Source organism: Amblyomma mixtum, chromosome 2, assembly GCF_055824585.1.
Source record: "Amblyomma mixtum isolate Tamu chromosome 2, ASM5582458v1, whole genome shotgun sequence".
In the NCBI taxonomy this organism is placed as follows: Eukaryota; Metazoa; Arthropoda; class Arachnida; order Ixodida; family Ixodidae; genus Amblyomma; species Amblyomma mixtum.
Genome location: NC_143013.1, coordinates 106361487 through 106433138, shown reverse-complemented (window position 1 = coordinate 106433138; position 71652 = coordinate 106361487). Strand labels below are relative to the sequence as shown.

General features: G+C 49.6%; 1 protein-coding gene across 3 annotated transcripts; it reads left to right on the top strand.

Moving 5' to 3' along the window:
* The first annotated feature begins 40584 nt into the window (after positions 1-40584).
* On the top strand, positions 40585-65847 carry LOC149360456 (neprilysin-1-like). Of its 3 annotated transcripts, XM_089572319.1 has the most exons (6): positions 40586-41210; positions 51182-51245; positions 51829-51964; positions 54305-54414; positions 54773-54834; positions 63286-65847. In XM_089572319.1, the coding sequence occupies exons 3-6, from the start codon at positions 51894-51896 to the stop codon at positions 65377-65379; spliced, it is 2337 nt and encodes a 778-aa protein (XP_089428445.1). In that variant the 5' UTR covers positions 40586-41210; positions 51182-51245; positions 51829-51893; the 3' UTR covers positions 65380-65847. The 3 variants fall into 3 exon arrangements, with proteins under 3 accessions (XP_089428446.1, XP_089428445.1, XP_089428444.1); XM_089572318.1 differs by lacking the exon at positions 51182-51245; XM_089572320.1 differs by lacking the exons at positions 51182-51245; positions 51829-51964 and having other exon boundaries at positions 40585-41210.
* Positions 65848-71652: the final 5805 nt, after the last annotated feature.

The following is a 71652-nucleotide window of genomic DNA, read 5'->3' as shown; positions in this document are numbered from 1 at the left end:
GTCAGGTTTTTATCATGATGCTGATACAAAAGATAGGCTCTTGCGAACTGAAGCTTGTACTTTAGTACTCCAGTGGCCGCCGCGGTGGCTCAGTGGTTATGACACTGCGCTGCTGAGCCGAAAGGCGCTGGTTCGATTCCGGCCGTGGTGGATGAAATTTGGTGGTGGCGAAATTTTACAGGCCCGAGTACTGTGCGATGTCAGTGCACATTAAACAGCCCCAGGTGGTCGAAATTACCGGAACCAGTCAATATGGCGTCTCTCATAGCCTGAGTCGCTTTGGGACGTTAAACCGCCATTAACCATAAACCGTCTAGAGAAAAGCAGTTTCTAAACACCAAGAACAGACGTGTGCGATTGTTTCTGGCATTCCTTGTGTCAGCGTAATACAGCATTTTCTCTGCCTGGTTTGCATGCTGCTGCACGCAGGCTTCAGAAACTAACTGTCATACTCTCGGCAGCTGTCGCTCTCCATGCCATGCTTGCTGGGCACGTGAGTTAGCGACTATCTTGTCATTTTTTCCTGGCGCTTGTACACACTCACTACCGCTTATGAACGACTCCGTGGTCCACACCTAACACTATTATTGGGGTATGATGCCACACCACGTGACACGATGACGTCACGGCAGTGGAGAAACGAGGGCCCACCTCGCGCCGTCGCTGTGGTTGTGCGCCTCCAAATCACGTGATATATGACGTCACACCACGTGACACGATGACGTCACGACAGTAGAGAAACGGGGGCCCACCTCGCGCCGTCGCTGTGGTTGTGCGCCTCCAAATTACGTGATACATGACGTCACACCACGTGACACGATGACGTCACGACAGTGGAGAAACGGGGGCCCACCTCGCGCCGTCGCTGTGGTTGTGCGCCTCCAAATTACGCGACACGATGATGCTTCGCATTCTCCAGGCTTAACCAAGTTAAGCCTCAGCAATTTTTTTCGTAGGCGGCGTATCTCATGCTCGGATATCTGAGACGCAACTTTCACTCAGCCGTAGCTAACATCAAATTTCTACTCTATACCACACTCGTACGTGCACAACTAGAATATGCTTCTTCAATCTGGGACCCTGGTGTTAAGAGTCTGATCTACCTACTGGTGATGGTACAACACAAATCAGCGCGCTTTATTCTCTCGGTCTTCCGGCGTACGTCAAGCGTTACGGCTATGAAGACTACATTGGGCCTAACCTCACTTTCATCAAGACGCAAAATTGCACGCCTGTTCCTTTTTCACAAAATATTTCATCATGAGTCCATTCGCTACGAGTTACTGCTTCCCCATTCACATATTTCACGCCACACAGATCACATACATAAGGCCGACATTTCTACTAGCAAAACTAAAACATTGTCGGATTCTTTTATTTCTCCCACGTCATATAACTGGAACCGCCTTCCTTCTTCAGTTGCCAGAATTTTTGACCCTGTATTGTTTCGGACTGCTGTTTCCGCTTCTATTGAATGATATATTGTGTTCATCACTTATTCTAACATCTATGTTCTAGTAATTTGCTGTTCTCTGCTGTTGTTTGTATTTTCAGTGATATTATGTATTACCCACTACCCTCTGTAATGATTTGGCCTGAGGTTAAAGTAGATAAATAAAAATGACATAAATAATTTCTACAACCTGCTTACTTGCCCGTAACCGCGTTCGCTGAGCCTAATCTGGTCCCTGTACCACTCTCCCTAGGAAGACTCTCTCCTAGCCGCTGACTTAAACGACCAGCTGAGGCTGATCCACCAGGCCAATCAAGAGGCGGCCAGAGGACTCCTGTACCGCTGAGGGCCTTCCTGGGTTTTAATTCGTCATTTCAATAAAGATATCATCTTCCTACGCCAACTAGCCTGTCCACTTGCTAACAGGTGCTTCGAGGTCCTTGATACAATGGCGAAGTGCCAAAAGTATCACTATACTAAAATCATTAATCATCGTGGACACGCTTTTCACAAGCAAAGAGCCCGGAAACGGTTACCAGCTTTTGTTAGTAATAAGTGACGAACTTCCAATTAAGAACGGCTTCAAATAGGGATACAGAATCTCTCGAGCACCTTTCACTGCATGTTTACAGGAGGTGTTCATAAGTCTAGACAGGGAAGAGCTCGGAAAAAAGTTTACCAAGAATACCGCAGTAATCTACGACTACCTGTCGTCGCCATTTTTCTCATTATGTAACTGGAGGAACGAACTGCAGTGCACGATCAATACTCTAGACACACGAAAGGGAACGATGTTTCCAAAAATCATTTTGGCGTAAACCAATGATAAACTGTCTCGGAAGGGAACACATGAGGAAAGCCAAGGCTCACCGAAACCAAGGAGCACAGGGGATGTTTTCTTTAATCTGTGGTGTCCATGAATGAGAGATTGATAGGCGAATTATTTAAAGGTAATGGAATGAAACTTAGAAAAAACAATCACATGCTGGCGGTAGGATCCGAGCCAACGAGGGTGGCGCAGGTAAACACTCTCAAGGTTCAGCTACACTTAACATAAATACCGCCAAGGTAGAAGTTTGGGCAGCCGTCACCGTAGCTCCGTTGGTAGAGTACCGGGTGCGAAACTGGGAGGAGGTGAGTTGAGGTGTCACTGGCCCCATATGGCTGATTTCTTCTGCATTCTAATAAATTATGCTGAAAAAGTTTACCTTCTAATCACCCATTCATGAACGCCAGATTAAAAAAAGTCATCTATAAGGCTTTGGTTTCAGTCAATGTTGGCTTCATTCAAATATGTCATAAAAACCCATCCCTTTTCTTCCCTTGTTTGCTCCGAAGGGAACACCATTTTGCGATAGGCAGCGCAGCATCTGAAGTCGCGAGAAGTGCATCTAGAGAGAGAGAGAGAGACTCTTTAATGAAGAGCAGAGAATTTAGCCGGCGTTTAAAGATCGCTGACATGCTACTCTGCGTAGGGAGGGGAATTTGGGAGATAAAGACAGGAGAGCAGAGTGGAAGAGGTAAAAAAAAAACAAGATAAAATGCGGCCATGAAATGGGTACTAAGGATGCAATGGCGAGTATTGATGTAACCTATGGAGTGATGGAGTGCATAGTCCGTCAAATGGGCTGACGAAGTTCACTGCATGAAGAATGCATGAAGGTGACGTGCAAGTGAATTTAAAGCTTATCGAGATGTCCAATGTCTTTTAAATATGTGAATAGAAAAGTCATTGCAAGTCTCTGTTGCCTAAGGCAGGCTAAGGGACCTAAAACTTTGTCCATTGTAAGGGGCACTGAGCAGAGCTTCTGCATGCAATGTTCATAGTACGCACGCTCGTTAGCATATGCAGGGCACTCAAGCAAGATATGCTCCACAGTTTCTATCGCGGCACAGTTGTCACAGTGCGGACTGTCCATTTGTCTAAAACGGTATCGTAAGCCGTTTGTATATGCAGCATTAAGACGAAGTCGATGATAAAGTGTTTCCAGATGTCGAGGAATTCTGGGTGAGAGTCTTGATCTGAGATGTGGGTCGATTGAGTGAAGAAATTGGTACTGATATTGCGGCAAACTCCAAAGCCGATACATTTCTTCGGAAGCAAAACTTTTGGCCACCTGGGACGCATCAGATTTCGTAAAAAAAGTTCTAATGTATCTCCGATGTTGATGGCCCTTACGGGCCGCTTCATCTGCTTTTTCATTAGCCTGAATGCCACAGTGAGCAGGTACCCACTGAAATGTTATGCAGTGGCCTGCGGCAATAGCTAAATGATGTAGATATCCGATGTCCAGGGAAACTGGCTGGTGATTCGTTTTCTTCAGCAGGTTGGCCAGGATCTGGAGAGATGCTTTCGAATCGGTGAGGATAACCCAACGGTCGGTGGTTCGGCGCAGGATGTAAGAAACAGCTTCCTTAATGCCGTAGAGCTCAGCTGTCGTAGAGGATGTCCTCCTCTGAAGCCGGTAAGAAAGGGCATGGCCTGTTGAGGGCACATAAAGGCCACATGAAGAGGTTTCTTTAGTAGTTGAACCATCGGTGAAAATATGGGTGTGCTGCCTATATTCCTCCGTTAAGTAGGCGAGAGTAGTTTGCAGAAGCGCTGCCTGTGGCATGCGGCTCTTTGCATTCACACCTGGAACAAACTTCTTCACCTTTAGAGGAGAAAGTGTCCATGGAGGAAAGGCCGGAGGTAGTAGTTTCTGTGGCTGATTAATATTAGGGATGGGCAGGAGCTGCACTGCCTGGCCAAAGCTAGAGTTGCTGTGAGTTAGGTGGACACGGTGCAGGAAGTGCTTCTTCCCTTGCAGGACATGGCGGAGATGAGTACGCATAGTTTCCTGGGCGGCAATCACCTCTAGTGGGAGACATCCTGCCTCCGCTACTGTTCCTGATGCAGAGGAACCCTTTGGGAGGCCAAGGCATATTCGCAGGCAGTTGTTCCGTGCGGCAACGAGAGACTTATTGCTTGATGTAGATAATCTTTGAAACACTGGTAGACAGTAGCGCAAGGTTCCTTCAACGTAGGCTTTTTCAAGCAGAAGCATTGATCGGCAGTTGCTACCCCACCTTGTTCCCGCCATGAACCTAAACGCTTGCGATGCTGCAGTGATCCTCTCGCGGAGTTTTTTTATCTGAGGTGTCCATGACAGATTATAGTCGATTACAACACCCAGGAATCGCTGAGATCGAACATATGGTAGCGATCGTCCGCCTAGGAGCAGCGGATATCGGGTCATCGTTTTTCTTGTAAACGCCATTGCAACACTCTTTTCTGGCGAGAGACGAAGACCTCTGGAAGCCAGGTACATCGAAATGTGCAATAGCGCTTTCTGTAGACGTTGCTGGGTAATATAGCGCGAGCGTGATGCGGTCCAGATGCAGATATCATCAGCATAAATTGTTATACGGACCCCTCGCGGAAGGTTTCTTCTTAAGTGCATCTAGTAAGGTTGAGTAGTAACCGGGTCTCCGAAGGGAACAGCATTTTACGATAGGCAGCGAAGCATCTGAAGTCGCAAGAAGTGCATCTAGTAAGGTTGAGTAGTAACCGGGTGTCCGAAGGGAACAGCATTTTACGATAGGCAGCGAAGCATCTGAAGTCGCGAGAAGTGCATCTAGTAAGGTTGAGTAGTAACCGGGGGTCCGAAGAAAACAGCATTTTACGATAGGCAGCGAAGCATCTGAAGTCGCGAGAAGTGCATCTAGTAAGGTTGAGTAGTAACCGGGTCTCCGAAGGGAACAGCATTTTACGACAGGCAGCGAAGCATCTGAAGTCGCGAGAAGTGCATCTAGTAAGGTTGAGTAGTAACCGGGTTCCGAAGGGAACAGCATTTTACGATAGGCAGCGAAGCATATGAAGTCGCGAGAAGTGCATCTAGTAAGGTTGAGTAGTAACCGGGTGTCCGAAGGGAACAGCATTTTACGATAGGCAGCGAAGCATCTGAAGTCGCGAGAAGTGCATCTAGTAAGGGTGAGTAGTAACCGGGTCTCCGAAGGGAACAGTATTTTACGATAGGCAGCGAAGCATCTGAAGTCGCAAGAAGTGCATCTAGTAAGGTTGAGTAGTAACCGGTTCTCCGAAGGGAACAGCATTTTACAATAGGCAGCGAAGCATCTGAAGTCGCGAGAAGTGCATCTAGTAAGGTTGAGTAGTAACCGGGTGTCCGAAGGGAACAGTATTTTACGATAGGCAGCGAAGCATCTGAAGTCGCAAGAAGTGCATCTAGTAAGGGTGAGTAGTAACCGGGTCTCCGAAGGGAACAGCATTTTACGATAGGCAGCGAAGCATCTGAATTCGCGAGAAGTGCATCTAGTAAGGTTGAGCAGTATCCGGGTGTCCGAAGGAAACAGTATTTTACGATAGGCAGCGAAGCATCTGAAGTCGCAAGAAGTGCATCTAGTAAGGGTGAGTAGTAACCGGAGACCCGGAGCATGGGTGAAATCACTACAACGAAATAGACTGTGGGGGCTTGCATTTGGCAGGTATTCTCAGAAAAATTCAGGGGGCACTTTGACTGTCTAAAGTGCGTAGAGGCGAAAGCGTTTTCCGCACCACTTTGACTGCTTCAGTGGCACTGGTGGCGTCACATATAATCGAGTACTAATTACTAAGTGATGACAAATCACTAATTAATGATTAATTACTGATTAATGCCTGAATACTAATAAACAGCTAATTAATGACGCTTAAGCTTCGCCTTTAGAAGCGGACCGCTAAAGAGTGTTGCAGTGCTGCCAGGGAGTCCACGGAACGCCACCACCTGTTCGGCGCGATGTCTTGCCCTTTGAACGCAACGCTTTTTGAGGGAAGGAAATGGCGCAGTAATTCTGTGTCATCTCGGTGGACACCTGAACCGCACCGTAGAGGAAGAGAGGGAGTGGGAGTGAAACAAGAAAGAGAAAGGGGGCCCGTAATGAAGAAAATGAAAATTGTATTTGAGGAAAGGAGATCACGCAGTAACTGTGCCACATATCTCGGTGGACACCTGTCAAAATTCAGGGGGCACTTTTTTTACCTAAAGTGTGGTCACTGATGTGTGGTTAAGATGTTAAGCTTCGCCTCTAAGAGTGGAACGCGAGAGCGTCTTGGAACGCCGCCAGGGAGTCCATAGAAGCTATCTGTCTCTCATATCTCGGTGGACACCTAAACCTCGCCGGAAGGGAAGGGAGGAGCATGAGAGTGAGCGAAGACACCGTATTCACTAGACGGGCCTTTGTTCATTCCAAACCATCGAGCAAGGACCATAAAGAAAGAGCTACCACTTGACGAGCACGGAATTCGCTATTTAAGCACTGATAATGAGGATGGGGCACCTTTTGATCTCATAATGCTCTTGGGCCTCCACTGTATATGGCGCTCGAGAATGGCAGGCTACCATTGTGACAAAGACGCACGACCGGCCCGAATTTATTTTCGGGAAAGCATGGACTGGTTTCTTGCAATCCAAAAAGCAGCTGCGGAGCCTCCCGAGTGGCTCTGAAGACTAGAGCCGTTGTGTATTGTGGGGTTACTGGCACGGTTCGGACCCTGAACTCAGGGCCAACGCCACTCCGCTAGCTCGACCACACCTGTGGCCGCGAAGAACACACCTCCGAGGAATAAGCCCGCAGGCAAAACCTTTAATTGGGATCTCCCAATGTATTTCCTCGGTCGCGCGCAGGCAGCAGCGGCAGGCAACAGGCACAGGACACAGGCACAGGAGACAGGCACAGAGCAGTTCAGGTCGCCTGGGCCGCCGCTGATGTCACGTCCGCTCTCTCTCAAGGCTCGCTGTCAACTCTCCATCCGACTGTCTCGTGGGCGCGGCCCGCGCGGCCGCCGAAACCGAGAGGGGTGGGCAAGGAGGGCTGCCCACGTGACGACGCGTAGTCGCGGGCGCCTCCCCTCCGCTCCCTCCGCCGCTGCGCCTAGTCGGGGGCCGCCAGAGGAAGAGCCGCGGCAGGCCACGAGAGAGAGAAGGGTGCATCCGGCGGGCGAGGGGCAAGATGGATCCCCACACCCTCCCTCTCTCAATAGTGACCTCCACCCGCTGAAGCGAACTCGGCGGATCAGCAGGTCCATGCCGCCCTTCCGGAGACTGGGCCCCGGGATGGTAGCTCTGCGCCTGGGGCGCGGGCCAGACCAGGATGGCGCCCGCGAAAGCCGGCCTGCTCCGCATTCAGGCCGCCCATCGTCAGGTGGTGGTGGTGGTGAAAAACATTTATAATGCAATAAATATTTACAGAGAGGTGATTGGGGTAGGCCCTATTGGCCCTTTCCCATCGTCAGCGCGCCCCGCGCTGTTCCGGAACCGCCGCCGATGCCCTGTGCGATGGTGTGGGGGCGAAGTTCGGCGTCTCGCTCCCCGGCCGCGCGCCGCTCTCCGTGGCCGTCACTGAAGCCAGGGCCGTAAATCAGGGCAGCCGGTGGGGGCTCGGTTCCTCCGAGCGGGCGTCTTGCAGTGCTCCGGGTACAGAAACTACCCCGGCTTGTGTATCCACACAGGCAGGGTGGGCACGAGACCTCTCGCACCAGGCTTTGCCGTGGTCGGCATGGGTCACATTCGGCGATCTCGCCCAGTTCGGATATTGTGACATCGGGGGCAAGGATCTCCTTGCATTAGGTCCACCGTGCGCGATCTCGCGCGTCTGGCGTTCCTTCGCCGTGGTCGGCATGGGTCACATTCGGCGATCTCGCCGAGTTCGGATATTGTGACGTCGGGGGCAAGGACCTCCTTGCATTAGGCCCACCGTGCGCGATCTCGCGCGTCTGGCGTTCCTTCGCCGTTTGCTCGATCTCGAGCTGTTTTGGCCAACCGACGCCGCCGTGTGCGTGATCTCACGTTTTCGGCATTCTCCCGTTGCCCCAGCGAACTCGCTGGCTTCGGGTATTATAGCGATGCCTGTAGAGATCTCTCTGGGCTTCGCTCGCCTCTGCACAATCTTGCGCGGGTGCCGTTTCTGCTTCCACAGCGACCTCCCTCTGGAAGTACTGTTTCAGCTCTCCCACGTGAATGGGTCCGCTGATTCGGCCCGATCTCAGGTCTTTCAGCCGGTAGTTCAGCCGCGAAAGCTTCTCAGCGATCAGGAAGGGTCCCACCCATTTGGGCGCTAGACTGGCCGCGAAACCTGCGGCTGCATCGCTGAGTGCGTGATTGCGCTTGAGAACGAGGTCTCCCATCTGAAAGTCCACGTCTCTGTGTGCGCGATCATAAGTGGCCTTTTGACTTGCCCTGGCCTTCGCGCGGCTGCGGTTCGCCTCCTTAATGACATTTGCCAAACGCTCGCGCAATCGCCTTGCGTAGTCGTCAACATCTGCCGTGACTTCCCGGACACTCTCCGACCCTTCCATGAGAATTGTGTCCATAGGCGTGTTCAGCTCTCTGCCAAACATGAGAAAAGCCGGCGTGAAGCCGGTCGAGCGATTTCTGCTCGTGCGCAGAGCGAAGGAGATGGCGTCCAAGTGCTCGTCCCAATCATTTTGCGATCTCGCATATGCGCCCAGGAGCGGCTTGATATCTCGATTTCGGCGCTCGCTCACATTGGACTGGGGATGGTAGCACGTGGTTTTCTGCTGCCGGACACCCATTGCTGCACACGTATCACGGAAAACTTTCGATGTGAAATACGTGGCATTGTCAGTGATCAGCCGCTTTGGGAAGCCGTAGCGGCAAAACACTTGACACAGCTTTGCCAGGATCTCCCGGGCAGTCGCTTTTCGCAGCGGGTACAATTCAGCGATCCCACTGAAGTGACACGTGACTACCAGCACGTATTTGTACCCTCGTTTGCTGCGCGGCAGCGGCCCCATCAAATCGCACGCCAGGATCTCCCAGGGCTTGGTACTTAGGATGGGTTGGAGTAAGCCAGGTGGCTTTCCACCTCTAGGCTTTCTCTCTTGGCAGACGTGGCATGTTCGTACATATCTACATACGTCAGCCTTCATTCCCGGCCAGGTAGCAAACCGACAAAGCTTCTGCCATGTCTTTGGAGCGCTCCCGTGACCGTCTGCGTCGTGATAGTGCCGCATAGCGGCGCGCCGCAGTTTGCGCGGAATAACGGCTTTGAAACTCTCATCCGAGGCCTCTTTGCCTGGCACGTATTTTAGCAAAGCTCCATCATGGTCCAGCAGGAAGTTCTCCAACTCACTCGCCGCAATACCAGCGACACTATAGTTAGCGCCAACCACACTACCAGCGGCTTCACAGCGCAATTTGGCCTGACTCGTCGGAGTGTCTGTCTCTTCCCTAAGACTATTGATCAACTCCTGACAAAATGAGTCTTCCTGCTGAGCCTTGACAAGCTCTTTTCTGCTGAACGCAACCTCGAGAGGGATCCCCGCTCCAACGAGGTGCACGTGCTCTCGGGGCTTCGAAAACGGGGCACTCCCCGCAACGAGCTCCTTCCGCAGAGGGGGAGACAGTTGCCACTCTGCCTCCTCCTCGTACTGGCCGGCCGGTTGGGTGTCAGTGACCGGCGCCCGTGACAGCGCATCGGCGACTACATTTGCAGTGCCTTTGCGGTAACGCACTTCGAACTCGAAGCGTTGCAGTGTCAGGGCCCATCGCGCAAGCCTCCCGCTGGGCTCACGCAGGCGTTTCAGCCAGGTTAAGGCCATATGGTCGGTCTCGACCGTGAACTTTGTTCCCTCTACGTACATCTCGAACCTTCAAAGTGCGTAGATGATGGCCAGGCATTCCTTTTCTGTCGCTGAGTAATTGCGTTCTGCCGGCGTCAGGGCACGGCTCGCAAATGCCACAGGTAGGAGTTCATGCCCCTCCATCTGAAGGAGTACTGCTCCCACCCCGATATCACAGGCATCTGTCTGGATAACAAATGGGCGGTTCAGGTCGGGCAGCTCCAAAGCCGCCGTCTCAGCGATAGCGTGCGAGAGCTGATGAAAGCTCTTTTCCTGCTCGTCTCCCCATATCCACGGAGAAGACTTTCTCAGCAATCTTGCCAAGGGCGCTTGCAGTCGCACACAGTTAGGAATGAAATGGCGATAGTATCCCACCATGCCAAGGTAACGGCGAACACCGCTCACATCTTTAGGCGCAGGAAACTCCAGGATCGCCCGAAGCTTCTCTGGATCAGGAGACACCTGTCCCCGTTTTACTCGATATCCAAGCAAGCTCACCTGAGCCTGGCAGATTTGCACCTTTGCGGGATTGAGCGTGATGCCAGCAGCCCTGAGATTTCCCAGGACATCTCTCAGGTGATCGAGGTGCTCCTCGAAAGTTTGAGAGTAGACGATCACATCGTCCAGGTATGCGAGAGCGTGATGCCATCTGGCGTCTCCGAGTACACGGTCCATCAGCCTTTGCAATGTGCTCGGAGCTCCGGACAAACCGAAAGGCATTCTCGTGAAGTGAAACAGACCTCTGTGACACGTGAAGGCCGTTTTGCACTCATCGCCCGGTCGCATTTCGACCTGCAGGGTACCCCTTACTTGCGTCAAGAATCGAGAAGAACTTAGCGCCGCCGAGATTTGAGACGATCTCGTCTATTCTCGGGAAGGGGTACACATCTTTCTTTGTGACCGCATTCAGCCGCCGATAGTCAACGCACAAGCGCCACGTGCGATCTTTTTTCGGCACAAGAACCACTGGAACCCCCAGGGACTGGAAGAGCGGCATATGAGACCAGCATCGAGCAACTCCTGGAGCGCCTCGTCGATAGCTTGCCGTCTGGCAGCACTGACGGGCCTTGGGTTACATTTCCAGGGCAGCGCGTCACTCGTATCTATGCGGTGCTGCACCAAACTAGTGCATCCCGGCTGGTCCGTGAATATCTCGTCAAAGTCATCCAACAATGACAAGAGGCGGACACGTTCGAGCTGTGTCAGCGCACCGGCATCTGCCAGTAAGTTGTTCATTTTCACCCCCGATCTCGGAGGAAAACCGTGCTGACAGGCCGCCGCTGCCGATCTCGGCATTGGGCGGGGAAACCCGCTGTCTCTTAGCTCGCCGACATCTGTCGGTACAGCCTGCTTTCCCTTCTCCGACCTCGGAGAGGGCGCATTGGAGCGGGCCGCTGCTGCCGATCCCGGCATTTGGCGGTGCGGGCTTTGCTCGTGGGAGGTATTTCGCTCCTACGCGGGCGTGTCGGCCGTGCGTTCTGACAACGATCTCGTTGCAGTCGGCGGGTCGACAAAGGGCCTCAGTGGGGCGCACGGGTTCTCCCGATATCCGCCACGGGCGATGTCTACAACGAGTCCAGTTTTCGCCAAGAACTCTCGGCCTAGAATAACTGGCACTGTGAGACCAGGCAGGTGAACGAAACGCATTCTGCGCACACGCTGATCCCAGCGCACTGCGAGGCGAACGTCACCACAGGACCGCACTTCTCCGCTAGCTAGCTGGAGTGGCGTCCTTCGCTGTCGCAACCGAACGGATCTCCGCCGGAGCTGGGAAACGACCTCGTCTCCTATTAGCGAGATGCTTGCCCCCGTGTCCAGCAACGCCTTAAAGGTTCTCCCCGCAACTTCGAGGTCCATGAAAGGAGCAGGCGTGTTAGTTGGTTCTCCAACTTTGAATGCGGACGTGACGGGGATGGGCTCCCGAGCGTTGGTAGCCTCCGCCGGTGCTGCTACCGGCGGCCTGCCTCGTTTCCCGATCTCGAGGGGCAGTGTCTGGCTATGTGACCATTCTGGCCACAATTAAAGCAGCGCACAGATCTCCATGCTTCTCGCTGCGACGCTCGGGGGGTCTCAGTGGCACCTCGGCCATCCAGCCGTACACGGATCTCCGTGGGTGCTTTCTGAGCAGGCGTGGGCTTTCGTGGCGGTACCCCGCAGATCTCCGGGGGTTGTGTATCAGCACTCCGCAGCCCATACCTGTAAGGATCCAGAGCACGATCCGATATTTCGAACGGAATCCGCTCGTTCGTGAACGCACCTGCCATGGGAGTGATCTCACCCCTTAACGCTGCAACGCCGCTCCAGGCACACCTTGGCTCGAGGCACTCCTCAGCCGGCGGTGGGGGCCGGTATTTACGGGCCGCTGAAATTTGAGCCTGGACTCGGCGCGCTTCAATGGCAAGCTCGTTCATATCGCTGCATCTGCAGCCCCTCAAGTAGAGGGAAAATGTCGGATGGCTCTGCCGGATGACACGTTCCACTCGCTCCGAACTCGGAGCTCCTGGGTCTGCATATTCATACAGCTCTTGCATCGCTCGTACGAACTCGACAAGCGATTCATCCGAGGCCTGTGTCCGCAGTTCAAGCTCTCGTCGCATACGCAGCTTGTAATCGTATGGAAGGAACTCCTCCCCGAACAAGCGTCGAAAATCAGCCATGTTGCCTGCTGTGTGGCCAACCAACTGGTACCACCGGGCGGCTTGATCAACGAGTGCGACGGGGAGAACTCGTCTCAGAATCTCGCTCTCGCTCAGGTCACTCGCTAGCTCGTACCGGCGCAGGGCCAGCAGAAAGTCATTCGCACTTTGCTTGTCGCTGTAGCCACTATAGTTCTGTATCGGCACTCCGATCCGAGGGCCGGGCGAGTGCGCTAATTGCAACATCTGCTGCAAAGCGTTTGCGAGGACGTTTGCGATGTTCTCGCCTTCCGCCGGACACACTGCGCGCTCTTCAGCCACCTGGCTGGGTGCGCGTCCCACATTTGCGGGCGTAGTTAGAGCGGGGCCAACTGGCCAGCTTTTGTTGCCTTCGCCAACTGGCGGTGGCTTGTAGTGGTGCTCGGGACCTCCCGGAGCAAGGTGCGCTGCGTCACCCTCTGCCATCTGGCGGGGAGCGCTGCCCGCATCTGCGGGCGTCGACGCAGTTAGACCACCTGGTCTGAATGCGTGCGCAGGAGTTGAAAGGAGCGAGTAGCCGACGCCAACTGGCAATGGCTCTACGAGCAGTCCAGGATCTCCTGGGTGGAAACTCGGTTTGCGAACCGCATCTGCGGACGCGCCTGAGACGTAGCGGAGCGTTTGGAAGCCACTGACACCTGACTTTGGCTTTCCTTGCTGGCCGGGATCTCCCGGCGCGTAACCAGTTGCGCGACCCGCATCTGCGGGAGCGCCTGGGGACACGTTCAGCAGAACGGAACTCCTGTAGCCACAGCCATCTGGCTGCTCCAGCTCGGAGTATTCACCAGGAACTCCTGGCGAAATATTTCGGACGCCAGCCGCGCCTGCGGCTTCATGCATAGCGCCCGACGGACCTTGCGTTACCGCATCCGCGGTCGGTTTAGATGTGGCCACGGAAACGATGCTCGAGATCTCCCGTGCTTCGCCGCATACATCAGCCAACATCATTAGGTCCGGCAGCCCGTAGCGCGGGCTGGTCATGCTGTTCTTCGTGAGCTAGCACCCCACCTGGAACTCCAGAGGGGCCCCACGTTGGTGCGCCAAAATGTGGGGTTACTGGCACGGTTCGGACCCTGAACTCAGGGCCAACGCCACTCCGCTAGCTCGACCACACCTGTGGCCGCGAAGAACACACCTCCGAGGAATAAGCCCGCAGGCAAAACCTTTAATTGGGATCTCCCAATGTATTTCCTCGGTCGCGCGCAGGCAGCAGCGGCAGGCAACAGACACAGGACACAGGCACAGGAGACAGGCAGAGAGCAGTTCAGGTCACCTGGGCCGCCGCTGATGTCACGTCCGCTCTCTCTCAAGGCTCGCTGTCAACTCTCCATCCGACTGTCTCGTGGGCGCGGCCCGCGCGGCCGCCGAAACCGAGAGGGGTGGGCAAGGAGGGCTGCCCACGTGACGACGCGTAGTCGCGGGCGCCTCCCCTCCGCTCCCTCCGCCGCTGCGCCTAGTCGGGGGCCGCCAGAGGAAGAGCCGCGGCAGGCCACGAGAGAGAGAAGGGTGCATCCGGCGGGCGAGGGGCAAGATGGATCCCCACAGTATGTTGCGGGAATTTTAAGCTGACGAAGCCAGTCTCGTGCTGGCTGACCACGACAGTGTAGTATGTATATAGCGTTATGTGTATTTTTGTTGTGCAATGTCATGAGCCAAAGCCAGGCAATAAAGAAAAAAAAGCTAGCATGGCGGAGTGGATAGCATGCTCGTCTCGCACGCCGAAGATCGGGGTTCGATTCCCGAGCTCGACCAATTTCCTACTCGTTTTTATTTATTGATATGACCTGACTAGAAAACTTAATTAGGCTAATTGGGTAATTAAGCAATTAACTAAGCTCAGTCCCACTTACTTGGAGCATATCTGTACGATCCCTTCAATTGGTTGCATGGTTACTAGCCAAAGTACAATTGGCCCCGTTCGAAATTCCCGCACTGTGACGTCATGACCGTTTCGACCAATTGAAAAGCGTGACATTTCTGTCGACAACTGCTGCTTACAACGATGAGATATTAAAGGCTTTCGCCTTAAAGTTGATGGCGTTTTACCAGCTGACGACCTTTACGAGGAGCAGGAAGGGCCGGGAGAGTGGGGTGGGCACAGGGAATCCGGAACATTTCTGGACGGGGAGGGGGGGGGGGAGTATTGGCTTTGCTTTATCGTTATCATCTTCAGCCGGGCTAGACCCACTGCAGGGCAAAGGCCACTCCCATATTCCTCCAATTAACCCGGTCCTGTGCTAGCTGCATTCACTTGACTCCTGGAAACTTCTTATTCTTCATCATCATCAGCCTGAATACATCCACTGCAGGGCAAAGGCCTCTCCCATGTCTCTCCAATTAACCCTGTCCTTTGTCAGTTGCCGCCAATGTATCCCCGCAAACTTCTTAATCTCATCCTCCCACCTAACTTTGTGCCGTCCCCTGCTACGTTTGCTTTCTCTTGGAATCCACTCCGTTACCCTTAAGGACCAGCGGTTATCTTGCCTTCGCAATACATGCCCTGCCGAAGCCCATTTCTTCCTCTTAATTTCAACTAAGATGTCATTAACCTGCGTTTGTTCCCTCACCCAGTCCGCCCGCTTTCGATCTCTTAACGTTACACCTATCATTTTCACCTATAATTACACCTATAATTATTAATGTTTCAATTCATTGGGTGTGTGCGTGTGTGCAAAAACGCTTGCGAGAGCACGGCACTCGGGGAGAGTGTTCGCCCCGCGCCGGATGTGTGCCACCGGGTCTGAGTCAGCGACGCTTGCCATGAACATGACCGCTGGTTCGACACGTGCGCGTCTTCGGAACGATCCTCCTTTCCCTCTAGGTCGCCGTCGAGACACCTGTTGTGTGGGCGTGTCAGATTTCTCTCTGGGGCCAGCTTCTCTTGCCGTTCGTACGAGATGCAGTATTCAACCTTGTTCTTGTCAGATGATGTCATCGTCCTTTCGCGGAACCTGCCGATGCTCTCCGCGGGACACCGGACCGCCAAGTCAACGCTACCCTTGGGGCTAGCGTGCGACAGCGGTGGGATGTCGGTGGCGAGCCCCATGTAAGAAATCGCATAAGTATGCGTTTGGTACGTCTGTGTGCTTAGACCGAAGGGCCGAGCACCGCCGACCGGGCGAACCGCATCAGCTATCGGGAAAGATCCAGGGAGGGGGGGGGGGGGGGGGAGCGCTGCCCTCCCTAGAAAACAGTTGGGGGGGGGGGGGGGTTCGGAGTCTGGCTGGGCAGATGAGAAGTAAAGTCTGCGGGAAAAAGAGGCAGCAGTTGGCACAGCTCAGGGTTAATTCGAGAGATATGGGAGGGGCCCTTGTCGAGCAGTGTGCGTACTACGACCGGTGATGATGACGATTAATTTTTCCTTTCACAGCTATTATTGCAAAGCTCATTTACTCGCGTCAAGCAAAGTCTGCTTCTGGCGTGAACGCGGAGGTCTCATTTCGGGGAGAAGCTCTGGATTGTAACTTTCTGCATTTAGTCTCAGCCGGTGCCGCGGGGTGAACTTTTCCATTCATATGCAAAAGAGGTGAAAGGCGGCTGCCGCTGCGCCTCTTCCGCCACATCACTGAGCCTTGAATGGAAGAAAGAGGCGGATGGCCGCGCTTCCCGTCGAGCCACCACAAGTATCATGGGCGGAGAACGGGGCCCCAGCTCAGCTTCCTCCGGACGGAGCCGCTCTTGAAGCGCATCTCGCGGAAGGGCAGCGTGTGTCGAAATGTGAACGATAACATCATGCGGAAGCCTCTGTTGTATTATTTATATGTAGCCGTTAGCGTATTTTCGAGCTCGATATATGAACTGTATTTATTTCGGAGCATGCAATCTTGCTTTCCAGATTCATACTACACAACAGCCCGTGTTGCGTTGCTTAAACCCGTGAGTTCGGAGATTCTTGACAGCCGAACCTTCTAGGACTAACCAGTGATGTTTCAGCGAAACCATTGATGTTAAACAACTTATTATTAGTATTTCGTATAGCTATTAGTGTTCTTTCAAACTGTGAACTTCAGAAGTCTCATTTATCTGCATACCATGATGCGTAAAAAAGTTTCCAGATATTACTGAATTGTGCCGAATGACATTTGTGGAGAACCGACTGCCCTGTCTCTGTAACATTTAATATTTCAATTACAAATCTCTGGTGGAGCCATCCTAATGTACAAAAAATGTTTAAACGTAAATGCTTACGCTAAGGCAATTACACCATGTCATACGCTAAGGTTGCATTAGCAGCACGCGCCTTTTCATTTTCCCCATGCATTGAGCGAAGTCTTTATTCGCCTGCTGACATCCAAGAGTCTTGTTCCACGCGCCGAGCCAATCGGGATGCCGCCACGTCTTCCACAATGGAAGGAAAAAAACTCAGGAGAGGCCGTCGCTATCCGAGCTGCACACCAGAAAGTGTGCTGGAACTCTCGCGCTTCCTCCCGTTCTCCTGGGAGTATTTGGGCTCCGGCGCAACCAATAGCAAAGCTCGGAGCAGCGGCGTCCTCTGATGCACTGTCTGCTGCGCGTGCGCAAGGCCGCTCAGACGGCGGCCGAGTAGTGGGGACGCAGGGGGAAGCCGGCTCCAAAAGATGGCATGTAACCGCTTCTCCTGAGTTCTTTCCTTCCTTAATGTCTTCCACGTTCGTTTGGGCTGGAGAAGAAGGCATCACTGTGTGTCCGAAGAACTGAAACTCAGGAGAATTGAGAGAGCGCACAGCGACACTGGGAAAATATTTGTTGCCCCATGGACACAACTCACTTTCCCCTTCAGCTAGGGGCGCTGATCGCATTGCCATCGTGGCTTTACTGAAGGCTGCTGCTGAAGCCTGGCACCCTCTGACCATGAGAAGTGGTCATACTACTGCTGACGCAGTCAAACTTTTTTCTTACTTAGCGACTACATCTGCTGCAGTTACGTGTGTTCGGATTCAGTCAAAAGTTCTGAGGCCACGGGGTTTGCTTCCTAGCCCTATATTCGCGCACTTCCGCCATTGTTGGTTGAGACCTGAATTCATGGTAGTAGCGAGGATGACAACTATTAAACACCCCCGACAAACGGAAACTTCGGGATCCCCTTAACTGCCCAAATGCACGGCTTGGAACCAAAGCTTGTGGGCGGAAGACTCTTTTTCTGTTGTACTTAAAAATACGCGTGACTTGTGATACCTCCATAAGCCGTTCATTCAAGCAGCGCCTCGTCTGGTCAACGCATGCCCAGCCACTTGAGACCGGTAACTTTTATTCCAATCAGGAAGAGCGAGGCGCTAAATTTTTCGCACGCCTTTACACGCGCGTGCTCTCACCGCTCCTGCGCTTGGTGCTGTTTGCCTTGGTACATGAACCCTTAAGTTTGCTTGCTGGAAAAACACCCAATTGACGACACGTTGTTCGGCTACTTTCTTTAGACGTATTGACACGGAGTGCTTGAAAGACAAGACCACAGTCCGTTTATATTTGTCCTTTCTTTCCTGTCTTCCATGGCCTTATGACGTTTGTCTTCAGGAGCTACGGGCTACCGTGCAAAGGTAACCCACTGGTTTTCAACGTTATGCTCGCAGGCCGACGTTCTCATTGACTGTGTGATTACAGGAGTTTTTTACTGCCTGGCCGAAGCAAGGAATCGCAAAGCTGCTCTTGACAAGCATCGAGCTCAATTAGTCGAAACGCATAAGACCTTCGTTTCCACATTTCAAGTGTCAACATAATCTGATCTTTCTGACATGGAAATATGTGGGTACTGCAAAATCCTGCCTTAGATGCCAGGGAAGTTAAGCATGGAATACAAACTACGGCCATTAGCACCTTTACAAACATTCGCTGTTTATTTTCAGCGAGAAGGGGTGGGCAGGACTCTCATTTAGGCTCCTGTCCTGTCCCCTCCTTTTGCTGAATAGCAAAATGTATATTTTATGGCTCCCTCTTTGCGCGAAATTTCCGCAGTGAAAAAACGAGGTGATCCGGTGCTACTTCGTATTTCCTTTAAAATAAAGCAACACACGAAAAATGCAGTCCACCGTAGAAAATCAGAAAATTTTGCCCGGATGCTATCACAGTTCGTAGAATGAAGAGCAACGCAGATGTCTTAGGCCTGAGATACAATGTACGAAAACTGGCCATCTTGAACCTCCAGGTGCAACTCCGAAACAAAGATCGCTTTTCAGACTTTCCAAGATTCTGTCGTTCGGGGACACCCCCATAACTAGAACTGTCGACATATCTCTAAACGCTCTCTTAGGAATATATTCATTCCACAAACTGCAATTTTTAATCTGGCCGAAGCCCTAATACAAGAGGGACTTAGTTAACAAAATTTCGCAAACATCCATAGAATTCTAATCAATAAAGATATCGATGAATTTGCCAACAAAAAGCTCTAAACCTGAGCTTTAACACGAGCACAGTCCCTTTGACATTAGGCCGTAGGATATATGAAAAAAAAAACGACAACACATATCAGAACTTCCCGACGTTGCTTCGTGGGCCAGAGATTCGGCCAAGGCTCCTATGGATGTCGGGGCCGCCAACCTTGTGCCTAGTGCACCTCGAATGAACACCCTTCCAAGGTCTGCGAGACGAAAGGGTTATCATCACCATCATATGCGGCAGCAGCCTGCCTACACCCATTACAGAGATAAGGCTTCTTCCATGTGTACAAAATTAACCCTGTCCTGTGTCATCTGTGGTCATGGTATCCATGCAAACTTCTTAATTATATCCACTCGCCTAACCTTCCGCACCCCACATTATGCTTTCCTTTACTTGGCATCGACCCCTTTGCCGTCAAGGACCATTTGTTACCTTGCCTTCGCATTACATCCCCTGACCAAGCCGATTTGTTCCTCGTAATTTCTATGAGGACACCAGTAAACAACTTTGGTTCCCTTAACTAATCAGGCCGCTTCCCCTCTCTTAAGGTTACACCTATAATTTCTCCATATCTCTATGCTTTCTCCTTAACTTAGGCAGAACCCTTTTCGCTAGCCTTCAGGGATATTGGTAAACTGCCAGTCATGATCGGAGGCCATATGCTTGTCATGTGCGTTCCACTCCATTCTAATTCTTGTAGTTATGTCCCTTTCATCGTCCAGATCAACGTTCACAATTAGCAAGAAGTAGACGTATTCTCTTACCACTTCCAGCACCTCGCCAGCAATTACTAGACTGTTGAACGTTACTTTGGTTTTCTGCATAATAATTTTTAGACCCCCATTTTGCTGAGCCTGTCTAATTCATTGATCATGCTTTGCAGATCCTGTCCTGAGTGACTTAGCAAGGCAATCCGACCAGCGAGTCGCAGATTACTTTGGTATCCTTCATTAACGCTTATCCTCCAACTGTTCCTAATTTAGCCCTGGAAATACCTCCTGTAAACAGGCAGTGACTGGCAAGAATAGTGCCATTCATTTAGTCTGGAGAAAAGTTAAATGATGGAAATTACTACCGACCTATTTTCCTTACATACACATGTTGCAAGTGCTTCAGAATGTAATTGCCCAGCATGTATAGAGCTACCTTCAATCGGTCAACCCTTCGCCAAATGTCAGCATGGTTTCCGCAAACAGTATCGACTGCAACACAGCTATTATCCCTAATTCATGACTTTCAACCCTGGCAAGTGATAAACGCGAATAATGAGGTGCGTTTTTTTCCGGATTTATCAAAGGTATTTGATTGTGTACACGACAGCTTACTTTTTGAAAGTCTGAAAGAAATTCGGATGACAGACAAGCTCCTCAATGTGTTGCAAGCTGACCTATAGATTCACACACAATTTGTAGAATGTGATGGAGTCAAGTCCGAGTGCTTGCCGGTTCAGTCGGATATAGCACAAGGACAAGGGTGAGCAGTATTGTTTCTCACATACGTCAATGATATTGCTCAACATGTTGATAAAGCTACCACTGTGAAAGTGTTTAGTGATGATTGTCATTTAATCTGTCATTGAGAATTCTTCTAGCCAGTAACTATTGAAAACTAATGGGTGTAAACGTGCGAACAATACGTTTGCAATACGTTTACAAAATTCGCGATCAATGAGTAATTAGGTCACATCCATTAAATACCCATGTCTAGCAATTACTTCCGATCTTAAATGGGGTATGCATCCTAGTTATATATATAATGGAAATTAAACAGCGAACTGCGCTACCTTCGCAAGAAATTAATAGGTTCCCCGTCAAGCGTGAAGCTTGAAGCATGTTGTACTATTATTCGACCAGACCTAGAGTATGCCTCTGTTGCGCGTGGTCTGTAGTATATCAATATGGAAATTTCAGCTAATTGGTTCATGCAGTATACGAAAAACGCTTAGCAAGTGAATCGTATCCAACGGCATGCAGAAGGGTTGATTTCATCCAATTATCGGAAACGTTCATCTGTTACTAATATATTGAGGCAGCATAAGTTGGGGCCGCTCCAGTTGCGCAGGCAGATCTCCAAGTTAGAATTCTTGTACTTCTTGTATCACGGCAAAATAGGAATGTCACATTAATCGTACATCTTTGCTGCATATTTACGATCATCAAGAATGAACCACACAAAATTCATACGGCCTTGTCATGCGAGGACTAAATAAACCCATAAATCTATTTTCCCTTACACAGCCGAAGCATGCAACCGCCTTCCTGCTGTGGCTGTTGAATCTACTAATGCTAATACTGTTGCGCGTTCTTTGCAAACTCATTTTTGCTACCTTCTCCTGCCTAGGCAGCACGCTGCGCGCAGTATTTCGAAGTAAACGAATAAAACAACAAATGTCCAGAACCGTTCAGATACCCTTTTATCGAGAACATTCACCCCATATGGCCGAGGTGTGGAACTCGATCCGAAAGGCACCGGATACTGACTCGTTTCCAATTGTTTTGTGGTGGTGAAACTTTGTTACCGACGGATACAGAGGGGCCACCACAAGCCGTCCCCCACTTAAACGACGGCCGCTATCCTTTGGGGAGCGGCGGCGTCTTCAGCCAGCTGGAGCAGCTTGATCTGTGTCCCCGGGTCGAGGCTAAGCATTAGAGCCTCGCAACGATCGGTAATGAAGTCAGTAATAAAGTGACTCGCGGGTGTGGACTGCCTATCACCTTTTCTGGCGGAGAATGCTTCGATTATTGGTCTTGGACATCATCTCGGGCTGGCCGAACACGCGTTTGTCGTGGCCCTTCTGCAGTTAAAATCCAATCGTCATCAATTATCGGCGGTCAGCGTGCTTACGAGATTTTCTAGACAGTAAGAAGATGTGACGTTCATGGCCTTTTACAGCCTGGTTTGAAGGCGCTGTTTTCTTTTCTTTTTTTTTTGCCCCCTCTACGCCACACAAATGAACGGTGCATTCTACTCCGCTTCCTTCGTGAAGTCAGTGTCTCCTTTCGAAGCGCATGCCCACACCGCCATTTTTTTCGGCGCTACGTGCAGTACGTGCAGAGCCAGGCAGAATCTCGCTTCCGTTTCCGCTATGCATGTCCGGCGGCGCCGTTCTTGAAGGGCAGGTGCCGGAAATGACTCAGTGTCACGTCGCAATAGATTAATCGATACCTACTTCGCCATTTCGCTTTTTGTCTTCAGTCGCTAGTATGTTCTGCCAGCCGCCGAGTTGAACTCACTTCGTTGCACGTGGTGACGGAGACCGACTGTATTTATTTGCTATCGTCCGTTCTCTCCTTCCAGATTCATAGAAGACAGCGGCCTGCGTTGCGTGGAAAAAAACTTGTTTGTTAAAAGATTCTCGGCAGCCGAAGTTTCTACAGATGACCAGGTATGTTGCAACAGCTACATTTTTGTTAGTCTTGTTATTAGCCTTCTGTGTTCCTGCTTCGTAAGCACCAAACAATGCGCGTCGATTGTGCACCTCAACTCTCCGAAGTTTTTGTTTTGTGTAGATCATTAAACCTTTAAGTCCACTGTCGCGAATTCGTGCCATCCGTACAAAGCATTGTAGAGGCACAACAACGGCGTTTATTACCTATTGACAATGGTTTGGGGTATTGTTCGGGAGACATACACCTCCAGAGCGTAGTCAGTGTCTGCCTGCCGAGAGTGCTAATCCGACTAGAGCTAAATTTGTCGGCAAAGGTGGGGCGCTCTCGCCCGCAGTTACTTGACCATCCCGTTCGTGCAGGGCGCGTCTCACGCCGCGCTTGGTGCAAACTGTTCGCCTTTGTCCCTCCCAATGGGTAGAACGCAGAAGAGAAGGGCATGAACACATGGCCGAATACCCGAAAGCATAGGAGTTAGGGCTATTAAATCCCTAGCTCCTTTGGTAATAGAGCGCCAATGCAAAGAAATGAAATTCCTGCGATGTCTCGTTCGCATACACAACCTGTTCATGCCCATTTCCTATTCTTGATTTTTTCGCCGTGGTGACACAGTCATTATGGCGCTCGCCTGCTGAGCCGAAAGACGCGGGTTTTGATCCCGGCCGCAGGGGCTTCATTTCGATGGAGGCAAATTGCTGGAGGCCCATGCACTGTTCGGTGTCAGTGCACGTTAAAGAAACTCATGCGGTTGAAATTATCTGGAGCCCTCCACTACGGCTTCCCTCATAGTCTGACTCGCTTTGGGGCTTTAAATCCCATAAAAACAAATCTTCTTGGTCTGGGCTTGGAGTCACTTACCCGTGCTTTTACCCTCAACCGTTTTGCTCTCTTTCACTCTCTTAACCTTCCACCCAATCATTTCGCTTTCGATAGCCAGCGGCATTACTTTCAATTTAAGTTTAACTCTTTATCGACAGCCTTCACATTTCGGTCTCATATGTCAGCACCGCTAAGATGCAGCTGTTATTTACTTTTTTTCTTCAAGAATATTGGCAAAGTCCTATTCATCGCATTACAGCACCAGTTAAGTGGCATGTACCCCCATTCTTATGCTCGCAGTTATTTGTGACTATAGTGCGCGCAGATCCGGGCCACAAATAACTGTGAGCAAAACAATGGGGGTACATATACTTTTCCTAAGTAAATGTATTCCTTACCACTTTCAACGTTTCGCTTGCTGTCTTAAACTGCTTTTTTTTTTCAAAACTGTTCAACGTTTCTTCAGTTTTCTGCATAATTATTCTTAGGAAGTTCAGAAACTTTCACAAAAGGACAAGTCGAGGAGATACAGAAACGAATCCACAAGGCGTGCAAAAGGACAAGGACTGCAGGTAAAGAAACGAATGCGATTGCAAGGGTGCAGTGTTTTACGTATTTGTTTCTTTACCTGCTTTATTCGTCCTTTTGCGCTGTTTCCCGCCTTCCTCGAAAATGGACCAACTAGCCTGCGAGAACGTCCAACTAAAGCATATTAATTCTTAAACTCTTCGATCTTGTCTGCTTGCCGAGGTCCTTGGTACTGGTTTGCAGTTCGTCCGCTCGGTTACATAGCAAGGCAACTTTATTAGAAAGCTGAGGCATTCTGCATTAACTTTTATCCTCAATTCCTGCCATTCGAGTTCTTTAATGCCTCTTCTAAACACGCGGGGAATACCACCGGGCGATATTGTATCTCCCTGCCTGACACCCTTCCTGATCGCTTTTTTATGCCCTTATTTGTGAAAGGCTGTGGTCACTGTGCAACCGCTCTAGACATTTTCCAAAACCCTTACATATCCCTTTTCTGCACTCAGGATTCTTAACGCTTGCATGACCGTTAGGCTTCGGCTGAATAATATGCTTTCTTGAAATCTATCAGCAGTATATAATCAGGATATGTATAGTCTCCGCTTTTCCCGGTCACCTAATTTAAGCCGCCGCGGTGGCTCAGTGGTTATGGTGCTCGGCTGCTGCCCCGTAAGGCGCGGGTTCGATCCCGGGCGCGGCGGTTGTATTTCTTTGGAGGAGAAATTCTAGAGGCCCGTGTAATGTGCGATGTCAGTGCACGTTAAAGAGCCCCATGTGGTCGAAATTTCCGGCGCCCTCCACTACGGCGTCTCTCATAGCCTTAGTCGCTTTGGGACGTTAAACCCCGTTAACCAAACCAAACCAAACCTAATTGAACATGGTGTATTGTTAAGCAGCCTTTTCGAAAGCCAGCCTTGTCATTTCGTTGAATGAACTCCAAAATTGATTTCATTGATTATCGAGTACCTTAGCAAATACCGTCTAAAGAAGGGACAATAAGTTGTTGGGTCGGTAATTTCATCAAGCTCTTGACGTGCCCTTTCTTGTGAATGAAGATGATTTCAGCGTTCTTCCAAGATTCCCAGTACGCACAAGGTCCCGAGGCAATGCATATACAGGGCGGCGCGTCTTTTATCACAATGTCCGCGTCGTCGACCAACAATTCTGCTGTTAACCGATTCTCTCCACCCGTTTTTCCCCTTTGAGCCCCATATAACGCTTTCTTTGCTTCCAATTCTAGTTACGAACAGGGTATCCTATTCTTCCACACTCCTGACCTCATCATCAGGGTCCTGATTACTTCGGTTACTGAGTTAATCCCCTATTCGAAATATCTTACCCATGTTGTTCATGACGTTGGCTTCCTTGTATGCAGGCATGTGCACTTTATTTTGCTCTACGAGCAATTACCTCTTGAACGCTTTTGAAGGTTGTCAGGGTGGAACCAGCGGAACACAGACGCAGGGCAAGAAAAAGGAGGAACACACACCACACCGCTGTTCCTCCTTTTTCTTGTCCTGCGTCTGTGTTCCGCTGGTTCCACCCTGACAACATTATGAACCAACTAGCCCAGCAATTTACGCTCCTGAGCTCTTGAAGGCTGCGCTCAATCTTCACAGAATGCTCCAATCTCTCCTAATTATATTTGTTAATCGCGTTTGCCTTACGCTTATTAATAAACTTTGACAGTCGTTTATTTTTATCTTTATCTTACTTTATCTTACGTACAGGGGTCAAAGCTTTTTAATCGGGCTTTTTGCCAGCTTGCACTACAATGTCTGGCTTTTCTACCCTCTACTACTATAGCCGACTTCGTAATGATGCACCCCTGACTCTAAGGCCACCGTCCTCCATTAAAGCAGAATATGTGTTCTCCAGCGTTATCCCCGATTCCTCCTCTTTCCATCTTATCGCCATCTCCTTGTTGGTCTTCCATCTCACCAGTTTTTTTTTTTCCGTTTCCTCCTCAAACCTAATTCGACACCTTACCATCCTGTGGTCGCTCTATCTCACCTTGCCAACCGCCTCCACATCCTTTGTCAGGGTGAGAGCAGAATAAGTAATATATTTAACTTTTAGTCACGTTGTTTGTTCACTCTGTCCCAGTACACATCCGGTTCTCCCGCTTCGGTAAGAAAGTACCGACGAGTTTTTCTTCTCAGCCGCGTAGCAGAATAGTTATGGCAGCCTTTAAGCTCGAAGTTTGCGTAAAATAAGGATAACGCTTGTCCTCACTTTTGGGGGCCGTTTAGTGTGGAGGAGTGCCGTAAGCGCACCACAATAGACCTCAGATCCAAATGTCGTCGGTAGGTAACTTTCGGAAAATCCTGTCGCAATGGACCCGCGTGAAGTCGTCCATCAGAGCAATGGGCGGCGTTCTTGCTAGAGCCAGTGCATATTTCACAACCTTGTAGAGCCTTGCAAATTTTACGTTATTATGACTAGATGTAGATGCAGTGCATAGGCCAATAAAATCTTTATTTTGACATTGTACAAAGCTTTCTTCTATAGCTGTCACCCTCTGCTTCCGAAGTCTCGGTTGGGAACGCTTAAAACGCTTTCGTTTGACCAAGAATGCATAGCGCATTATAAACCATGCCCAGGACGATGACCCCACACCGAAATTTAGAAGGACAACGGCAGCTGTGCCCGGACACAAAGTTTTTGGAGATGCTGCTGAAAGAAGCGGTTGGAATCTGCTTTTGAGGAGTACATTGTAGAGGAGCAATAGAAAGATGATACTGAGGCGGAGATTTCAGCAATGCTCTTGTAGAACATGCTTTACTAAGAAACCGTAGGTGGATTTTCGTTCACGTTGTTCGGGCCTCTTTTGTTGTCTCGCCATTTTTCGCTTTTTTTCGAGCATGCGCAGTTAATGAGAACCCTTGTGCATGTCTCCGCGTACGCGTCGTTTGCTGGGATGTCCGGATTTGAAGGTGTGGGGCCAAACGCCATGTTTTGCCGAAACGTCACGCAAAATAGCTCCCGATGAAAAATCAAATATGGACACTTAACCAATGCACGAATGACGTGAAGAGGGAAATATATAAATCGGTATGAACAAACATTATTAATGTCTTAAACTAGGACAATAAAACAACCGTTACGCTGTAGGCAAAGGGCAGCGCAGAAAGAGCTAGCATCACAAATTGTATCTGCTTCTGTGTGCTCTCCCGATCGCGTGCATTCGATCACCAGTCGAGCAGTGATACTTACCGCTTCCCCCCTGGATGTTGCAAAGGATCGCCGGCGAAAGCTCAGGAGCTCCCAAACAATGTTCCAGTAACCGGGAAAATTCGTGAATGCGCAGCAGACATGACAGTCTGAATTCAGCGTGTCACTCATTCTAAAGATGTGTACTTACAACCGGCTTCAATCGTTTCTGGCAACTTTGGTTTCAGCGTTCGACAGGAACCTCGCTTGCGCTTCATTACCTTTTTTTTTTGCCCTTAAAAGTGGCAGGAAGGATTGTCTTTATTTCGGCGCCTGATTTGTTTGTAAAATATCTATGTCCTGTGCAGAAAACAAAAATCTGATCATTATTCATGCGATGGTCTGTTTCTGTTCCTTTGTACAGCCAACGTTTAAGGGACATCATTTTTTGGAGTGTTACGAGAACGCAAGCGTTTCATTCAGTCCATACTTTTTGTTTAACTCGTATACACAGACCTTAATAGTCTTTTTGACGCCGCGGTGGCTCAGCGGTTATGACGATAGGCTGCTGACCCGAAATACGCGGGTTCGATCCCTGCTGCGTCGTTGTAATTTCGATGGAAACGAAATTCTAGAAGCCCGTGTACTGCGAAATGTCAGTGCTAGTAAAAAACCCGAGGTTGTCGAAATTTCTGCAGCCCTTCAGTACGGCGTCTCCCATAGCCAGAGTTGCTTTGGGACGTAGAACCCCCCATAAACCGTCAACCAGTTTTAGAAAGCAGGGTATTTTTCTGCCGAAGGGCTCAAGCTACTTAATATGGAAGCAACAGAAGACAACTGACAATGCTTTCTAGAGTTTTGGAGAAGGTTTCAGCTGTAAAAATGACAGAGAAAAAAATGGCAATGGTTTAACTTTTTCAAGCCTAACTAGACTGAGCGAGAGCTCCTTTACACTTGGCTACGCTTGGTTAGATGCTTGAGCCACCTCGCAGGCGTTTCAGGCACACTTGGCAATAAATATTTCCACCACCACCACCACTATCAGTCGCGCTGTCATCCATGAAGAAACTGCATACGACTCGGCGTTCGCTCAAGGAGGCGACGCCGATTCACGAGCATGCTGACATGACCACGTCGGGTGCAGCGGAGAGTCGCGTGGTCTGAGGACATAGCCCACACCTCCGGCGCTCTTCGTGCGGAAGCTCGAACTACAACATCCGGTGATGTTGGTGAAACTTGGCGTGGTGGAGCTCTTGCTGCAAAATTATCTCTGTTCTATTTCGGAAGGCTCAGGTTCTCTTCGAACCAAAAATAAATTGGAGCACTTGTTTACAAGACCATGTTAAAAAGGGAAGCACAAACTTAGGCGGTCCTGGATCACTGAGTTCCGCTTCGACTCCGACACTCGCAATAGAGGGCACTACTATCGGGAAATAATACGCGCTCTCACTTAAACGTCTAGATTGACTGAAGTAGTTCCGGGATGTCTTTCAAGCATAGAGCTCTTAACAAGGTTAGGAGAATTTAACCCTTTGACACGCTATGTACACAGCTCTGTTCAAAGCAAAGTCACAGCTTCTTCTGAGAGTGGGCTTCTTTAGGAGTAAAATTGGTAAATTGGTTTTTGAGGAAATAAAATGGCGCGGTAACTGCCTGACATATTTCGGAGGACACCTGAACCGTGATGTAAGGGAATGAAGGAAGGTGGGAGTAAAAGAGGAGGTCTCCGTAGTAATTTTGACCACCTGAGGATCTTTAACGTGCACTGACATCGCACAGAACACGGGCGCCGTTTCCGTTCCGCCTCCATCGAAACGCGGCCGCCGTGGTCGGGTTCGAATCCGGGTACTCCAGCTCGGTAGACGAGCGCCTTAACCCCTGAGGTACTGCAGCGGGTGCACTAGGCGTGTTTTCTTTACTTCAGGTGACTTTATAGTTCTCCAGCCCGTAAATAACCTGGTTTTTATGGCATATAGCGACCGCAGTAAAGCATATTCGTGAAACAGGAGCGGGCTAGTACATCGTCCGCTATGCTTGTGTAGACATTTTTCCATCTGTATTAACATCACTTTCTTCCTCAATATCAAGCGTAATGTCCACCTTCAAAACAGAAATTACTTCCACGACACCTCAGGTGTTTACTTCAAAAGTTGCGTCATATTGAAGTTGTTATTCTCTTGAATTGTGACACTTTGAATGAAACTTCGCATACACCTGCAAAAATCAACCGCTGGTATCTTGCACTGGAAAGCTAACAAATTGTCTTTCTTAAGAGTTGAGTGTATTGTTTTTGCAGATAAATATTTCATTTCGATGGAAAAGATATGTTAGGGGATCAAGTTGGCATTGTTAGCCCAACTCGGGCGGCTGGCGCCCACTTTACCTTTTTTTTTTGTGCCTATTATGAGAATAACGCAGCTGTTGGTTTCATTTATGGCGTGTTTTCGTCTGCAGTGTTTCCGTGCGTAGAAAACCGACAGTACATGAAACAAGAGACTGACACGGCTGTTACGTGTAACGCCAATGTTCGAGTGCTGGTTGTGATATGACAGCAAATAATTTTTAATGTGTTTTGACATAAACACATAAACAACGTTGCTCCCCTGCGATGCTGCCCCCGAAGCAGCTGAGCCATACTGGGCAGGATCCAACGCCGCCTGCGAACACCTCAAGCAGGAGACTCGTGAGCGGGCGCTCAGCGATGACGCAAAGCCTAACTGGCGCTAAGCCTTCATCGTCTACTTTGTACAATGTACGCTAGGTACGACGCCGTACGCCGATGTCAACAGCGTCGAGGACGGCGCGAAACTGAGGCACGATAAAACGAGAGCTAACACTCTAAACGCTTTGGTTGGGCTTCATTCGGCCTTACGGTGAACGCCTGTGTGGCTCAGTTGTTACGGTGTACGACAGCTGGATAAAAAGATGCAGGTTCTGTCCCGGCCGCGGCAGCCGCATTACGATGGAGGCGAAACGCTAGACACTGTTGTGACTTCGCTATGTCAGCGCGCATTAAAGAACCTATGATCACATCCTGTGAAACTGCAAAATAGAGCCACCTCCGGGTGATCTAGTTACTGCTCCTCCTCTCGAGCGGTCGGAGACCGTTCTGGCTAGCTCTAACCCCAGAACGCAAGTTTTGGCGCTGGAGTGGGCTGACAAAGTCGTCGAGGGCTGCGTACTCTCGACCACTTAACGCGACCTCTCACCAAGTTCTTTCCGGCGAATAAAATCTTTTACAATCAATAAAGAACCCCAGGTGGTAGAAATTATCCGCAGCCCTCCGCTACGACGTCCCTTATAGCCCGAGTAGCTTTGGGGGGTTCAACTCCATAAACCATTCGAACTTACGAGTCTCACTCTCAGGCCCTTGACAGCTGCCCCCCTCCATCTAGTGCTTCCTGGGTGCGGCAGTTTTTAGCTTTCTTCTAATTGTTATTCCTGCCGCTGTCAGCTCATCTGTGTTGACGAGAGACTTGAGTGATCGGCACCGAACACTCGTTTAAAGCGGTTGCATGTCGATTGCGGCTGATCATATTTCTGGGTGCCTTGAATGCTCCGGTTGAAAAGTTGAAAAGTATTTATTTGAAGTTTTTCATACACTTCAGGAAGGAGGCCAAAAGGCGTGGTGCCTGACGGGGGCCTTCCTCCCTGGGGGTAAGCAAACTGCATTCGGCAAATACACAAAATATACTAATACATTCGTTGCGATGTTCATTTGTCAAGGTGAAGTTGCACGGATTCACGTGGCTTGGCGGTAATCAAGGACTAGTGTCGAACCGATGGCCTCATTCCAGCTTCAATGGCCACCGTCGTTCCCATGCGCGCTTCCTCACACACTCTTCGCTGCATCTTACTGCACCACTTTCCGCTTCAATGACATCTGTCTCCGGAAGAGAAGGCCGGAAAGAGGAAGGGATGTGCCCTTACACTATCGCTTGTATTACCCGGGTTTCGACATCAACGGAAGAACCGATACGCGTTATCGTCAACAGGACTGGCAGCAGCGTGGCGTTACCGCGAATGATCACATTGGCCATAGTGAACTCTTCCAAACGCCTCTCTTCATTTCAGCGCATTTTTTTTTGTCAGTGGTATATTATGGCGGCCCCAAAGGAAATAATTGCTTTGTTTTGAGGTGATAAAATGTCTTTAAGCGAGTATGTACACAGGTGTGTAGAAAGCGCCATGATCAGAACGTTCGAACTTGTGACAAGGCACATTTGCTTATGTATTATTCAATCTTATGTTCACCACCAAGTCACCAAGTAGCGATAATTGGGGATTGAAGATCCTTGAGGCAACAACAAAGTGGGAATCGAATCATTACGGTTAAATTGTTAGTTATCCAGAAAATACTTTTCCAGAAGGTGATCAAAATTCCTTGCACTGTCAAAACATTTGTACTGTCCGTTGCCTGTGTCTCTTGTTAATCGCGGAAGAAATGATGCACTCAGTTCCACTTAAAATTCTAATTGGTTTTATTGGTGATTCTCATTCTAATCGCATTTTAATGCAATCGCAATACATGTTTCAGCGTAATAGCTGATGATTGGTGATATGCAAAAAGGCTCTTTTTTGCGAATGCCCTTGAACTAATCTCCAACATAACAAAAATGAGATCACGACCAAGTTAAAGCCGATGTATCCTCTCAAAGAGAGTTTTTTTTACCAAAATTGTGAAAAAATGCCGGTGTATGTTGAGAAATAAATAGGCCATGTTAGCATATGCTTCCATGAATGGTGAACGGTATGCAATTAGGGGATGAATTCATGTTATTTGATAGAGACTAGAGAAATCCCCAGGGCACAAGCCTTGAAGCGGCATATGTCACTTTGAAAGCAACTGGAAGCTTGGAAGAATGCCAACATCATCTAATCCTTGAGAATAGAGCATCAATGACTGGAAATATTACACGACCAGCCTATTGTCCGTTGCCTGTAACACATTAAACTGAGGTAACCGCTATTTGAGGCTGGCAAACCTTAGACTTTGGTTTATAATTTATGGTTTATAGGCGTTCATGACCCAAAGCAGCTGAGGCTATGATGGACGCAGTAGTGAACTGCTCCGGAAATTTCGACTACCTGGAAGTTTTCAACGCGCACTTACTCTCCTTTCTCTTTCTTTTTTTTTATCCCCTTCCCCCTCGCGTAGGATAGCAAAGCGATTATTCTTTAGGTTAACCTCCCTGCTTTTCCTCTTCTACCTCCTCCTCCTCCTACATCGAACAGTACACGGGCCTCTAGAATTTCGCCTCTGTCAGAATTCGACCGCCGCGGCCGGGATCGAACCCGCGTCTTTCGGGCTAGCAGCCGAGCACCATTGTCACTTGTCACTAAGTCGAAACCTCAGCAGTCGAGCAGGCACTGTGGAGTGAGGGTATAGAAGAGCATTATGCAAAAATACTCGAAGATATGCAAAAGGACTGCACAGCCAGCATAGTCCTTCATAAATTCAACAAACTCTGCTAAGGAAAGGAGTCAGGCAAGGAGACACGATCTCGCAAGTGCTATTCACATCTTGTTTACAGGAGCTATTCAGAGGCCTAGATTGGTATCAGTTGGAATAAGAGTTAATGGAGATTACCTCAGCAATTTCCAGTTTGTGATGACATTGCCTGGCTATGTCATTCAGGAGATGAATGGTAAATAATGATGAATAACGGACAGGCATGGCATACTGGTGTGTCTAGAAAGTAACAAGCAGAAAAGCAAAGTAATGCTGAACGGTCTAAGAAAGAAACAGCCCTTTACAGTCGGTAGCTAGGTTTTGGAACTGGCAAGGAAATACATCCATTCGGGCAGGTTATGACTGCAGATCAGGCTCACGAGAACGAAATGACTACAAGATTAAGAATTTGGTAGAGTGCACTTCGCAGGTTCTCTAAAGTCATGAAGGGCAGCTTACCAATATTCCTCAAGAGAAAACGACATTACAGCTTTATCTTACCGGTACTCACCTATGGCACAGAAGCGTAGAGGCTGAAAAAAGGGGCTCAACTTAAGGATAACGCAGTGAGCTACGGAAAGTAAAGGGATTGGTCCAACCACGGATGGCCTTGAGGTTGAGAATCCGCCATTACCTTGGGAGACACTTCTATGTCGCCGGGAACCTACCGGCAAATAGGCACGAGGGCTCTCCCGGCCTGGTGCTCGGCCATGATGGGACCTGAAACCTCGGAAAGATGACGAGCTCCTTCTGGGAAATCGCTTTGCTGTAAGGGAAAATAGCTGCTGGATTCGATCGCCAGTGCCACCTGGAACCCACCGGTTTTTCTAATGAGTTCAACTGTCCCCTTGGCTTGGTGCTCAGCCTTCTAAGGAAGTCACCTCTCGAAAGGGGAAAATTAAAAATTGGTTTTTGAGTAAAGAAAATGGCGCTGTATTTTTCACTTCTCAGTGGACACCAGAACCGCGCCGTAAGGGAAGGGATTAGAGAGGGATGTGAAAGTAGAAAAGACGAAAAAGGCGCCGCACTGTAGACCTCCAAAAGAATTTCGAATTTCGTACTATTTGGCCTAGGTATAAGTTCCGTCGTGTTGTGTTCACTGATTCCCTGCTCTAAAAAATTTCTGTATCAAGAAATTCTTGAGAACAAGTCAACCGCAGGGGGGCTGAAACGGTTGTCTCCTTTGATCAAATACTCCCAGGGAATGCTGTGTCTTCCTGCCTTTGTTTTAAAAGGGCTTATAGAGGAGTACATACAAAATGTTTCTAACCATATTGCCCTTTATACAGTAGCCTCCCAGCAAAATGAATCAGGGCCCTTGTTTGAAGTAATTCATTTCGGGCCCCTGACGATACCTCTATTTTTTTTTCGCTGAGTTAGTGGCTATTGAGTTTACCTTAAAAAGGACTCCCTACAGTATCTTTGAGGTTAGTGTACTTTCAGAGAGCATTTCCGTCTTGACAGCGATCGAAAAATCGAAAGATTTTCTGAAGAGTGTTCTCTTCATATTTTTATTCTACCATATGCCACAGAAGTATGCCTTCACTGGGTCCCTGGGCACTGTGGCATTGTTTGTAGTGAGGGGGCTGGTTTTTTAGGAAATTCTGCCCTTGGTGGACCTATTGTCCCATTTGCACCAAATACAGTCTACTTACGCTATCAACGGTTCCAGCGTCTCCACTTCTTGAGCCATGAGCCTCTCCTTGCTTCAGCGAATTTAACACCTGGCATTTTCTTGGAGTGTGCGGATGTGCAGCTCAAGGCAATGTAAGCTGTTCATGACCCTCTTGGGCTGCAGAATACCGCGGCTGAATGTTTATTTAGGTCGATTGGGGCCATCTATGACCAACCTTTGTGAGCCATGTGGCGAAATTGAGTCCATAGATCACATTTTCCTCCTCTGCTGGCGGTTCGCTGTTCTCGTAAAGTTACTTGCAGATCCCCCTCGCTTGACTACGGCTTCCTCTATCTAGTCTGATTCTCCACTCCCTCGAGGCAAGTGCAAAGGGATATGCCCAGGAACCAGTGCGCTATTACATTCACGACTAAATAATTATATCAGGGAGATTCCTCTGCTGCTTTTTCTTTTCCATTTTTTTTGTACAAATTGCAGTCTAAAGTCACAAATTATCCAAATAGTCCCCTCCTTGCACATGAGTGCGTTTGTATCCGCTATGCACAGCGGCTAATCCCTCGCCGTCGGTATGTGTCCTTAAGCCTGGGGACATCATCACCATAATTTAGACCACATGGAAATCTTTAACGTGCCCTGATATAGCACAGCACACGGGCGCCTTTTGAGTTTCACCTGCATCGAAACGGCTTAGTGGCTTTGAGCACAGTTGCCAAAAAGGATGCTGCGTTCCCCTTCACGACCAAGGGACGCTATCATCGTTGACAGTCCGCCGAGCCTATGGCAGCCGCCTGTAATGAGTATCGCCGGGTGCATACTAATATCATAGTTACAAGTGAGCATCCTGGCCTTTCCTGTGGCGCTGCAACCCTCGGAAGCTGCTCAATGCACGGTACACAAGGCCCGCAAGTCTCGGAGCATCGGGCCTGCCCTGAGTGAGGGCCGAAGTGCCACCGGTGGGAACCCACCGGGAAAAAATGGGTAGTTGAGAATCCACCACCTTGTAGTTGAGAATCCACCAAGGCCGAGGGAGACACTTTGGTGTTGCCGATAAAATAGGTACGAGGTTCTTGGCCATATTGTGACCTCAAGATTAAAAAAAAAGGCCCCGCTCATTTTGGGACATTGCCCTGCTGTTAGGGGCACTCTTCTTTCCACTCGCCCCTATCAGAAATTCTTAGTTTGGTTTTGTTTTTATGGGGTTTAACGTCCCAAAGCGACTCAAGCTATGAGACGCCGTAGTGAAGGGCTCCGGAAATTTCGACCACCAGGGGTTCTTTAACGTGCACTGGCATCGCACAGCACACGGGTCTCTAGAATTTCTTCCCAAAGAACGCTACGGGGAGTCATCCACGGGGTAGACCCGGGAACCCCAGAAGAAGAATTAAAGGCCAACCTAAGGACAAGAACGCACGGAGTGAAGATTTTGGCGGCACGAATGCTAGGGAGATCCAGCACAGCAGTCATTACCTTCAGCGGCCCAATCCTTCCCAAGCAAGTCCTGCTCTACGGGGGAGAGATGTGGTGCCACCTATACAGACCAACGAGGCAGATATGCTACAACTGCTACCAGCAACGGCATCGAGCAGATGTATGCCCAAACCCGGAAAGCAAGGCGTGCAGGGAATGCGGCCAAGCAAATCCGGAGACGCAACACCAATGCGTACCGAAGTGCCTCGTGTGCAAGGGGAGCTCCCACGTCACAGGAGCAAGGGAATGCACACAGCGACTAAAATCATTCGGAGAGCTACGAGCCTGGGGTCAGCAGCAACGCGGCCGCAGCCAAGGCAGAAATGGAGGACGACGACCACGCTGGTTCCGGAACGAGGACCAGGAGAAACAACCTGACTACCGAAGCGAGTCCAGGGGACGCAGCAACAGCCGCAGCCGGGACCGGAGCCAGAGCCGGGGACGAGGCGAGGCGAGCCAGACCACGGCCAGCCAGCAGCAAACGCAGCAGAAGAAAAGCGGCGGAGTTAAGGTAAGCTGGGGAGGCGGCTCTCCCAAAATACTTTTTGCTCCGCACGAGGAAAACAACACAACAGACACCAAGGCAGAAAACGAAAGCCTAAGAGCAGAAATCAACAACATAAGAAAGGAGAATAGGCAGCTAAGAAAGCAGATCAGCGACTTAATCGCAGAACTACAGGAGATACGGAGAACAGGTTTCTCACCAGTGAGAACGCCAACACCACCACCACAAACTATAGAGAACCCACAAAACATGGGGGAGACCAACACGGCAGGGGAAGACCCAAAAACACTCATGCTGCAAATGCAACAACAAATGCAGCAACAAATGCAACAACTAAGCCAGAAGATAGCTTTGCAAGACCAGAGCTTCCGTAATTACGTTAAAAATCAAACAACACAGAGAACACTAAACGACGCCAGAGACCGCCTCTTTAATGAGCGGAGGTTCGGTACAGAAACCCAAGGGAACAATAGTAGCTGCAACACAGCAACATGGCAGGAGGACAACAACTAGAGATTTGGCAATGGAACTGCAGGGGCTACAGGCGCAAGCAGGGGCTCCTGCAGCAATTCATTAGCACTAGAGGAACCCCACCAGACCTAATCTTATTACAAGAAACAAGCTGTACCCCAACCCTAAGAGGCTACTCATGCCAGGAAAAAGGGAAAACAGCAACACTCATTAGCGACAAAATAACAGCAATAAATCATGGGAAAATAGCAGACACACACCTAGAATACGTGATAACTGAAATAATTCCCAAAAGGAAAAGGAAAGCAAAAAGCACCTTTGTTATAAACATATATAGCCCACCTAAAAACAGGGGAGACTTCATCAAGCTTTTCGCGGAGGCAAAGAAACTTGCAGGGCAGAACACCCTAGTTATAGCAGGAGACTTCAACGCGAAAAGCCCGCAATGGGGCAGCAAAAAAGAGGGCATAAAAGGGTGGAGCATATGTACAGCAGCAGAAAACACAGGCTGCGAGCTACTTACGGATGAGAGCCAACCCACAAGGCAAGGCAACAGCGTAAGCGTAGACATGTGTCCCGACCTAACCTTTGTCAGAGGAGCTAAACAAGCAGAGTGGGAAAACACACAGGAGAACCTAGGCAGCGACCACTTTATAATCAGAGTGGCCATTGAAGCCGAAAGCATCAGAAGGAAAATAGGCAAGGCAAGACTGACAGACTGGGACGCTTTCCGCACCCACTGCAAAAGCATCAAAGGCGACATCACGTCTTTAGAAGAATGGAGCCAACAACTTAAACAAATAAGAGATACATATACCAAAGAAGTTAACCGCACAGAACAGGCACCAGAGGTAGACAAACGACTCCTCGGCCTATGGGAGGCAAGGAAAAGCCTAACCAAACGCTGGAAGAAACAGAAGCTTAACAGGAAACTAAAAAAGAAGATAGCAGAAATCACCAAGCGAGCGGAAGAATACGAAACACAACTGGCTAGACAGGGATGGCAACAATTCAGCACAACACTGAATGGCACCCTAGGCACGGCCAGAACGTGGCAAATACTAAGGAAGCTCATGGACCCATCGAAGAACAAAGCAGAAAGTAACAAATCGATACAAAGACTGATCCACCAATACAAAGGGACGGAGGAGCAGCTAATCCAAGCAGTAAAAGAGAAATGCTACGGAAAAGAACAGGTGAAAGCCTACCAAGAAGAATACCAAGGGAAAGAAAACCAGGACATGGACAAACCGATAACAAGAGAAGAAGTTATTCAAGCCATAAGGGCAACGACAAAGAACACGGCAGCGGGGGCGGACAAGATCCAGAACTCGTTGATAAGAAATCTCAGCGATGAAGCGGTAGAACAGCTGACAAAATACTTAAACTCTGGGAAGAGGGAACGGTTCCGAAAGAGTGGAAACACGCGGAAGTCGTTATGATACCCAAACCAGGCAAAAAACTGCAGATAGAAAATCTCAGACCTATCTCGCTAACATCGTGTCTGGGCAAGCTTTACGAAAGAATCATCACTAAAAGAATACAAAGACACCTAGAAGACGGAGGATGGTACCCCAACACCATGTTCGGCTTCAGGGAACATCTGTCGACCCAAGACGTGCTGCTTCAGCTCAAAGAAGAAGTACTAGAAACAATGCCAAGCAAAGGGGAAAACGTAGTCATGGCCGTGGACATCAAAGGGGCCTTCGACAACGTATCCCACGCAGCAATCATGGAAGGCATCAACGCCACCAACTGCGGAAAGAAAACACACGACTACGTGAGAAGCTTCCTCACAAACAGAACTGCAACGGTGGGTTTGGGAGACCTACGAAGCGAGGTCTTTCAAACACCATGCAGGGGAACTCCACAAGGCTCAGCGATATCACCAGTGCTCTTCAACATATCAATGATCATCCTAGCCAAAGAGCTCAGCCAGATACAAGGAATCAGACACGCAATGTATGCGGATGACATCACCATATGGACCAGCGAAGGCTCGCTAGGAAGCAAAGAACAAAGTCTACAAGCGGCAGCCACCTGCATTGAAGGATACATGAAGAAGAGGGGACTAAGGTGTTCCACCGAAAAGTCCGAACTTCTCAGAGTAGGAAGGCACCCTACAGAGGCTAACCTCGAGGTGAAACTAGAAGGGCAGAACATACCGGAACAAAGAATGATAAGAATACTCGGTATGTGGCTGCAAGGTAGCAGGAAATGCAGCCACACACTCAGCCTGCTACGCAAAGCGGCGGAGCAAGTAAGCCGAATGATAAATAGAGTAGCCAGCAAAAGGCATGGCATGAAGGAAGAAGACAATCAGACTGGTGAACAGCCTGATAGTCAGTCGAATAACATACTCACTACCATACCACGTAACCATCAAAGCTGAAAGAGAGCAAGCAGAAGCTATCCTTCGCAAAGCGTACAAGATAGCCTTACATCTACCAAGGAACACGTCCAACGAGAAGCTAATGCAACTAGGGCTAAACAACACTTTTGAAGAGCTGAGTGAATGCCAAATAAAGGCACAACTTCAAAGACTCAGCGACACAAGAACCGGACGAGCACTTCTGACTAGGTTGGGTCGGGAGACGGAGAACCATAACAACAACAGGGCAAACATACCAGACGCACTAAGAAGAAACATAAGCGTACAACCCATCCCCCGCAACATGGACCCAAACCTCCATGCCAGCAGGAGGAGAGCCAGGGCAGAATACTATGAAAAAACAATAGGGCACAGGGACAGCACGGTATACACCGACGCTTCCCCGTACTATGCTGAACGAGGAAATAAAATGGTGGCGGTAGTCGTCAACCACCAGGGAGAACACATAACGAGCCTCACGGCCAGGGCATCAAATGTAGCAGAGGTGGAGGAGATAGCGATAGCCCTAGCAATGAGGGAGGGGGATAGAAAGGGCAGACCCTTGAATATCTTAACAGACTCACAAGAAGCGTGTCGAAACTACACAAAAAGAAGGGTAGGCAAAACGACACTCAGGATCCTCAGCGAGGGGACACCCTCGGGGAGGAGAGAGAAACATAACATAATTTGGATACCAGGCCACGCGGGGGTCTGGGGAAACGAAAGGGCGGACGAACTAGCTCGAGGGCTTACTATCCGAGCTGGGGGGTCACAAGCCCCGGAGGAGCTCTGGACTAGCCTAGGGGCTGGATACTCTGAAACACTAAGTTTATACAGGGGGTTAAGATACAAATACCCCCCACCACACAAAGAGCTAAGCAAGGAAGAAGCCGCAAAATGGCGGAAGCTACAGACAGGCTCCTTCCCCAACTTATATACACTAAGCAAGATGTTCCCGACACAATACCGCGCCACATGCCCTTGGTGCGAAGCGAGGCCAACACTATACCACATAACATGGGAATGCGACAGAAACATATCGTTCCACAAACACGACACACCAAGTGCGGAGCAATGGGAGAGCCGGCTCACCAGCTGCGAGCTAGAGGCCCAAAGGGCACTCATAGCACACGCAAGCGAGGTGGCCAGACTCAGTGGAGCCATGGACTAGGGGACCACCCAAGGCTAAGGAGGCAACCTCAAGACTTGAAGAGAAGAATCGAAGAAGACCTCCACCGCAGGCTAAATCTTAGAAATCAATAAAGTTTCTACTCACTCACTCTCCAAAGAAATTCAGCCGCCGCGGTCGGGAAAAGAAAAGTCTGTCCGCGAGGAAGTAAAATTTACCTTTTGTGGTAAACCCCTACGCAGCCTCCAATTTTATGACTGGTGCGGATTGTTGTGTTGTTGTTGTTGCTGTTGCGACTGAGAGAAGGATGAAAAGGAAATTGCATGGGCCTGCCAACTGGCTCTAGCCGAGCCACCACCGCTGCCACGTGCAAATAGAGAGTGAAAAGATAAGAGGAAAGAGTGAAAGAAAAAAGACGCGCGTCGCAGCAACAACCGCGTCCGCCGAAGCGGACCCTGACTGAAAAAGCAGATAAGCGGCCGTAGCCGCACTTCGTCACCACCTCCCTGATTGTTGTGTATGCACATTGCTATTGTGCATGCGCTCGGCACCACGCTTATGAGCAGTACATGCAACGCCGGTGAACTTTGAGTGCAACGCTGGTGTTTGATTCGACGTTGTTGGTTGCGTTTGGGGAAGCGTTTTCTCTGGTGCTTATAAAAAGCCCTGCAGAACGCATTCATCAGCGTTCATATACATAGAACGTTTCTAGAGCGCGAACTCAAGCAGGAGGCTACGGCCGTTTATCTGTTTTTTTCAGCCAGCGTCTGCTTTGGTGGACGCGGTTGTTGCGACGCGCGTCTTTTCTCTCTCTTTTTCTCTTTCCTCTTATCTTTCAACTCTCTCCTATCTGCACGTGATAGCGCTGGTGGCTCGGCTTGAGCCAATTGGCAGGCCCGTGCAATTTTCCTTTTCATCCTTCTCTCAGTCGCAACCCAACCAACCATTCGTCAGCCGGCGTTGTCGCTTCGGCGAACGCGATTGTTGCGACGCCCGTCTGTTCTCTCAATCTTTCCTCTCACATATTTCATCTCTCCTCTGTCTGCACGTGGCTGCGATTCCGGCTCAGCTCGAGCCAGTGGGCAGGCCCATGCATTTTCCTTTTCACCCTCCTTTCAGTCGCCACAACAAAGCATTCGAGCGATTGAGTGGTCGGTGGTCTGTGACGATGGTAAATGGACGCCCGTAAAGGTATTTGTGAAATTTCTGGATGCAAAACCCAATTGCGCGCTTCGCTTTCGATATGCGCGCAGTTTCTGTCAGCAATGGTCAGCATGCGAGGAGCGTACTCTACTGGCCTCCCTTCTCCAGTGAACACGTGAATCCAGTGCATGTATTCTGTAGGACCATTCATCGAACGTCAGCTTTAAAACCTTAACTGCACCGTATAGCTCAAGCACGGCATTGCTACATACCAGTTCATTGCAAAGCTTAAAACTGTCGTTACACTCTGGCGACCGATTTCAAGAATTTTCATTTCTAAGCAATCTGTGCATTGGCTTCAAGTATGAAGCTAAGCATCGCAAAAACTTTTCGTAAAAGATCAACAATCATAACTAATGCCTTACCTCTTTTTGATTATTCGGATCAGATGTGCTTTACTACCGCGGCAAACGTCCCTTTTGTTTGTTGACATGGGAGTGAACGAAGACACCGTATTCACTAGACGCCCCTTTGTTCATTCCAAGCTACCAAGCTGGCATGGTGTTGACAATTTCATACTCGGTTTAATTATTTATTCATTTTTTGTTTTACTTGTAGCATCATTATACCATATTTTTAATTACCTGCATCGTTACTAGCCAAAGTACAATTGGCCCCGTTTGAAATTCGCGCATTGTTACGTCACGACCATTATGATCAATTGAAAAGCGTGAACATTTTGTCGACAACTCCTGCTTAGAACGATGAGGCATTAAAGGCTTCCGCCTTAATAAACCAAACCAAACAAAACCGGTACCAACCCCTCTGTTCCCGCACGCGTCTCTCTGCGTCGTAGCACACGTGACAGACGCCAAGCAGACAGATTGATGTATTACCAGTGTTCAAGTGCAGTACGGCTGCATCAGTGCCCGTGCAGTTAACTTGTACGTTTGGAAATGTTCATGTTTTAGTAACGATGCCTTGGACTGAAGAGGGAAGGTATGCCGTATTGGCGCACTGAGACTGCGCACGCGTTCGGCACCACGCTGATGAGCATTCCTTGCAACGCCGGTGACCTTTCAGCGCAACGCTCGCGTTTGATGTCGCGTTGGTGGTGGCGTTCGGGGAGGCGTTTCTCCTCCTCCTCCAGTGCGTATATAAATGCCGTGCAAAACACATTAACGGGAATCAGTGCATCATTGTAGACGTTAACCAGCATCCTAAGTGTCTGCGCCTGCTGCCCCTGTCTGCTGTCTGCTCGGGTGACCGCGCCAATCGCAACACTGACGATAATGTGAACCAGCTGATACAGATAAGGCGAGAGTTGTGGTTCTGCACTAAAAGCTGCAGGCAACGGTGCGCGTCTCGCGAGAGGGGAGGCATCGCCGCGCAGACATCATGGCTCTGAGGTTAGCGGGACAGCTGACGCTGTGGTCGCCCCCATCTCTGCAAGAGCGGAAGGGCTGCTTTGTGCTCATGCAGAACGAGAGGGCGTTGTGCTTGGGCGTGCACGCCCAGTAACAGCTCATCGAGGCTTTGCTGGCATTAAAATCGCGTTTGCCAAAAAGGGTACACCCTTTAGCAAGCTACTTGTTCGTTCGAAGCTGGGACTGACCCGCGATGGGCACAGAGGGGTTTACGCAGCTTTTCCATAGCGCGCTCCTCTGAAGAAAGCCGGATGCCAGGCCGGAGGACGCTTTTTACCGGTGGGAGTCCGTCGGTGGGTTTCGAACCAACCAAATCCTGCAGCCGAGACCGATACCCAAGCCTAAATATTTTGGTGGTGCTCAGTGCAGTATTACTAACAGTGCAATCATATGGCTACTGATTCCTTCTTAGAGGAAACCTTACGCGTTGTGCACCTTTTTGTGTTAACATCTTCCCCTCATGCACCAAGCTGCTCTATTATGCAGGTTGATGAAATAATACTTGTTCTGACCGTAACTGGAAGCTCTCTCATTTGCAAAAGTTGCCCTACCATATAGATAGACACGCCGTGTTGGTACATGTTGTTTCTTGTTTTCTGTTGATTCAGACTGACAATTTCATACATCAAATGGCGCGTCGCACCTCTCAAGTGACTTGAATCTTCTGGCAGTACTAGAGCTGTGAACCGTCGTGACGAGGTGAACTGAACGTAGAGTGTGCTTCAAGATGGCTTTCGGTCTGCCGTACTCATTTTCCACGTCACATAAATGTTATATGGCCGCCAGGTGCCCCCAGGCGGCGCCGAAAGGACGAAGAGAGGAACTCGCGTGCTCTCGGAGCTGGGACTCTGCTTCTCTGCTTGAGGCCTGCGCCTAGCCCTTCTGTTTCCTGTTCTATTTGTGACAGTTGTGGTGGAGGTGCGGGGTAAATCGCCCTCGAATATGTCGCACACCCCTCCTAGCACCGAGGACCCCAGACCTCTCCCTGTCGGCACGCCAGTGCATCGGGTCAGTCGCCGAGATCTAGGACTGTCCCCTGAGCATGGGCTATTGGAGACTACCTCGGCGCCTGGCCAGCTGCCTCCTGTGCTCAGGCCATTTCACTCAACTTCGGCGCCTGCCCCTCGGCGAGCTATGCAAGGCGCCGCGTACTACACCGTCCAGAACCCGCGGCTGCCAAAGTCCTTTCACGGGACTCAGCTGGAGGACGTGGAAGATTTTCTCATCCAGTTTGAACGTGTCGCCGCATTCAACCAATGGGATGACGCCGCCAAGCTGAGGAACGTTTTCTTTACCTTGGAGGACGGTGCTCGTACGTGGTACGAGAACCGTGAGGACACTCTTGTATCTTGGCATGAGTTCCGACGTCAACTGCTCGCTGCGTACGTCAGCGCTGATCGTCGGGAGCGAGCGGAGCGCGCCCTGCAGTCCCGTATGAAAATGCCCAACGAAACGGTTTAGATGTACGTCGAAGACATGACACGTCTCTTCCGACGCGCTGACCCAGCCATGTCGGAAGCCAAGAAGCTGTGCCACCTATATATGCGTGGTGTTAAAGAAGAGCTTTTCGCCGGCCTCGTGCGCAGCCCACCAAGCACTGTTTCCGAGTTTCTAGCAGAGGCTGTCACGATGGAGCAGGTTCTCCGGCAGCGTTCCACCGCGTACTACCGGCCAGTCCTTGCTGCTTCTGTTACGGAGTCTCTACCGGCGTTTAACAGCAATACCGACTTCCTCCGTGACATGATCCGCGCAGTCGTCCGTGAAGAGCTAGCGAAGATATGTGGTACGTCGCAGCCAACAGCCGGCTCCCTTATGGGCGTTATCCGTGAAGAGGTGCGGCAAGCTATCAGGCCTCCGTTACTACGCGGCGAACCACAGCCCATACAGGCCGACTACTACCGCCCGACGTACGCCGAAGCTCTGCGGCGCCCTGCCCCAAATCCAGCGGCATTTCCACAGCCTGTCTAGACAGACTACTGCCGCCCGACCTATGCTGATGCTCTACGACGCCCTGCCCCAAGTCCGGCGGCATTTGTCCAAATCCCACACGACGTCCCGCTACCCTCCGTGCAGCCAGTGCAGCACATCCCGAGTAGTGATCGACGATCCCTGCGCAGAGCAGACATCTGGCGTGGCCCTGACCGGCGGCGTTTGTGTTTCCATTGTGGGGAGCCCGGTCACCTGTTCCGCCGATGCCCATATCGAGAGCTTGGCCTGCAGGGTTTTTCCTCCGATGCGCGACGACCCCGATTTGGCCAAAGGCCCCCTGAGATTGAAGAGTACATGACCCAGCAACCCCTGTGGTCCACGGCACGCCGTCAGTCCCGATCGCCGTCACCTCGCCGATCATCATTTTCACGGAATCCGCAGAACTTCTCGCCGGAGACGGCGGACCGCTCGCCGAGCCCTCGCCTGGAAAACTGAAGACAGCGACCTCCGGGGGCGTGGTCGCTGGATATCGACGCTGCAAAGACCCCCCGATGCCGCCCACATCCGATGGTAGAGCTCTGACGACGCCGACGACAGTGGGTGAAGTAAAGGACCGATTCTCACTGGACATACCCGTGCTTCTCGACGGTCACAGCATTAGCGCGTTGGTGGACACAGGAGCAGAGTTTTTAATTATTAGTGGCAAATTGGCAGCGCTTCTCAAGAAATCAAGGCGGAAAGCTGGGCTAGTTGGTATGTCATAGTTAATTAAAAGACTAGCGCATAAAACTAGGACAAAGACAGAGAAGGAGACAGGACGAGCGCTCGTCCTGTCTCTTTCTCTGTCTTTGTCCTAGTTTTATGCGCTAGTCTTTTAATTAATTCTCAAGAAAGTCACGACTCCCTGCTCTGGCATGCAGATCCGGACGGCGGGGGGCCATATCATTACTCCGCTTGGACAGTGCACGGCTAGGGTCCAGATAACCGATTCGACGTTCATAGTGAGCTGCCTGGTGCTCCGCGACTGTTCTCGTGACCTGATTTTGGGCGTAGATTTTCTCCGTGAGAATGGTGCCATTATCGACCTGCGGAACAGAACCGTTACGTTTTCTACAGCGAAAGGCGACGACACCTCCGATGTTCGTCAACGCAGCTCCGTCCTTCGTACTTCCACTGAGAGTGTTTTGATCCCGCCGCGCGCCAGTGTTTTTGCAAGCGTTGAATGCGATGATAGGCTACGTGATGGACCTGCAGTCGCCGAGGGCAACCTTTCCTTGCTACTGACACACGGCATTTGCTCGGCCCGAAGCCTTGTCCACCTCCATAACGGTCGGTCGGAGCTCCTGATTACTAATTTTACCAACGAACCTCGTCGCCTTTTCCGAGCTACTGCCATCGCGTGGGCCGACCAATTGGCAGATGTTACTGAGTGCTTTGCGTCCGACGCCATGGTACAACCGGACACGTCCCTGGATCTTATCGATATTAGCTCCGGGCTATCAGCGACTCAACACCGCGACCTACGCGCCCTACTGCTTCAATACCAAACCTGCTCCGCATCCTCCTCGAAAGTGCGACAAACGGCAGTCACAAAGCATCGAATCATCACTTCCGATGATGCTCGCCCCATACGACAGCAGCCGTACCGCATTTCCCCGAAGGAACGCGACGCCATCCAAACGCAGGTGAAGGAGATGCTTACCGATGGCATAATTCAGCTTCCTAAGAGCCCGTGGTCGTCGCCTGTTGTTCTGGTAAAGAAGAAGGATGGGACTTTGCGCTTTTGCGTTGATAACCGTAAGCTGAACGCCATAACGAAAAAGGACGTCTACCCGCTGCCTCGCATCGACGACTCACTCGACAGACTTCGCCGCGCCTAGTATTTTTCATCGATCGACCTAAAGAGCGGATATTGGCAGATTGAGGTTGATGAACTTGACCGCGAAAAAACTGCCTTCATCACACCCGACGGCCTATATGAATTTAAGGTGTTGAACTTCGGCCTTTATTCAGCGCCTGCGACCTTTCAGCGCATGATGGACACTGTCCTGGCTGGCCTGAAATGGCAAACCTGTTTAGTTTATCTAGATGACGCGGTGGTGTTTTCAGAAACCTTCGACCAACACCTTGAACTACTGCGGACCGTGCTGGATGCCCTGCGGTTGGCCGACTTGACACTTAAACCCGAGAAGTGCCACTTTGGCTACCAAGAGCTCAAGTTTCTTGGCCATGTTGTGAGCGCCGACGGTGTAAGACCCGGCCCCGAGAAAACTGCCGCCGTAGCCGAGTTTCCCCGTCTTACTACAAGGAAAGCGCTCAAGCGCTTTTTGGGTTTGTGCGCCTACTACCGCCGTTTTATCGCAGACTTCTCCAAGATCGCTGAACCCTTGACCCGCTTAACGCGAGAAGATACACCGTTCGTCTGGACTGCCGCGCAAGAGGCTGCTTTCACAGAGCTGCGACGACGGCTGCACACTACCCCTGTGCTTGCTCACTTTGATGGAGAGGCTGCTACCGAGATACACACCGACGCTAGCAATATTGGGCTTGGTGCCGCCCTCGTTCAGCATCAAGAAGGCGTGGAACGTGTCATCGCGTATGCGAGTCGCACGCTCTCGCGCACCGAAATCAAATATTCCACCTCAGAAAAGGAGTGCCTCGCCGTTTATCTGGGCCACGATGAAATTTCGGCCTTATATCTACGGTCCCCATTTCAAAGTCGTCACAGACCACCATTCAGGCCGCCTGGCAAGCTGGAGCCTTCGCCTTCAGGAATTTGATTATACAATTGTCTATAAGTCCAGACGTAATACAACATTTTGGGCGAGTTGGTTACCTACATTCATTATTACAGCGCAAAGACGGCACAGAACAAGAAGGGGATACAACAGCGCTGTTGTGACCCCTTCTTGTTCTGTGCCGTCTTTGCGCTGTAATGAATGAGTCCGGACGTAAACACGAAGATGCCGACACGCTCTCGTGCGCACCCGTCGAGCAAGCTGATGACAGCACAGAGGACGACAATCGTTTCCTAGGTGTGATCAGCAGTTCGGACTTGGTGGCAAGGCAGCGTGCTGACGCTGACCTGCGGTCTGTCATGGATCACCTAGAGGGCCATGCTCCAACGTACCTCGACCCTTTTCCCGCCACCTGTCCTCTTTTTGCATTCGCAATGGCGTACTCTACAAGAAAAACTCACGTAACGGTGACCGGACCTACCTCCTAGTCGTGCCATCAGACCTCCGCGACGACATCCTTTCCGCGTGTCATGATGAGCCCACATCTGGCCACTTGGTATTTGCACGCACGCTCTCCCGAGTGCGTCAGGCCTATTATTGGCCTAAATTTGCAGCGACCATCCATCGCTACGTCAGAGGTTGCCGTGAGTGCCAGCGTCGTAAGTCGCCACCGCTAAAGCCTGCAGGTTTGCTCCATCCAATTGAACCACCTCGCACACCTTTTAACCAAGTAGGCATTGATCTGCTGGACCCATTTCCTGTATCAGCATCTGGCAATAAGTGGATTATAGTTGCGACTGATTATTTGACGCGCTATGCGGAAACCAAGGCGGTGCCGCGCAGTACGTCCTCGGAAATCGCGCATTTCTTCATACACCACATCGTTTTACGACACGGCGCCCCGTCTTCCTTAATCACCGACAGAGGCACTGCGTTTCCTGCACAGCTCATGCACGAGGTGTTCCAGCTGAGTCACACGACCCACCGCAAGACTACTGCATACCACCCGCAGTCAAACGGGCTCACGGAGCGCCTCAACAAAACCTTAGCGGACATGCTCGCCATGTACGTCGATGTATAGCACAAGACCTGGGACGAGATCCTCCCATACGTGACGTTTGCCTATAACACGGCGCTTCAGGAAACGACTCGCTTTACGCTGTTTCGCCTCGTCTACGGGCGTGACGTACAGAAAATGCTCGACGCCATTTTTCCGTGCGCCCCTGACGACCAGGAGCTCACGTCGGACGCCGAGGAGTTTACCCGGCCCGCAGGGGAAGCCCGACAACTGGCCCGTATGCACATCCGACGGCAGCAGGCCACGGATGCACAACGCTACAACCAACGACATCGACACGTAGAGTACCACCCCGACGACAAAGTGTGGGTATGGACCCTAGTACGTCGCCCAGGCCTGTCGGAGAAGCTCCTGAGCCGCTACTTTGGACCGTACACAGTGTTGCGCCGTGTCATGGATGTGACGTATGAGGTCCTCCCCGATGGCACTCTACCGAGTTCGCGCCGTCGTCCTCAGCCTGAGGTCGTGCACGTACTGCGCATGAAGCCTTACTGTACGCAGTAAGGGACGTCGCCTCTTCCGCGTGTTCGTTTTATTTGTACCTGCAGCCGTTGAGCGGCATGTGATCGTTTGTTCACTTGCTTACTTCCTCCCGTTCACTCAATGTGCGCCTACGCTTTTGCTTTCTTTTTTGGGGGAGGGGGAATAATGCCGCCAGGTGTCCCTGGGCGGCGCCGAAAGGACGAAGAAGAGAGGAACTCGCGTGCTCTCGGAGCTGGGACTCTGCTTCTCTGCTTGCGGCCTGCGCCTAGCCCTTCTGTTTCCTGTTCTATTTGTGATAATATGTTCAAGCGGAACTAACCTAGGGAAGTGCCGCCTCCCACAAACCCTTCGACTGTGAAGGGGTCGCGGAACAAATTGTACCATAATATTTTCAAGACCCGAGGAGAGCCGTGCAGCTAGGCGTAGGGGAGAACCCAAGAACGAGGTCGGTCCTTTTAATCCGAGAGCCAGGTTGTTGTTGTTGTTAGCCTTTCCGAAGATGGCACATACCCACACTGAAAGATCGGCCAAGAATCCCGAAGTAGAGGTTGCTATTCACCTGTACTTAATAAAGGCAAAGTCTAGCCCGAGCGTGCCTATTGAGCCAACCACCGGTTGGCTCTCTCGGTGTGAAATTAGCTATGTACAATAGCGGCATAGCGGGCAGAGTGAGTGAGGGAACAAGCGCGAGTTAATGACATCCCGGTCGAAATCAAGAAGAAGAAATGTGCTTGCGCAGGGCATGTAATGCGAAGGCAAGATCACCGATGGTCTTTAAGGGTAGTCGAATAGATTCCAAGAGAATGCAAACTTAGGAAGAGGCGCCACAAAGTTAGGTGGGTGGATGCGATTAAGAAGATTGCGGGGATACGATGGTTGCAGCTGGCAAAGTGCAGGGTTAATGCAAGAGACGTGGGAGAGGCCATTGTCCTGCAGTGGACGTAGTGCGGCTCACGATGGTGATGATAATGAAAATGGTAAAAGAAAAGAAAAAGAATAGGGATGAAGTGAACTTTATATAATCCGTGCTATTTGGGAGTCGGGGAAATTCAAGTCTGCACTAGCGGGAAAGGGATAAGGGCGCGAAACACAGCGTGAACGCTCCGCTCAGTAACGTGAAAAGAATGGCTTTAACCACACCACATAGACAATTTGAAGCCGCTGACGCCGAGGTACAACTGTAACAGTTCTATCAGGAACGACTTCGTAGTTGACGCTGTAGGGGCGAAGCAGTACTTTCTACGGGCCGAAATACCTACTAGGTCGCTTTTCGCAGAAGCTCTTGCGGCTCATGGGGGTCAACACCCACACCTTGTCGTCCGGTTTGTAGGACACGTCCTGGTGCCGAAGGCTGTAGTGTCGGGCAGCAGCGGATTGCTGGTCCTTGATGTGCAAGCGGGGCCAGCTGACGGGCTTCCGCTGCTTGTTCCACGAAGTTGCCTGCGTCAGGTTGTACCGCTTCATTTCCGCACGGGAGCATCGGGTCCAACATCATGCGCACTTCCCTGCTCCAGACGAGACGGAACGGGGTAAACTTGGTGGTTTCCTGCTCGGGGGATTGTACGCGAAGGCGACGCTCGGCAAGATCTCGTCCCACATTTTATGCTCAACGTCAATGTACATCGAGATCACATCCGCCAATATTTTGTTGAGCCGTTCCGTTAGGCCTTTTCTTTGTGGATGATACGCTGTGGTTTTTCGATGGTCTGTATGGGTAAGAGTTAAGATGTCCTGTAGGAGGCGAGGTGTCGGTCAGTAATGATGGTCGGTGGGGCGCCGTGTCTAAGCGCAATGTCGTGCATAAAGAATAAAAATGTGGGCAACTACGCCGGCGACACCTCGCTCAAGAGCCTTCGTTTCAGCGCAACGGGTCAAGTGGTCTGTAGCCACTACGGTCCACTTGTGACCGGCTGACGACAGAGAAAATGGCCCCAGATGGTCCATGCCGACTTTGTCGAATGGTATTTGGGGTGGCTCGATGCTCTGCTTCATGACGGCAACCTTGAGAGCGGTTTTTCGCCGCTGGCGTTGCCATCTCGTGGAGCCTCCGGCTTGCACGATGAACAGAGGCGGTCACCAGAAGCGTGCGCGTCGAGTCGTCCGCAGGAAACGGAAGCATCCACCACCTCCACCGTGTGGTGGAGGTACGGGATATACTAATAAGGTCATTCTATTCAAAGTGTACTCCTCACAGGATTAAACAGCTTATGATAGGCAGTGGCTAGTTTCAATCCACTGTCCGCTGTGGCTTCGATGAGAATTAGTGTAAGCATCGCAACGCCTAGCGATCGGTAAGCTGCCAGCTCGGCAGTGGTTCTTGCAAGAAGCGCGTCACTCGTGGGTGCAATGTTTTTTTGCTGCTAGGTTACAGACAAGCCGACCTACTGCTATGTTTTATATGGAAAAAGAGGCTGGCGGTTTACCTTCGGTAAGCACGAAATGTTTTGTGAAAGAACAGTTTTTTGCATTTGGATAGTACCCCCTCGTGCTAAAAAACGCAACAAAAGTGTTTACTGGCCCAGGAGGCCATTTATTCGCGTCTTCAACTTTAATGTCAACGCGTTAATGCCCGTTTACCCAATGTATGCCGGCGCGTATGCTCTAGTGCCGCGGGCCTTAAGGTGAAAGACGTTATGGTAAAGGCCCTTACAGTGAAGGCCTTCATAATATATGTGAAGGGTGGATGCCTTTAGGTAGGCATTTATGCTAATGACCTTCACGTCAAATGTATATAGCACGTAAGGACCTTAAGTGCCCACCGTAACAAGTAATACTGCACGATATCCCGCGCTCAGCCATTCTGAGAGCTGTTGTTTTATCCTTACGTTGGCGAGTGCCTGCTTTCAATTCCATTGCTCATTTGAAAAAGGGTTGGACACGTTTGTCTCCTGCTACGGCTATAAAACCTTGCCAGGGTTTATTTCTGTGTGATAAATAGCAATTCCATAAAACGTTTGCAGTTCCGTTTTGAAATTAGCGTTTCTCTTTCTTTTTCGCTGCTGATGCGGCAGTGAAAGAAGACGTAAAAGAAGAAGTCGGACTGCGATGTGCTATCAGCCTTCGCCTCTGGAGTTGAATGCAAGTTGTCCGGTGGTGCCTCCTTGTGAGCTGGTGGATGAATGCAGGCTCGCTGCAACTAAGAGAACGGTAGGTGTACATCCGACGTCACTAAAGCTGATGAATTCAGAGGTGGAGCTCATTGCACGTGTATACCGTGCGGCGCATTGCCGCGACGCTGTTCCGAACGAACTCTTCTCGCTTATCCCTTTGTTGCTTTCGCATCAAGGTGCACGGCTGGGCTTATCGGCGGCATCGCGAAACGACACAGCCTTGGGTTACGCACACGAACGAGACAGAACATCGAACAACACTAAGGCATAGATTAGCGATGCCCAGTCTGCCCTAGCTGCTAAGAATACGAGGTGTTGTTTATTCTCGTAGTCCTTTTTCGTGAGTATTCGATGGGACCAAGCACAATTTGCACCATGTTTAATAGTCGATGGTATTTGCCTCCTCTTACCTCGCGAAGACGGCCAGCACGCAGTGCGTACAAAAGTGTCGGCTTCCTTGCACGACCTCACTGTTCTAACGTGAGCCAAAATGCTTCGCGCACTTGAGAGTTGCTCCTCACGCTTCGTTATATTGCAACGTGATGCGTTAAAGGCCCCGTTTCCCAGATGATCCGCTGTCGGCGTTGTCGGCCTTGTGAGTGAAAAAAAATTCGCAGCTCTGCTTAAGCCTCGATATACAAGCGAAAAGCTGCAGTTTTGCTTTGTTTGACGTCATGGCTGTCGCAGTGCACGCACAACGCACTGGGAGCACCCCTATAGCGGTGTACATTTTGAGCCAACTCCCTGGCTATCACTTCTGGGTCTTCTTTTCTTCCTTCCATGGCGAATGTCTGCGCCTCTTCTACGGCCGCCGCCGCCGCTCGCGCGTTATTGCAACGCCTTGCGAAAGAACCTTCTCCTGGGACTGCGTCGGAGACCGCACGGCAGCGGCGAAGGGTAAACCGGTGGCGAGGAGGAGAACGGAAGGGGTGGCGAGGATGGAAAGGGCGCGCCACGGCGGCGCCCAGGGGTGGCCCACGCGAAGCGCGGTGTTGACGAGCCTAGTGAAGTTTTTCGCTTCGAAATCACGAGCATGGCTCTGGCAGGTGGTACCCAGAGACCAACCTAGGAGGCAGGTGGGCCACCCAGGTGACGTGACCTTGCGGCGTCATCACAACCTGCCCACCTGATTGTGAGCAAAATGGCCGCCATGACCGGTGCCACTTTAATAATTGGTCGCTCGGGAAGAGCAACCTGGCTCACACAATGTCCATGGGTGGCAGCACCTGCCGTCGCAGGGCAGTGGCGCATCGCTTAACCCCTGCACCACTGCGCCATCAAGGGTATGATGACTCCCATGGATCTGGGAATGTAGGGAATGACTTGCTGCACATATGGGAATTAGCCCAGTACGCTATCGCATCATACCCTTAAGGGGGGCTATGTGTCCGCTCCAATATTTTTCTTTGTGATCGAAAGCTTTATATTTTTTCAACGCGGTAGCTTTAAGGAGTGCATGCCATAGAAACGGTTGCGTCCGCGTCTGCTGTCGGCGTTCTTAACCATGAGCAAAGAATTACAAACAATTCCCAGAGAAGAAACCTAGGTGGCAGGTAGGCCACCTAGGTGACACAACCAGCCCACCGGATGGTAAGGAAACTGCCCCCTTCACATGTGGCATTTAAATTATTGATCGGCCGCGAGAGTTTCCTCGGGAAAAGAAACCTGGTCGCACAAGAGTCACCAGTGGTAGCACCAGCCACCGCACAGCAGTGTGAGGACTGCCAGGGATCTGTGAATGTAAAGTCTCCAATTACCGCCAGGGCGGCGCTGCAGCGCGCCCTCCAATTTTTTCGTCTTGGGTTATCTTGAAAGCGGAGCTTAAGTGCTCCGTCCATTTTTTTTAGTGCGAAAATATTACTTAGCATGGCGAAACCCGAAATAATTCTCTCTGAAGCCTCGGAGTGACTCAGGGGAGCGTGGCGTAAGCTGCAGCCTATGTTCGATAAGGTCGGAGGAACATGGCCAATGGGAGAACAACGTAACCACGATCAGAGCTCAAACTGTGTCTAAATTCGTCGTCACACATGCCGACGACCACTAAGAGCAAAGCCATAAGCCAGCTATGCTAAACACGTCGTTTGGAACGTCTGCACGGTTTGACTACTTTAAAACCCGACCACTTTTTTTCCCACTCTTTGCATCATCGGTTACGGGAGACTTCAGAAATATGTGCCCCACCGTTATGGATGCCATTGAGAACACAGCCTACAAGCGCATTTTGGTGGCACTGCAGACCTTTGCAACAACTTTCCCAAGCACTGTGCGAGATGATTCCATTGTGTACTCAAAATATGAGGTTTCATTCTTATTAGCAGAATCGCAGCTTTTCCCGTTGTTTCTTACTAAAATAAAACAATGTGTCTTCTGTTTTCAGCTATCGGCAGTCACGGCTCACTAGCGTCGCTGAGTCCTCCTTTGGCGGAAAGATGAGAGAATGTGGCGAGGTACCGGAGCCGAGCTCCCCGACGCCTAAGATGGAACCAGGTAAATTGTGATGAATGATGTTGGTTACAAGAATATTTTACTTCCCTACCTTAGTGAAAACTTTAGCACTTCTCTGACTACTGCTGCTGAACTCAGCGTCCTATAATAGTTTTGTCGTACTACATGCGCTTCTGCGGTAGAAATGAGGCATTGTGTGAATGTACAAGGAGGAAGACTAAGCTGCAACCACCTCTCCCGACTGCATTGCGCAGTAGCCAAAAAATTTATGAAGCCAAGCCAAGCAAAGAAATTCAGAACAACAGGGTTGACTTCAACAGAAGGCATTAAACACTTTTGCTCTGTTATTCCGATTACTTTACCTGTTTGCCGACTTTTAACAAAATCCTTTTTTTCGCAGATGCTGCATTTGACTGGCTTCCTCAAGGACGAGGGCCTCAAGAAGAAGCTGTGGTTAAATGTGTGAGTTTGTTTATTCCTGCTTTGACACGAGAGGGTGAACCCATTGTCACTTTCCATTGTTTACCTTTAAGATTTGTTTCATTCTCATGACTTGGTGTCTTTGTAGATTGGCTGAAATAAACCCTTTCTTGAGGCAGCATCTTCTAAAATATGTACTACCAGCTATCTCAAAGCAAATAGTTCCAGCTAAAACTCAGCAGCCTCGCTTATTCACGTAGTTTTGTATGCCTTAAACATAAGTGAATCATTTCACCATATTCCTATACCGTTTCGAAGCGCTGTTTGCCGCCACTTTATTAATCTTGGTACGCTCGTACACCGCAAAATTTACTTTATAGCTATCGATCCTTTTACAAAATCGCCAGTATTACTGAGCACGAGGGGTTGAGCAGTTTCGTAAGAAGACTTTACCTTCGAAACTGCCTTGGGTACCTCTACCATAGCTTCTGATTATCAAATCTTAAGAATGCGAAGCCATAAATATGTAATTTTTGTTGACTTTATGCCGCCACTTCGTGATGCCAGCCAGAGTCTTGTCATCAATCAGAATATTTTAGTTAATGGCTGAGGAAAATGTGAACTTCATTTTAAACAGAAGTCATTAATACAAACATACTTGCATCTATGCAGCTGTGAAATAATGCTCACTGTTTGATTACAGTTCTGCTTTCGGGACCCGCCACGGTGGCTGAGTGATAGGGGCGTTCGGTAACTGGGTTTCACTTTATTCCAGTCCTAGCATTACCACGCACGGGCTCTTCTACGAGCGGCTGGCAGTTTGTTCTTGGGGGAAAAACCAAGTTAACTGATTTTACAGGCGCAAGACGCTGGAGTTTGGAAACCTCATGATGTTCCGCAGCTAGTTCGGGAAATTCAGAATTTCCCGATATTTAGTAGGTTCGGATAGTCTCTAATAGTGATAGCGCAGTGTGAAGCGAATTGCAAATACTATTCGCAAACTATTCGAAGTTCCGAATTTCCGCACTCCCCTACTTTTAACACATAAACTAAACATTTCTCAACGCGAAATATCGGACACTTGTGCTCAGACAAAGACAGTAGGCAGAACGTCATTGATTGGAGCCCATTTCTGCCAGGACGAAAACGTTAAAGCAGTTTTTTTTTTCCCGCGAACCGCTCCTGAGTGGAATTCTCTTCTGAACGCCATTCTTCAATCATCTAATCTTTTTTACTAGTTTTGTTGGGGCCGTTGAGCAGCATTCCCTCACCTATCATTGTTCTACGGTTTTCTTGTTTAGTTGCGACTCGTGAACTGCCGTTTCTTGTTGCCTTTTTTGCTGGCTCTGTGCCGCCCCTCCTGCATGGGCAAAAACATTTGGTTGCCTCTATTTAAATCTCGTCAAGTTATGAGGTAGAAGAAAGGTGCTTGAGGAAATCAAGGGACGGTAATCTTGTGAGGAGGGTGTTAAGTTGGGTAGGGCGGACCGGAGATGAGAGTGAGAAGGCTTTGGGCAAGTCCAGAAGACATCATTTCAACTACTGCCGGCTGTTCTATCTATCTGCTTTGTCGTACAGTCAAACTATGATGCGATGAAGACGATGCCATCGAGGTAAACGCAACAAGTTCGCAATTTGATGCGTGCCTCCAGCATGTTTCTGATGCCCTGCAACACTGTGCGTGCATAGAAAACCCCCAAATAATCTGAGCATGAGCTCAAAAAGTTGGTGCAGCTGAACTTCTCGGCTTAACGCATTACTCAGCGGAAGCTGACTGGCATTACCGCCTCAGAAGTTTAGAGTCGCAAGGTCCGTTTGGGCGTCCCGCAGGAGGCTGTCCGGTTGGGCGTCTTACAATCCCGTTTTGGCGCATTCTACACTCACGTGCGTGATCGGCCTTCTGCAGCTTGGCACACTTCACGGACTCAAGGCTTCGATATACAGGGTGTCTTCCTAACTGATTAGATGTTTTTTTTAAACCTCGCAAGAAATACGTCGGCGCGGTTTCTTCACTTGGATTGTACAGCACAGCGGACATTATGTACGTGATAGAATTGAGTGATTAAGAGATCAATTAACGAATCAACTTTTTCAGTTTTGGTTTCAAGATCCAACTTTATATTAAGAAATTGAAGGCCGTCAATGCACAAGCTCTGTCCAGTTTTAAATTTTTTTTGTGTGTGTGTGTCGGCGATGCATTTCGAAATATTTAACGTCAAAAATAGGCATGTTTAGCTCGTAAAGTTGTCTTCCCCCAATGCGAGTTTCTAGAATGGTGTTGCTGGGCGTAGAATTGTCGCGAAAATCACGGTAACTGCTTTACGGTGTCAAATAGACAAACGCCTTCCGTATTTGCTTTTCTCCGGCTATCTTCCTTTCCTGAGCAATGCGTGCGCTCCGTGCCGAGACCTACTTTTCCGCATCGTTGTTTGGCTCCACCAAGCGCCCTCCTTTCCCCATCTCCCTTCAGCGCAGCCAATCGCTGGTGCTGGCGAGGCTCCGCTCCCTTAGAGTTGCTGTACAAGTACCTAGGGTTGTGTGTTTGTTTTCACTGCGCAGTTCGCGCCTTTGTTGGTTAAAGGCGATCACATGATTGCAGAGCATTTGAGCCATGCGGAGAAGCCAACTCTTTGCATCGTTTAGAACTAGACCGTTGCTGACATTCCATTCGTACCCCTACTTACTGTTCTCGTCCTTCACGGCATCCTATTTTGTTCAAGTGCACTTGTTCACTGAAAACGGTTTTCTTTCATTAACATTATCAATATCACTAGGGTTTGCTGATTGTTAAAAAGAAAACATTTGATTTGCGACGTTTACAACAGATGGCGCCGCTCGTCTACAGCATAGCCAGTATTTCGTTTCTTAACTTATTCACATAGACCTTGGTGCAGCCGGCGCATCAATAGCAAGCTGTGTCATTCACTGCAACAGGAAACGGCTTAGAATAAAGCTAGTTCGGCAGTCAGAATCAAGCGGATTCTCAACCACTGCATGAAGTCCGCCTCCTGCATGCAAGAGTGTGGCTTTCGCTCATAATTTAGATGCTTGGGGGAGCAACATAGCACACGTACGCGCAACACTAGGTATCTTACAGTAACTCTACGCTCATTCAGTGTAGGTAATGCTAACGACGGCCAGCTGTACTAAAAAGGCTTCCCTCCGCCACAGCTCGGTCGTTCAGCTACGAAGTAGATTCGTTGCTACGGCCTTTGATGATGGTAGGTTCCATCGCGAAATACTACTATAAACGGCTAACCTAAGGCTGAAACAGCTTTGACCGTCCCGGGTAATGAAGCTTGTCTCGATTACTTCGATCGCCCAACAACAGCTGTCAAGACTCTTTGATTAAACTGCTCAGACGAAGCAAGACCTCTTGTCGAAACGTTGACAAGCTTTGAGGCTTCCCCTCTACATTGTTCACTTTGTGTTTGCAAGAAACCCATCTACCTGTCCTCTCTGTACCATGGACTTCTGGCGACGAAAAGTCAGTTCAGAGCGTTTTCGACCCAGACTATAGAGTAGACTTTCTTCTTTACGGTATACTGTGGCGGCACGTGACACCGAGCCACAAGCCGCGGTCTTTCTTTTCTTTTTTGACAGCGACAACTGGCGACACCCAAAAATTCAGGGGGGCAATTTGTTGACCTAAATGGCGGTGAGGCGAAAGCCTTAAGCGCGATGTTCCTGCTTGTGTCAGTGATGTGTAGTTAAGATGTTCAGCTTCGCCTCTAAGAGTGGAACGCGACAGCGTCTTGCAACGCTGCCAGGGAGTCCACAGAACGCCATCGCCCGTTCGGCTGTACGCCTTGCTCGTCGGCAAATTGGTTTTTGCCACATCTCGCTGGACACCTGCGCATATCTCGCTGGACACCTGAACCTCGCCGTAAGGGAACGGAGGAAGATGGAAGTGAACGAAGACATAGTATTCACAAGACGCGCCTTTGCTCATTCCAAACCATCGAGCTGGCATGGCGGAGTGGTTAGCCTGCTCGTCTCGCACTCCGGAGACCCTGGTTCGATTCCCCAACTGGACCAATTTCCTACTCGGTTTTATTTATATATCTGGCCTGACTAGAAAAGTAAATTAGTTTAATCGGTTAATTAAGTAATTAACTAAACTCAGTCCCACTTACTTGGAGCATCACTATACCATCCCTTTAAATGGTTTCATCGTTACTAGCCAAAGTACAATTGGCCCCGTTTGAAATTCGCGCACTGTGACGTCTTAACCATTTCGAGCAATTGAATAGCGTGACATTTCTGCCGAAAACTTCTGCTTAAAACAATGAGGCATTAAAATCTTCCGCCTTAAAAGCTCGCGCACAGTTGGTTGGTATCATCGTGCACCATTTCGTCGACTTTGCCTATGGTGCCTTCGTGTTTTCGCTTCGAGCCTTAGTACTGGCTTGGCACAGGAGTGGCACGGATTCGTTGGTTGTGATGCGGGGCTTAGGGACTGAAATCTCCTACACTCCACGCAGCGCTTAAGGAGGCTTCGCAGCCCTTCTTGTATTCAGTCGGAAAGTTTGGACTGATGTCAAACCTATAGGATTCTAGTGGGAGAGCGGGGGGGGGGGGGGGGGGGGGTGACGGACTGGATAGGTAAGTAGCGTTTGGGCATCACTATTTCGTCTAGATGCGCTAAAGCAGTGCTTTTGTTGAGGCATTGATATTCGCGACTAATGAATCTTACCTGGGCTAAGGTTTGCCCATTCCTAAAGTAGCTATCTCTCCTGCGATGACGATTCGATGATAGAGTAGCTACGGCGCGTTTCACCTGAAGACATCTATTATGTTCGCTGCCAGAACGTGCGGAAAGTTTCGACTTTGAATATGGTGGGGCGCTAATTTTTTCTCAAGCACACTGAGAGTAGGGTGCTGTTTCTTGCTCGTGTCATGTGGAAGGGCTTTATTGGAAAAAAATTATGGCTGTGGCTTAGCTTGGTTAAGCCCGGTAATTGCGTAAGCAATATCCGTAGCTACGCAATGGTTCAGCTGGTAGTGTAGCTGGTGGTAGTGCTTGTGGTTAGTCTTCTGGTGATGCATCGGTTATACAATCCAATCCAATCCAACTCAATCCAATTTGCTAATATGGTAGCTACCGGCCTCGCTACGCGACGGGCTGAAAGTGCAACTGGTATTCCTTTCGCAATAAAAATGTGTGATGTACTAAGAACTAAGGGTAAACACACCTTAGTGTTCACCAAGACAGTCCATCCTTAATACCCTGCGACGTGAGCATGTCTATCGGACTACAATGGTTTCCGGGTACGTTTGTTCGTTTATCTTCACCTCCCTTGTGCACAGTTCTGTGGGTGCGGTGAGACCTCCAGCTCGTACATTTGAGCACCGCCTCAGGGTACTAGTCAACATTTTTATCTGTATCGTGAAAGCTGGCTGTGATTTGTTTGCTTCTTCGTTGACCTAGACACGTGCACTGGTGTCGCCAACGGCGACTTTCATGTCAACAAGTCTTCCGCTCCCATTGCATGTTTGTCCTGCCGTCTGTATATGGTGTGGCCGGCTTCGCGAGTCATGTTTGGTGGGCGTCCATCGTGTTGACAGTTTTAAACACCGTCGCTGCATTTGTTTGAGGAAAAACGTCTTCTTTAAATAGGTTTACAGTATATTGCAGATGTTCATAGAGGCCAAATAATTTTCTTACCATGTGTATGAAGGGCCTTCAAGTTGTGACTTATTTGTGATCTACATTCCGTCAAGTAATATTTTAAACGCGGGCGCGAGGTCTCGCTCCTGAAGCTATATTTAAGTCTTCTGCCGGGAGCCAAAAAAACATAAGGCAGCCGCGATTTGTTGAGTAATGTGAGCTTGAGTCGGAGGCAGCCCGGCCCGCGCCGGTTCCTCATAATAGCGTAGCCCACCATGAATGCTATAAGGTAAGTTCATTGAGAAATTGCCAAGACCTTAGAGGGATACTGAGGTGGTTTTCGAATCAGCTAATTTTTTAGGGTTTTGAAGTAGTGTCATTGCTGATCACGTCTGTGAAATTATTTTTTCGATTTTGGCTAAAACAGTGGCGTAATCACCAATTGTAAACGCGATGTTTAAATCTCCCGCGCCCCGCGCGAGAGCAGGAAAGGAGAACAGCGGAGAGGGAAAGCTGGGAAACCTCGTCCATGTCGGCAAACGTGACATCACGTTGAGGAGCCGGGGATACTTCGGCGCACAAGAGCGAGCTTTCAGCGCGCGTTGTTTCTCGTGCTGCGTGCGTTGTTCCTCGTACTGCATGCGTTGTGACGTACAGTCTTTGTCAAAAGTAACCAGGATGCATGGTTTTCTTCTCATTCGTATAGTAGACCCCTCACGTCTTCTCTAAAGATCAAAAACTTCTTTGAATGTGAGGGCAGGCGTTCTCCTTACCATAGAGAGATTTAGAGCTTGAGGTCTGGCATAATAGGTTTACTATACGACTGAGAAGCAAACCGAGCAGCCTGGTTACTTTTGACAAAGACTGTACAAAGCGTGTCAGCCGACCTTGACAATCAGATTCAACACGAGGTACCACTCTGCGTTCGTGTCCACGAACAACTACGCCCGCGACTGTGTCGTTTTCCACTGTTTTCCGCAAGATCATAAGATCGCAGCGCAAGCGCTCGCTGCTGTGACGAGGAATTCAAGCCGACCAAAGCAAGCCTACTCTGCTCGAAGCACTTTCGTAAGAGCGGCTACATGCAGAGCTTGTCCCTAATGTGATCTCTGGAGATTTCTGTCGCGGCTGAACCATGACGCAGTTCCTTCGGTATCCTCGCGCATGAGAGGCGTGTCACCATTCCGAAGAAGCGTCTCTTCTAAAAGTAGAAACATGCTCACTTATCCCCTGCAGAAACCTTATAGAGGCTCAAGCGTGTGTCGCTCTCCTCAGCTTAGGTGCGGCCAGACCACCTGAGGCGTGCTCAGCAAGACTCGGTTAGTGATTTTATACTCGGTTCGACGTGTCAGAGCAAGCAGGCAAGGAAAGCAAAGCACAATAAAGCAAAGCAATCAAGCATCGAAGCCCTTCATATGCGGCATCTCGTTTAATCGTAGCTAAGCGATTAAAATGAAAGCGCTCGACGTTCTGATTTCGGATGCAAATTTAAGAGAGAAATGAATACCAACCAAGTTATTGCAAAAAAAACACCATGTTTCGCAACCTTACTCGGTTTCTTCATCAAGTTGTGGCAGCGGGCGAGTTGCAGCTAGCTTGGCTTTTAAACACACATGTAGTTGGCCACTACTTCACTGAACCTAAACTGCAAATCTAGGAAGGTCGAACGTTTCTGAGGCAGCGATTAATATTTTCTGGCATCTACTGAACGCGCCACGAGTGAAGCAGCAGCCTTGTGCGCGTATTTGGCTTGGTTTCCAGTGCACAATGATTGCGTCACTATCCTGTGGTCACATGCCTCGCAGTGCTTGGCCACTGCGCTTCGCTAATTTTGACATCAACTTTGTGCTGCTTCATCGTTTCCTTGAAATACTTTCTTTCCCCAAACTGCAACGCCTGGTACTGAGAACAGGATTTTTTGTGCACAGCGCTTTGGGCCTTTTCTTTATGATGACGCTCTTTCGGGCGAGCCAGAAGCCGTCTGGTGGTGGTAATTGACTTGAGTATTGTTCGTACCTCTTCCTTTCCGAGAATACGAGCCGAGGTTGTGCTGGCACCTCTTACGCATGGTCTGCATACGCGTCTTTCACGCTGGCGTATGCTTGTGCTAGGCGTAGAATTTTTTGCTTGTGTCTTTTTTGCTTTCAGGTGATACGTGGAATGAACAAACTGTAGTATTCTTTTCTTTGGAGGTCAGTAAAAAAATAGTCGCCATATTCGCTTTTACAACAGCGCGGAAAGCTGCGATCTGCATTCAACGCAGCGCCGGATCCGCATCGGCACCTTCTCCAGTCCTCACAGTGACGTCACGACCTCTCTTGACCAATCACGGGTGGCGGCGCGCCGCACGCGGCACAGGCCGCATATTTCTGCTAAAAAAGGCAATTCGCGCTTGTTTTTGCCTTATTTGGATGCGATATTCAAGCTTACAGCATGAAAAACTATAGGACGCCGCTGCCAGCCTGATTTTCAAAAAAAGTGCTTCAGTCTCCCTTTAATGCAGTTACGTACATGCCCCATTTATTGGGATCATTTCTAGTGCTCGTGGCTTCGAAATCAACCTTCGATATTTTCCAACCATGCTCTAACAGCAATATTTTTCAAGATCAAGTGAAGTTTTTATGGTCAGCTTTTAACTACCTTTAGTAGTACACGGTAGGTTCTCTTCCATCTTTATGTCTGTACGCTATGTTTTTATCTTAACTCTCACAGGAACCCGAGTATTCACCAAAGTAAACGCTCTGCTTTCACCATGATAAGCGCGTTGAGCATTTCATCTCATTTGGGGAGGCTGGTTACATTTGTCACCTTCACAAGGAACGACACGCTGTGTTTGGAAACAAATTGCGTTCTTACCTGATGTTTCCTTTCCTCATCCGCAGGCAAACAAGGGCGGCCAATGGACCATGTGGAGTAAAATTGCTCTGATCCTGGTAGCTATCACTGTTGCTGTTGCGCTACCACTATCCATCTTCCCATTGCACGGCCCAAAGAAGGACAGCACTGAGGCGCCAATTGACCGCTTACCAGTACCATCGCTGAAACTGTGCGACACCAAAGAGTGCGAGTTTGTGTCCGGGTTATACCGTGACACGTTGCCGCAGCCGTGCACCGACTTTTACGAATACGTTTGTGCACAGTGGAAGAAAGAGGACCCGTTCAATTCCAGCGTAATCAACCAACAGAACAACAAGATTACACAGTCCGTGATCACAGTTCTGCGTGACTTGCTGGTGCCCCCGCACGGCCAGACAGCTGTGCAAAAAGCAGCTGGCTTGTTCCAGTCTTGTGTGGCCCTGGGCAATCCAAACGGTAGCTCAAGTCAAGACCCGAGGGCTGACATACTAGGGTTCCTGGCTGAACATGGAGTGACACTGCGGCCTATGTCGACCGTTAGTGCTTGGTATTTATTCTTAGACTTCTCACTGATCTACGGCCTTCCTACACTCGTCGATGTACAGTTCGATGGACTGTCGCAGGACACGATGCACACGCAAGTTGTTCTAGGCATGCGACCGGGCTTCACTTACAAGCATCTTCGAAACGAGACGGTTATTGTGAACCATCTAAAGTGGCTTGGAATGCAAGAAAAACTGATTCTGGCGACTTCAAGTGTTATAAAAATCATGGAACGATACTTAGTTCTCGTGAGTGAGGCCATCTCGACCTACGATGAGCCATCGGAGATGAACATGAGCGTGTGCGCTCTATCGAAGCTTGAAGAAACTGTGACATCCAAGACAGGGGAAAGCTGGAATGACTACATGAAAAACATCAGCGACGGATTTCTGCCGGGAGATCGCAACGTTGTCTTTCGAAAAAACCGCATAAAAAACTTCCTACAGAAGTTGTTTCGCAGTGTGGACGCAAATCGATTGGCGCTTTGGATTGCATTTGATGTGTCGTGGCAGCTACGACAAATGACGCATATGGCATTGCCAGGGACACATCTTGAAGAAAGGCTGAAACGTTACCATGTTCAAATGAGAAAGTCTTTCTTGCAGCATCAGAAATGTCTGATTTATACATCGACGGTCATGAATAGCGCCACTTATTCTGCTTATTATCACCCTGTTGTGACAGAAGACGTCGTCTCAAAGGCGATGGACACAATTTCCAGCATAAAAGCTTCTTTGCAGGCGAAGATAACAGAGTCTCTCTGGCTCGACGAGGGAATGAAGAAGGACATGCTGGAACAGCTTGAAAACATGAAGCGGATAATCGGCTATCCCAACGGCACACAAGATGAAGAGTCCTTAAATAGTTTCTACGCCTCGTTCGAGGACACAGGACTCTCCTTCGTAAAGAACTGGCTAAGCGCTTCGCGTTCCAGAACGAAGAGGGCACTCAGCCGAAAATCTGAAGAAGATATCATTGTGGCTCTGAACGAGGACATCTCCCGGGTGACTGGAAAATATGTACCCAGTGCAAACACGATGATGGTGGGTTTGGGACTTCTGCAGCCTCCATTTTTTGGCACGGTTCCGGCGATTAACTATGCATCGATGGGGCACTTCGCCGCACACGAGATGGTGCACGCTTTTTACGAGCTGCACACGAATCGCACCGATCAAAATGATTTGGAATCGAAACAAGAGTACCAGAAACGATTACAATGCATTCGAGACGCCTACTTGCTGCCGAACGACAACTTTGGCTCTTCTAAATGTGCAAAAAATCCTGAAATTGTGGCCGATTTCGGTGCTCTACCCGTAGCCTACGACGCCTACGTACATCAGAAGAAGCGGACCGATTCCCCGCTGCAGCTGCAGAGCCTGCCAGAAATTAGCGACGAGCAGCTGTTCTTCATCGCCTTCTGCTACATGTGGTGCTCCAATGTGCCGCCGTCACATCGCTATCCCGAATTTAAGGCCAGGTGCAACTCGCTCGTCAAGAACATGCCGGAGTTCGCAGCTGCCTTCAAATGCCCGGCCGGATCACCTTTGAATCCAGCCTCTAAGTGTACCTTTTGGTAAAGTGCAGTGTGTTACTTGCTTCCAAACAGCATTGCTAGCTATCGTTGTTATACAGTGTGTTCCTATACCTTCTAGTCAGCTCTCTTCGTTTTACCATTTAAACCAGTGCCAGGTGGTTCTCTGAAGGGCCTTGGGCTCACTCGCTGTGTTTGGGAGATGCCACTTGCATTCCAGACACCTGTCTGCCCAATGCAGCCAGTGGCGTTATCAGGCACCAGCCACTTCACGACTGTGGTTATGAGCACTTCCAGAAACATTCACTGGCGCCGGCGTTGTGTGTAGAAGGACTTTTGGAACGCTCTCCGCATTTCCTGCTGCTGTCACGTCCGCGGCCTAGACGCCGAGGTCTTCATCACTCATCTGAAGGAACTATTTGCAGCAGATGCTGCTTATTTATACAAACACCGTGTTTACATTCCAACTGATTATAATTTCGCATTGAATTCAGTAAATCAGCAATGTCGTCCCCTTCTTGTGTACTTACGTGAGAGAGAGAGACAGAGACTCTTTAATGAAATGCAGAGAATTTAGCCGGCGTTTAAAAATCGCTGGCATGCTACTCTGCGTAGGAAGGGGAATTTGGGAGAAAAAGACAGTAGGAGAGCAGCGTGGAAGAGGTAAAAGAAAAAAAAAACGAAGATAAAATGTGGCCATGAAATGGGTACTAAGGATGCAATGGCGAGTTTTGATATAACCTATGGAATGATGGAGCGCATAGTCCGACAAATGGGCTGACGAAGTTCACTGCATGAAGAATGCATGAAGGTAACGGGCAAGTGAATTTAGAGCTTATCTAGATGTCCAATGTCTTGTAAATATGAAAAAAGAAAGTTCATTGCAAGTCTCTGTTGCCTGAAGCAGGCTAAGGGACCTAAAACTTTGTCCATTGTTAGGGGCACTGGGCAGAGCTTCTACATGCAATGTTCATAGTACGCACGCTCGTTAGCATACGCAGGGCACACAAGTAGGATATGTTCCACAGTTTCTATCGCGGCACAATTGTCACAATGCGGACTGTTCGTTTGTCCAAAACGGTATCGCAAGCGGTTTGTATATGCAGAATTCAGACGAAGTCGGTGATAAAGTGTTTCCAGTTGTCGAGGAATTCTGGGTGAGAGTCTTGATCTAAGATGTGGGTCGATTGAGTGAAGAAATTGGTACTGATGTGTCGGCAAACTCCAAAGCCGATACGTTTCTTCGTAAGCAAAACTTTTAGCCATTTGGGACGCATCCGATTTCGTGAAAAAAGTTCGAATGTATCTCCGATGTTGATGGCCCTTTCGAGCCGCTTCATCTGCTTTTTCATTAGCCAGAATGCCACAGTGAGCAGGTACCCACTGAAATGTTATGCAGTGGCCTGCGGCAATAGCTAAATGATGTATATACCCGATGTCGAGGGAAACTGGCTGGTGATTCGTTTTCTTCAGCAGGTTGGCCAGGATCTGCAGCGATGCTTTTGAATCGGTGAAGATAACCCAACGGCCGGCGGTTCGGCGCAGGATGTAAGAAACAGCTTCCTTAATGCCGTGAAGCTCAGCTGTCGTAGAGGATGTCCTCCGCTGCAGCCGGTAAGAAAGGGCATGGTCTGTTGAGGGCACATAAAGGCCACAAGAAGAGGTTTCTTTAGTAGTTGAACCATCGGTGAAGATATGGATGTGCTGCATATATTCCTCCGATAAGTAGGCGAGAGTAGTTTGCAGAAGCGCTGCCTGTGGCATGCGGCTCTTTGCATTCACACCTGGAACAGACTTCTTCACCTTTAGAGGAGAGAGTGTCCATGGAGGAAAGGCCAGAGGTAGTAGCTTCTGTGGCTGATTAATAGTAGGAAGGGGCAGGAGCTGTACTGCCTGGCCAAAGCTAGAGTTGCTGTGAGTTAGATGGACGCGGTGTAGGAAGTGCTTCTTCCCTTGCAGGACATGGCGGAGATGGGTGCTGTACTATACTGCTGCTGTTGTACCCAAAACTACTTGCATGGCAGCAGCTGATAAGCCGCCTATGATGGCTTTGTACTGAGGCAGTAGTCCTAGTAATGTGACATTGCCGACCAATATCTCGCCCTTTGTACTGTCAATGTTTTCTTCAGTAAAAGCTATTAAAGTTAAAACTACGTTGATAGTCATCCCAAGATTCACTCTAATTGACCATCCGACTTACAATTAGGTGTTTTTGGGCATAATTTTCTGCGCAAAAAATAAAATGGTAAGGAAGTTTGCGCGATCCAAGTATCCACCTACAAAGTCAGGCAAGAATGCGTCCTTCCTCAAAATCGAGATGTCCCGCCGCGGTGGCTCAGTCGTTACGGCGCTCGGCTGCTGGCCCGTAAGACACGGGTTCGATCCCGGCCGCGGCGGCTGAATTTCGATGAAGGCGAAATTCTAGAGGCCCGTGTGCTGTGGGATGTCAGTACACGTTAATGAACCCCAGGTGGTCGTAATTTCCGGAGCCGTTCACTACGGCGTCCCTCATAGCCTTAGTTGCTTTGGAACGTTAAACACCAATAAACCAAACCAAACCATCAAAATCGATATTGATGGATGGATGGAAAACTTTCAGAGTCAATCAATCTGAGGTCGCAGGACTTTGTCCTCTTCCCTCTCGCTAGGCGTCGGCCGTAATCCCTTGCGACTCCGCGGTGGCGGCCAAAGCTTGATTGACGAGGTTTCTTTGCACTTCTGGATCTGGGTTGGGCATCAGAACGTGCGATGAGTCTGGCGTGCGTGCGTTGTCTTCGTATCATGGGCATATGCCCAGTATTCGATACGTCAGTCATGCGGCCATCCTGGATAATCTGCAAGAAATGTATGTGGGAAAAAGAATATCAAAACAGCTCGACTGCGAATAAGATTCCCAGTGTAGCCTCATCTGCAATCTAGACGCTCCGCTGAATTTGAGGAAAGTGAAGAGGCATAACTGGCTCACTTTGACGGTGAACACCTCTCATGGCGTGGTTGAGGTGTACATCGGCAAAGGAAACCTGTTATGCGCCTTTCCCGTTCTCAAATCCAGTGAAGGGTCAGACCACTTCTAGCAAACGAGGTAAAAACTGCGAATAACACCGTATTTCGAAGTAAACCGTCTAATTGGCTTCAAGCAAGCGGGCTCTGGGCTGTGCCATGAAGGATTAAAACGGCCAGGTATTGATGCAGAACAACGCTCTCAATCTGGCATGTATTTCCGGTCGTGCACAGCCCTTTCTAGCCCCGTCTTGCAATTCACCCGCAACCCACACTATATCTGTCCTAGCCACGGCAGTCTCGTTTCAACCTTGCCGTCTTTTTTTTCGTCGCTGCGTGGTGCTGGTGTCTGCCGACAAAATGTGCCAATTACGTGCTTTTCCTTTTCTCAAATTGAGAAGTGGCCTCGACGGCGAATAAGGTTAGACTGGGAACTGGACAGTCTTATTTGCTTCGTGCAAGCCGGCCCTCCAGTCCGTGAAATGTTAGGGGCGAGACCCCAAGCGAAGATTGACCCGCCGCGGTGGCTCAGTGGTTAGAGCGCTCGGCCACTGAGCCAGAGTACCCGGGTTCGTTTCTTTGCGTTTCGATGGAGGGAAAACGCGAAGACGCCCGTGTGCTGTGCGATATCAGTGCCTTTTAAATGTCCCTGGAGCACCTTACCACATAGGAGGTTTAGGAGACCCTCGTGCGCTCCGAGGACCCGGCCAAGCAAGTCATCGCCGTATGCCGGGCTGCCTACGTCATGAGCGTCCGGGACAAGAACGTTTGAGTGCAGTAGGGCCGTGGGGGGGGGGCAAGGACTAAGTGTCCGAAACTCCCCTGTTCCAAATAAAGTTTTCACCACCACCACCCAAGTGGTCGAAATTATTACGGAGCCCTCCACTACGGCACCTCTTTCTTCTTTAACTCCCACCTTCCTCCCTTCTCTTTTGAAATGGAATTTGGTTTTCGAGCGAAGCAAATGACGCAGTTACTGTCTTACATGCGAGTATCTCGGTGGGTGCTGGTGTCCACCGAGATAGGAGACACAGTTACTGCGTCATTTCCAAAAAGAAAAAAAGAAGGCCGAACACTCACCTGAGTGAAACGTCAAAACGGGCATGCAGGTTCAGACCTCTAGGCCCCTAGTGTCAGTCAGCTTTCTCTGATTAATGCGCTAGGCCGTTGATGTTAGATCCATTAAATTTTTCTATATCCTGTGCATTTGTCATATTCCGATAGATCAAGGTAACCTGCTATAACTCATTTGTGTGTTGTCTCAGCTGTTCAGCGCACTGCTACACGAATGCCTGATTACTCGAAACTCTAAAAGAACAAGCGCTATGTGATCTGATGTGGTGGTACCCTTTACAACCAGGCCCACCAAGGTGCTACTAGTCCCTTTTTCCAAAGCTATCTTAATACCAGGAGTTCCACCTAAGGTGCTTTTCAGTTTTAATAGAAAAGCTTTTTGAGTTTGAACAGCGCTTTTTTCCGGCCTATCAATGTCAGCGGTGTAGCGCATCGTAAACGCTAAGGCGTTCTAAATAGTAGGTTGGTTGATGGATATTGAGTTACCTTTTCAATTATTACTGTTTATTTCCTTATTTATTGAGAGGCGTGTTGACCAACGTAAGTAATTTCCATATGAGCTTATCGAACTTCGATAACTTTTTTACCCCCAGCGCGGGAGCCCAACAAATTTTGGCTACATCGTGCAGAAATACATGTGCATTTAAGAAGCTTGCAGAAAAAGCAACCCCTCCAGTGCACGTAACTCGTCGAAACAGCCGAAATTTCTTGGGCCACGGCGCCGAGGGTAACTGCGTTTTTGAAATTTTGGAAACTCATATGGCGATTACTTTCGGTGGAATGCACGCCTCTGAATAAATAAAGACACTGACAGTAGTACGTAGGAACTCTTCCACTGAGTATGGGTTAACCAGCGTGTAGTAAGCACGGCTTAGCTCTATTCTGATGTACTACACCAATGACAATACTGACAGTTGGTTCATTAGGAATAGGCAAAGGAAAGAAAACAGTGACAACGCATGTGCTCCCAACAACTAACTGAAAACCCAATTTCTGCTTGTGCAGTATACACTGACTAGAAGCGAAAAGATTAAAGATACATGTGACCATGGAGCATGAAAAACGAAAAACAAAAGTATTGCGCACAATTTTGTACATAAGAACGTAGCAGTTCAGGTAAGCAGTTCCTCGTGGCTCAGTGGCTATGGTGCTCCGCTGCTGTCCCGAAAGACGCGTGTTCGATCCCGGCCGCGGCGGTTGAATTTCTTTGGAGGAGAAATTCGAGGCCCGTGTACTGTGCGATGTCAGTGCACGTTAAAGAACCCCAGGTGGTCGAAATTTCCGGAGCCCTCCACTACGGCGTCTCTCTTAGCCTTAGTCGCTTTGGGACGTTAAACCCCATTAATCAAACCAAACCTTCTCCAAGAGCGTGATCGAAGGCGCGCTCATGTAAGTTGCTCCCCTCGCGTGGATGATGAAAGCTGCCTAGATTTTCTTGATTGATTTCTTTTTATATCTTGCGCCAGACTTGTTTTAGTTGTGCAAATACTGCCTATATAAGAATACCGTTTTTAGTTGGCGGTAATCAGCACGTGTGTTGCCAGTCTAATCCGACGTCCGTATTCTTTGCGCCGCATTGCCTATTCCTAATTCTTTGTATCTTTTGCCGTTTTAGACTGCTCAGAGGAACCTATCGATAAGCCGCTCTATATCAGCCGCACTTCTTGCTTTAATAAAGTTGAGTGCTTGCCGCTACTATCCAGGAGCTTCGTGCTTTGTTTTACATATGTTGCAGTTGTATTGCTCAAAACTGTTGGTCTCTTTTCATGAGAAATAACGTTTCGCTCAATTCCGACAGTTATTGCTACTTTCTACCACACAAATACAAACCTTCCATGCAACAAATGAGAGCACAAGTGAATCTTGAGTCGCAGTGATCTGATCACTGACAACTGTGTGCGAAAATCTGTCTTCCTTATAAGGCTGAAGTATATTGCTTGACTCGAGTACAGGACTTAATAATTGCTGCCCGAAGGCAAATTGATGTAGGCAATGTAACGCTAACCACGTCATCTCCAGAACGTAAAAGGTGATCTGTGCCTTTGCTACAGTCCAGGCCATAATAGTTTCATCTACAAATTTTTAAGCTAGTTAGTAACCTAGTTTGTAGAGGTATGCCGCACTGATTAATTTCAAGACATCCATACAGGACGGGGAGAACGAAGAAAAGTGCAGTTGAGAGGAAGCAAAAGATCGCATGGCTAACCAAACCCTGGCCAATCCAATACCATGTGTGGGCACAACA

Excerpts from the sequence above, each read along its gene's own strand:
- LOC149360456 (XM_089572318.1), top strand. The coding sequence starts at position 51,894 with ATGCAAGTTGTCCGGTGGTGCCTCCTTGTGAGCTGGTGGATGAATGCA. Across the intron at positions 51,965-54,304 it reads TCGCTGCAACTAAGAGAACG|CTATCGGCAGTCACGGCTCA; the intron begins GTAGGTGTACAT and ends TTCTGTTTTCAG. Across the intron at positions 54,835-63,285 it reads AAGAAGCTGTGGTTAAATGT|GCAAACAAGGGCGGCCAATG; the intron begins GTGAGTTTGTTT and ends CCTCATCCGCAG.